Here is a 72,089-nt window from a genome sequence, read left to right as displayed (position 1 = left end):
AAAGCATGCCAATATATGCAATCAATTTGTTTAGTGTATTCTTGTCCATTGCCTTTGTCAAAATGTTAGCCAGTTGATCAGTGGATGGAATATAGAACAGTTCCACTTTTCCCTACAATGTCCCTGATGAAGTGATGATGAATATCAATGTGTTTGGTTTTGGAAAGTTGCACTAGATTCTGTGTCATCTGAATGGAACTTATATTCTCAAAGTAGATAGGAGTCTTCGAGAAGTTTAAATCATAATCTAAGAGCTAATTTTGAATCCATAGAATCTGAGCACAACACCCTCCAGCAGCTACATATTCAGCATCAGCGGTAGAGCAAGCCACTGATGTCTTCTTCTTGCTGGACCAACTCACCAATTTATTTTCTAGCATTTAAGCCCCTCCTGAAGTACTATTGCGATCAATGCCACATCCACCATGCTCCGAGTCAGTGTATCCCACCTGCTTGAACTCAGAGTCGCGAGGATACCATAATCCAAGAGTGGGTGTATGCTTTAAGTAATTAAAGATCTTTTTCACAGCGAGAAGATGAGATTCCTTAGGATTAGATTGATAACGAGCGCACAATATGGTAGCAAACATAATGTCAAGACGGCTGGCAGTAAGATAGAGCGGTGAACCTATCATTCCTTGATACATGGTTGCATTTACATCAACGCCAGTTGGATCAGAGGCAATAGACGTCGATGAGGACATTGGAGTCTTTGCTGGTTTGCTATCAGAAAAACCAAACTTCTTCAGCATGTTTGCAATGTATTTAGCTTGAGAAAAAAATCCATCAGTTAGTTGTTTAGCCTACAAACCTAAAAATAACATTAGCTCAACTATCATGCTCATCTCAAATTTCTTATCCATGACCTCAACGAACTCTGAACTTAGTTTCTCATCAATAGACACAAAAATGATATCATCGACATATACCTGAGCAAGAATGATGTGGGATCCTGAATTCTCGATGAACAAGGTTTTTTCAATTTTTCCACATTTGTGTCCACTATCCAAAAGATAACTCACTAGTGTTTCATACCATACTCTGGGTACCTGCGTCAAACCCGATACAGCTTTATCAAGATGATATACATGATTGGGAAATTCTTCATTTTCAAACCCTGGACGTTGCTTTAGGAAGACTCCTTCTTAAAGATTTCCATGTAAGAAGGTACTCTTAACATCCATCTGATAGACTTTGAAGTTCTTAAATGAAGAAAACCAAGAAACAAACGAATTTCTTCTAGTCTAGTAACGGGGGCAAACGTTTCATCATAGTCTAATACTTCCAGTTGACAAAATCCTTAGGCCACAAGTCTTACTTTGTTTATAATGATGTTCCCATCTTCATCCATCTTGTTTCTAAACACCCAGCGAGGGCCAATGATAGTTTTTACTTGAGGCTTAGGAACAAGAGTCCACACACGATGACGTTTAAATTCATTCAGCTCATCTTGCATAGCCTTGATCTAGCCAGCTTCCTTCAGGACATCAGTGACATTATTTGGTTCAATCATTGAGACAAAATTCAAAATCCTGCAGAAGTTGTTGTTGACTCTGCTACGAGTGAGAATCCCTAAATTTACATCTCCAATGATTTGAGATTCAAGATGATCTCGAAGAATTCTAGGATTAGTACATTCATTCGAATTATTTGGAATAGAATCTTTCTGATTAAATGGCTCAACTTCTTCAGATACGATAGACTGATCTTCAAATGAGAGTTGATAATATGATCATCATTGGAACAATAGGCTCAATATCATTTGGTAAGAATTCTGAAGCAGGGTTTGATGGACTGTAGGTAAGTTCATTCAAAATGGATGAGGGATGATCAATCCGATCATGAATGAGTGAGTCTTCAAAAAATGTAACATGAGCAGTTTCATCAATAGTTTGTCTTGAACGATTGAACACCCTGAAAGCCTTAGATACACTAGAGTAACCCAAAAACACTCCTTCATCAGCTTTAGCGTCGAACTTAGATCACTGATCTCTTTGATTCAAAATCCAGCAGACACATCCACACACATGAAAGTAAGAGATGTCTAGTTTGTTTCCCTTAAGTAGATCATAGGCAATCTTCCCATTACGCTTAACAGCGATGGAGCGATTTTGGGTATTATATGTTGTATTGATAGCTTCAGCCCAAAACGACAAAGGATGACCGAATTTAATGACCATAGTTCTTTCAACTTCAATAAGAGTTCTATTTCTTCTTTCAGCAATGCCATTTTGTTAGGGAGTTCTAACAGCTGAGAAGTTTTGAGAGAATCCTAAGATTAAGCAAATGTATTCCAGGGAGGAATTTCTAAATTTAGTTCCATGATCACTATGTAACTGCCTGACTTTATGATCATAAAGAACTTCTCATTACTTAATGAGTTCAATGAGTTCAATAGCAACATGACTCTTCTTCCATAAAAATACTACCCATGTAAACCTTGAAAATCCATCCACAATAAAGAGAGTATACTTATTCTCAACCCTTGACCTAATCGGGACCGGTCCAAAAAGGTCCATGTGGAGAAGATGACAAGTTTTGATAATGGAGGAACATGATTTTGGCTTGAAGGAGGACTTGGGTTTCTTTCCCTTTTCACACGATGAGTATAATTTATCTTTAACAAACTGTATCTTAGGAATTCCTCTTACAAGTTGATTCCTAGAAAACTTTGATATACTCTTGAAGTTCAAATGGGATAATCTATTGTGCCACATCTAATTAAGATTAGACTAAGCAAGAGAGAAGAAGCAACGACGAAGGGAATTGTCACCAGATAACATTTCCAAAACATAAACTCCATTCTGTCGATTTGCGGTCAGAACAATGAGATTCTTTTGATCAACAACCTTTCCTTATCTCTTGTTAAAGTGAACTGCATAGCCAGAGTCACGTAGTTGTGTAACATCCCAAAAAGTTCAACAAATTTAAACCTTTCAAAAGCAACCCATTTATTAATGAAAGTGTTTACAAACTATTATTTCCAAAAGATTATTTAAAATTACAGTCCCCCAAGATCCAATCAATCGCAAAGCCAAGTATGTGTACGGTCATGCCTTCACCTTGCCACGGTCATCTGAGCACTTGAAGCAATAAACTGAAATTGTGAGCACAAAGCTTAGTGATTTGCGCCAAAATACCACCACACAAACAGATAACATATACAATAACATAATGTATTGGGTCCAAAACTAAAAGGCTGGATTACCCCTAAGCCCACAGTATGAGTCTAGCATGCCTATCAGGCCTACAACTAATATTTGGCTTGCTCTCGAGCCCAAAACATAAGTCTGGCTTGCGCTCGGGGGCCACAACTTATGTATGGCTTGCCATCAGTCATCGAACTGGAATACCAATGTTTAGCCCTCAGTATGAGTCTACAATACCAACCAGTCATCAACTCATATCTGGAATGCCACTGAGCCCTCAGTATGAGTCTGGCTTACCCTACCTGCCCCTCAGCTCATATCTGGAATGCTATTGAGCCCTCATTATGAGTCTAGATTGCGCTACCTGGCCCTCAACTCATATCTGGAATGATGCAGGGTTTGTTGCCTTCTGCACAAAGCAGTACAACCTCAACCCAACACAATACCCACACATATACCGATAATCAAGCAAAAAAATCACAGATAGTCCTACAAATCTACCATACTAGCATATCGACAACTAGCATAATCAAGCATATCTAATCCATACTCAACATATTAGAGGATCGCAGGATATCAAACTGATGGGCCGTCCTTGGTGCCTTCAACACGCAAGTACAGTGAGGAAAATTCACCTCGTAAATTAGACAAAACTGTTGAGGTCTCAACTCCGAGTCTCAGCTCCAACCGCCTCCTAATCCAGCCAAATGTCCAATCTTAATTAGAATCTTAAATACCCAAATTACCCTTAAGGTTAAACTTGGTTAAATTCAAAGTCAACTAATCAAACCGACCAAGTCAACTCAACCGAATTAGCCCAGTACGAGTATGTGGGGCGTACACTGAAGTTACACTGGGCGTACTCCATCCTCGCATGTTGACCACCATTGGGGTGGTTGACCTCATACGCACGGTGTACTCTCACCAACTTCAAAACTCCTTAAGTGCTTAATGGCTTAAGCACTGACGTCCATATTTCAGATCCACTAAGTGCTTATCTCAACTTCTTAATCCATTAAGACATTCTACAATATGCATGGAGCAAAACCAACCATTTGAAACCCATTTTTATGACTCAAGACCCTCCCAAGGGTCTGAATGGACAACTTAACGGGTCGAGAACATGATTTGTTCATGAAACACCATATTTGGGACAAGAAGAACCTAAAACTAGCCCAAAACAATATCTACAAGAAAGTACACCAAGTTTATAACTTGATACCTCAAAATGGTGCCAAAATGTGGTGTGATCCTAGATCTAGAGAGCTTCACTCCTTCAATGTGGTCTCCTTTTCCTTCTTTCTTCTTCAAGAGCACCAAAACACACACATATAATCTTAGAAATGGCTCCTCAAGATGGTTCTAGAGTTACAAACATGTATGCGAGGGTGGAGACTCATAAGGTGAAGAAAATGAGGCCATAAGAGTGCTTATCCGCAAGTACACCCAATGTACACAGATGTACGCATGATGTACTCCGAAGGCCAAAATTACAACAATGCTATTAGGGCTCCTTTGCATACATTTCTTGAACTTTGGAACCACAATGCAATGCATCTTAATATAAGGATCAACAATGGAAGTACTTCAAAACCAAATGTTACAATTCCCCTCCCCCCCCCCCCCCCACTTGAATTTGACTTCGTCCTCGAAGTCTGCTGTAGTCACTCACCCAGGGTAGTGTTTCCACATATCCACCTTAGGTCACTCAGACGGCCCTCCTCCAGGAACCGATTCGAAGTAAAAGTCGGTTCATTCAGGAGGCTACCTACCCATACCATATTTGACTTGCTAACTTTCATTACAAGAAAAACCATCACCGCCTTCACACAATTCAGACATCCACCACCTCTACTGGTTCTTAAGCAAGCACAACCAACTCAGAACGTAGATGATATGATATCCCTCACAATCCAAACCATACGAAACCCTTACGATCTTGACTTACCTTGATGAATCCACTGGGGATTCAGGACCCTTGACCATCGTCAACTGTTTAACCTGCCATCCGAAAACAAGGCAGCTCCAAACATGAGCCCCGACTAGATAACCTCTGCAGAGAGGCACAAACAATGCCAACATAATCCACAACCTCTTGGCTAATATTGGATGTCTAGAGAGATATATCCACAAAATCTGGGGACTCACTCAAGGCTACAACACTGAATCATCTCTATCAATATGCTTCCTGAGAACAAAAACCCATAATCCACGACTGACATTTACCTATTCATTGAATCCGTCCCTTTCCTAAGAGTATGATCACTACCAACCATGCGAGAAAAGAACCCAAACACATAAATCACAAATTTTTCACTAATCCCCAAATCCACACGATACCCCAAGAGCCTTTAATTAACCCGTGATTCCCTGACACGCCATTCCAACCACTGCTCCTACGAGCAAGGATGAAAATTTCAAGAACTCCACATTTACCTCCGGTCCTTAACAACTCACGTGTACCCCTATCTGGCAACCCACACCTGACACATCAATGAAGAACTTTTGATTTGAGACTTCATAACCGATTCCCTACCTTGATGATCACCCCTAAAATAGCTTGCGAACTAACGAGAGTTATAATGCAACCATTCTATAGAGACTTTCTGATATACGACTTATACTCCCAACAACCGTTAAATGTTCCCTTTATCCAAACTTGCTGATTTGTGAGCCTCCCGACCTCCATCAATGCACCAATACCGAAAGTACCATAATCAGAAGAAACGAATCAATCATCATCACTGTGCCCGCAGCCTATGTATGGAATACCCTTACAAGGTCCTCAATATAGGAATGGATTGCCACCGAGCCCACAGCACGAGTATGGAATGCCTTACTCGGCCCTCTGCCCATGTCTTGAATGCTCCCGCTAATATGCCGATATTTTCGATATTACATCTTTCTCCTGGAAACTCACGGCCCACACCACGAGCCTAAAGATTCTCAACCTCATTCCACCGCTTTGCAGGGACCTAAACAACGTCCCTCTCAATGCTAACCGCACAACAAATCCATAACTATACCACACCCAATTCCTTTCATATAACTAGTTGTCGCCAAAGCAGAGCCCGAAAAAAAAATCATGGCCCACGAACCGAGAATAGGATAACGGTTGCACCCTTGATCCAATTCAAAGGCTATCACCCAAATGAGACATGCAAATTCGAACCAAGCCCCAATGCTATCTTGTCCAGCCCACATACACATAATGAATTACCAGAATGCACATCCGTAGAGAACCTAGAAACTCATCCAAAAGAGCAGAAATACCAAAGTTCTATCAAACAACGAGCCTTACTCATTAACATAAGACATCCTCATGATACGTAACCAACTCAATTGAGATTAAGTAGGTTCCACAATACGTAACCAACTCAAGAAGACTTCTAAAGTGATCTTGAATGCCACCCAACCCAAGCCTGCTATGAACTAAAATTCCACACCATCATTGAGGGTAAACATACCCATAGACCAAGGGAACTTAAAACATACTAAACTTGATAATAGGTTGACACATCCATTGAACTCCAACTGTCACAACTTGAAACTTTCGGAGAACCTTTGCTGAAAGAAGAACTGTTGGGTCAAAAATATGGTTTATATTTTGCTTTTGTAGGAAAACATATTGTCTGTAATTTTGTGGCGGTGTACGGCCGCACACCCTGTGTACTGCCGTAGACAGGGTGTGCGGTTGTACACACGTGTACGGCTGGGGTCCATATAAATAGATGTAATGGGTGAGGAGTGCATGCAAGTATAAAGATAGAAGAGAGAGAGAGAGAGAGAGAGAGAGAGAGAGAGAGAGAGAGAGAGAGAGAAAGAAAGGAAGAGAGAGAGAGAGAGAGAGGAGGGCATATTGTAGAGAGAGAAAGTTAAAGAGAAGAATAGTGTGTGTGAGAGAATCTTATGTGTTGGAGCATCATTCATATCATTGAATACATCACAAGATACAAATTCTTCTTCTTCTTCTATTGTATTTGATCTGACATCATCCGTTTGATTTGGATTCCGCATCATCAAACGGATCTGATTGATACAAACATTTTGGGGACTTATAAGTGGTATCAGAGCCTGGTTTGTATCAATCAATTTTGTCAGATCTGGAGCTTAGTTGATCTTATTTTGAAAAGATTTTTGCGTTTTTGAATAGATCTTTTAAAAATAAGGAGGGTTTGTTCTTTGCATTTTTCATAAAAACGAGTTTTTGATCGAGTTTTGGAGCAAAAAGGGGTGAAAAACGTCGTTTTTTTCGCGAATCTGTTGAAGGTGTGCGGCTCGGGTGTGCGGCCAGGGATTGTGCGGCTCGGTATGTGTGGCTCGGAGTGTCCGGCCCCGGTGTGCGCCTCGGAGTGTGCGGTTCGGTCTCGTGTACGATCCAGCATCTTCGCCCTCGCACCTCGCACGCATTAGTTCGAACCTCGTCCTCGCTTCGCAAGCAGCATCCTCGCATCGTTCATTTTAAAAAAAAAATAATAAGAAATGCTTTGGAACTGTCAGGGATCGAACCCGGGTCCCTTGTTTCTTCAAACACAACGCCTTTTCCAGCTGATCTGATTTTGTAGATCGAATGATCCTTCGAAATTTAATTCAAAAGAAGTCCTTCTCGGTTCCAACTTTCGAAAATTTGACATTTTTAGCCCCAAAATCAATTTCTTTTATTTTTAAGCTACATTTTCTTCCAAAAATTTTAGTTTTTAAATTTTGACTTTTATTTTTGATTTTTTGCTTAAAATTTTGACTTTGACTTTCATGTTTGACCTTTGACTTTAAACTTTGACTTCTTCGTTTAACTTTTAAATTTTCAAATTTAGATTTTTGGTTTGACTTTTCAAATTTGACGTTTATGGTTGACTTTTAAGTTTTTAGTCAAAGGGCATATTTTTTATAAAAATGAGTTCCTCATCCATTCCGGTCAATGAAGTTTCATGTACTCCATCTTGTGAAACTACTATTAAATTTCTCCGAGATCAAATCGATTTATTAAAAAGAGAAAATGAGGACCTCAAATACAAAGGCTATACCCTTAGGAAAGGTCAGAAAGCTCAATTAGAGACCAAAACCAAGGATTTCCGAAAACTGCAAGAAGATTACAGCAACAAGTGTGAAAATTACGATCACATTAAGAAAAAACTTGTTGCTGTAACTACCGAACTTGATGCATTGAAAGCTAAATTTAATGATGTTGAATTTACATTTAAGAAATTCGATGTATCAAGTGAGGTATTTACGTCTATGATGGAACATAATATGAAATTTAAGGATAACCAACAAAAGGGTCTAGGTTATGAAGTTGTCCCTCCTTCCTATAATCACAACTACACTGCAAAACCTTTGACTCAGGATGAGATTGACCGAGATCCATTTATGGTATACGGTAAACCAACTGTTGAACAGGCAACTGAGGGTGTTGAGTTGAACGATACTAATGCTTCTACTTCATGTGCAGGTAAAGTAGCAGAGGATGAGAACAAGGAGAACACCATTGAACAAACCAACATCACCTTGAACTCTGAATCTGTTGCTTCAAACTCAGCTGCTTTGATCAACCTGTTGTTGAGAAATACAGACCACCAATTCCAGTGAAACAGAGTGCCTGTTGTAATTATGCTTGTGGGAACAATAAGAGACAAGGCAAGGATAAGGAAACGGGGGGCAGGAAGAAACAATTTCACAGTGAAGAAAAAGACTTTTTTTCACTGTGGAACACTTGGATACATTGCCAGAAATTGTCTTAATCGCGCATACGTTCCCTACTACGCACAAGGATGGCAGAACGCGCAGGGTGGGAGATGCTACAAAAGAAATCACTCAAGGTCACATTCAGACCATGGTGATTGGAACGCACAGAAGGCCAAAAATCCACTCCCAAGAACAAGAAGGGAATGCCAGCCAAGAAGCAAAATCCAAGAGATGCTCCCGTGAAGCCAAAATCAAAATCATCTTGGAAGCCGACTTGGAGTTCAAAATCAAGTGTCGAGGCACCCATCGGATTGAAAAAGAAATGGGTTAAACCTAACTACAGATGGGTACCGAAGGTTCAATCTCCCAAATAATCTAATGCTTCTAATATTCCTACATTTTCTGTTTGTGATAAACAGGATATGTCATGGGAGAAAGTAGCTTGTGTTGATGACAAAGGTCAACCCAGTTTCAAAATGGACAAGGTTCCAAAGACCAATTGATCTCGCTCTTTGTCGGAACAGCTATGGAGGCATATCATCAGACTTCGGTTTGCTGGTAGTGGTTGTTCTTGGCACATGATATGGGACATCTCTCAACTGTGCAACACTCAGAACTTTAATTGAGAGTATGTGTCCTTTGTGGGAAAGGGAAGAAACGAAGAAAAGAAGGGATCACACATGGGATTAGTGCTTAATGACGTGAAGAATTTTCGGATCTGTTATGAGATTATGCGTGCTGTTCTCAGACCTTCTTGATGCAAATTCAATCGGTGACTTACGGTTTGAGTTTTATTCTCTATACTCATGAGTTTATCTTACACAGATTCATTTGAAGACAAACTTTAATTTCTTATAGTTTTTTGTTAGTAGGTATTTTGGGAGGTGATATCAAGAGAGTGATAACGGGCAGTCTAAAACATGTGTAAAGGACTGAATCTAAATTGTCTAGACTCTGTGTTCAATGTGATGGTAGGCACGAAGGATTTGACAGTGTGGATTTAGATAGAATTTTTTGGACTCGCCATACGATGCTGGAGCAGATTGAGCAGTGAGATAAACACGGGAACCTACAGGATACACTAAATTAATACGCATCTAGAACAATGGTTCAAATTTTCCTTGATATACGGACTTATGTCCTTAATTCTGGTTTTGAAAGGGCGACTGGGGGTTCTGATAAAGTAGGTCTGTAGGAAATTATTTTCTTGCTTTCTATCTGTCAGTCATATGTTGCTTCCTCTGCGTGATTGGAAGATCCGATCTGGAATGCAACATATGCAACTCTAATTTTACGCACCTCCTTATCTATGAAACTATTCCCATCTATTAGCCATATGTTGTCTCCTCTGCGTGATTGAAACGTATCCGACCTAGAACACAGTATATGCAACATTCTACCTCTCAATCCCTCTATCTCTGTTAGTCATATATTGTCCCCTCTGCGTGATTGAAATAGATCCGACCTGGGACACAACATATGCATCTATCTCAAGATCTGACTTCCTCCTTAATAATTGTTTACTCACCTAAAGTAAGGAGTCCTTAGGAAGTTCTTGATAACCAGGGTATATCGGGAAGTGGGGAACACGTTCTAGTGCAACTAAAATTGAATCATTTATAGGTTGTCTGTAGATATCGTTGGTTAATTTAAGTGGACAACAATACCCTTGTTCGTCGTCAGCTACATGGTATATTTAGAAAACTTTGTCGATATCCTTCGTGTTTAAGTGGACCACAATACCGGCAATTGACCAGATCTATTCATGAAGGTGAATGTACTGATAAACAAGTTTAGGCTATCTCACAACTTTGATCCTAAATATTTTTGTTTTTGTTAAATTTATTCATAGTTTTACTCTATGCACAAATTTAGGGGGAGAATTGTAAAAAAATCAAAAATCAAACAAAAATCAAAAAATTAAAAATCAAAAAAATAGTGTTATTTCTGTTTTTTTTTTTCAGAAAATATGAAAAACCCAAAAACATTGTGTGCTAAAGTTTTCTTTTAGTTTCGTTTTGTCTTGAAAAATGAATTCTGATGTAGATGAGACTCATAGAGTCTGTATCGAGATTTCTGAGCCGAAGCTTCATCCGCGAGCATCGAAGAATTCTCATTCGAAGGAGCAAGAAATGAAGGTTATTCTTCCAACATTCAAACTTTCAACCCCAAAAGCAAGGTCAAGTTGTACTTGAAGATTATGTGACAGATTGCATTGAAGCCTCCTCGATCAATTTGTTGCTATCTATGTACCTGCTGAAGTGATCCAGAAGATTCGTTCTCTCTGTTCTCTCTAAAGATTCTCAAGCTGAAAGCGCCATCTTTCAAGAATCTTTAAAAAAGCCTCCTTACCCAATGTGCGTTTAGAGTCAAATCTTGAAGAAATGCCCAACCGCTCAGGATGAATACATTTATTGAAGATTCATATGTTTCTCTTGAAGTTGTGAAGAAATCGAAGATTAAAGCTGAAGCCAAAGCTCCCATTGATGATTAACAAGAAAATCCAACTACTTTTTAGAGGGAGCTTGTTGGGCCAATTAGAAAAGAAAGCTATAAACCAAGGGGGAGATTGTTGGGTCAAAAATATGGTTTATACTTTGCTTTTGTAGGAAAATATATTATCTATAATTTTGTGGCGGTGTACGGCCGTACACATATGTACGACCGCACACCCTGTGTACGGCCGTACACAGGGTGTGTGGTTGTACACACGTGTACGGCTGGGGTCCATATAAATAGATGTAATGGGTGAGGAGTGCATGCAAGTGTAAAGATAAAAGAGAGAGAGAGAGAGAGAGAGAGAGAGAGAGAGAAAGAGAGAAATGAGAGCATATTGTAGAGAGAGAAAGTTAAAGAGAAGAATAGTGTGTGAGAGAGAATCTTATGTGTTGGAGCATCATTCATATCATTGAATACATCACAATATTCAAATTCTTCTTCTCCTTCTCTTCTATTTGATCGAACATCATCCGTTTGATTGGGATTCCGCACCATCAAACGGATCTGATTGATACACATGCATTTTGGGGACTTACGAGAACGATTGAATCAATAATCGAGGGCACACTGCCATTAAATCTAATGAATCAAAACCATCACGAAGCTGAACGTACCAAATTCTAAAACTGATTCCATGATCGATCTCTGCACAAGCTAGAATATAATTAGAAATCCATACCACCAACTGACAATTTCCCTCCGCCACCTTTTCTCAACCTGAGCAATCCCAGCGGATCCTCATCTATTCATTGGCACCCTAAAAGGAAACAACAACTACAACGCGCTCCATGACTAACCACCTCCCACTAAGTGATAAATCATGTGTCTTCTGAACACATTCATATGATCACCACCTACTATATACCCCTTCCTTGACCAAACCCTGAACCGGGATCCCACATACTCACACTGCAGATCCCTAAAAACCATTCTCCCAATACTACGAACCCGAACAGATCGATGATCCTCCAAGCAGAATACCTAGTTCTCCCTGACTTAGGGTTCGAACTACCACCCGCTGGTGTTGAAAACAAACCATAACTCAAACCGGCTCAACCAGGTACATCCATCCCTGACCTTGGAATGTATAACACACGCAAGATGATCTTCCGGATAAGGATCAAACAAATCCTAACAGAATCCTGAATTTCAGCTGAAGACCTTCGAAATTTTCCAATCATGACCACTTTAACATTACAGATTCCTTGCAAGAGCATATGCCGATACCAACTTATGATCCAAAACATACCCTCCTAGCCTGCAATCCTAACCACCAATCTGGTACCTGACCTACCTATATCCTAAGAACACGGACCCTTGATCACATCACAATGCATCCATAACACATCAATCCACCTGGGTACTCCTACGCTGACATACGGTCACCAAACCCCACGACTAACAGCCCCCAAGCTGGGCTCACATCCCAAATTTGAATGTCACAAGCCTGCTCACTCCTTCCCCGAATCCAGAAAACTAAAAGGGAAAAATTCCCACCATAGATAGCGACATACCAAACCATCAATCAACCATTCTACTCCCAACTGCAATCCCCAAACCAATCATAAATTTTGTTCCACTCTTGAGTCCTATGACTCGAATGCAAGGCCTCGAGCCAACACCCTTGAGGCCTCGAAACCAACAAGCTCATTTAGGTCCGCACCAATCCATCCAAACTAATTTGGCCACTAGGGCCAAAACAATTACCAGACCCATCCTCATGCCTGAGAAACCATTACCAAAAGATCGACATGTATAGAGCTACTACCACGAATCATGGTATCAACCATAATATCTCTCCTGAACAACCCTTAGAATCCCTAAAACTTTCCTCAATTCGAGTATGGATCCTGTGCTTCCAGTAGTATGGGCCCAATACTACCTTCCACACCTATCCATAATTTCCTAGAGAATCGTCGTGGGTCCTTTAAGACCTACTCATAATAATGCTCCCGATATCTGCTCAACAACAAAACAATCATACTAAAATACTTCCTAGGCTCTCCTAGGATTCCACACCTCCCCTGCCATCAGTTGCTGAAGAACTCCAATCAATGTCAGCAAACCACCTTATGAATACAATTACATGCAACAAAACTTAAACAATCTTTTGACTAAAGGACCCAACCCTACAACGGTTAGACTCAAACGAGAGTTGCACAATAGGGTCGAATACTTCACTCTAAGGTTATTTAACCTTCATAGCATGTAACTTAGTGTATTAATTTGATGGTCAGCTTACATCAACGTGAGTCCCACAAAGCACAAAGCAAGCAGCATTCAAGGAGTGAAGTTGATTGGAACTAAGGCACAATATAATCAGGCAGATCCTCATACAAAATTCTTGATAAGTTTTAATAACAAACGTGAAGATCGATTAGATCTTTGTAACAGGTATTGCGATGAACACAAAACAATAAATAAGACAAGAGTGGATCAAAATATGTCGAATGATTAGATCAAACAATCCTCAGCAGAGCTCGACTAAGAACTTCCACTGTAGAGGATTTAGGGTTACAGGAACGATAATAATAAACTTCTGAATAATGCTCTGATCGTTCTATTCTATCGTTTTTTCTAAGATGCATGCAAGCACCTATATTTATATTCAACCCTACTAAACTCACGGATGGACAGGCCCATACCGGAGATACAAAAATGGACTAGCTAACGAGCCCAATAGACGCAACATATTATACAAAACGCGGCCCAACAATCTCCCCCTTTGCGTCAAATTGGAGCGAGACTACTTCTTCTTGCTTGGGCCAGCAGCGGGAACATTCTTTGTAGTATCAAACAGACGAGAGATTAGCGCGAGAATAGTCTGTCTGAACCGAATGTACCATTGAATCATGTCATCGAAGTACTTGATATCATCCGCTGTGTTCTGCTTGCATCTGTGGATGATCCCCAAAACATGCTCTAAACAAGCAGTGGTGTAGAGGTGTTCGTCAGCCAAGGCGAAAAGACATTTCTGTCCTTCGTTCCTGGTGAACATGACAGAATTCCTTCTCGATTCAATTTTACCCATCTGCATTTGGTTGAGATCACTGGCAGAGCCAACAGGAGATATTGTAGGTTTCTTCTTAAATACGCTTGCAATCTCCTGATCCATCAGTGCAACTTCCATGATGTAGCACACGAGCATCCTCTTGAAATGGTCGATGATCGGACCGTATTCAGCTTCGTTGGTGAGTAGGATGTTGTGCAAGATAATCCAATCATGGGGATTAAGGTTGGGAAGATCTGCAAGGGAAATAGCATGTTCGGTTTTGGCAGATCCCCGAAGTACCTTGAACAGAATGTTGATGAAGTTCCCTTCAGTAGGATTCATTCTTTTCCTCTCCACAGATACCGAGATCTATCCTTAGATAGACGCACTAGAAAGTTGAACAGGAAAGTTGAGACTGGCTTGTTCATGAGGCTAGTTCAGGAATTAAGGTTTTCTAGTTTCAATCTATAAATACCGTTTAGCCCTCACTCGCCGATGGGCTCACAACACTTGCTCGAACGTTGACAATTTTCTGAGCGCTCCAAGTCTGATACTGAGGTTGAGCAGCCTTCAGATAAAAATTGATTAAGTCCCGATCAACCTGTGAATGAGGATGAGGGAACTCTGCAACGTTGGAGAAGGCATGAAAGATGAACGCCTTTCGGGTCAGTGACATGTCGAACTGTGAGTCGACAGTGTTGGAACGATCTAAAGAGATCACAGGTTCCAGCCACAAGATACTCGGTGTGTCAATGGCTTCTTTTATCATCCTCTCGAGAGTCCAGGCAGGAAAAAGAGTTTTCCTACTCTCAAGAAGGTCGTGGGCTTCCTTCTATTTTCGTTCTGCTTCTTCAGCCTCTCTAGCCACACGAGCACTGATATCAGCCTCATTGCGTCTACTTTTACGCTTCAACAAGTCGGCGATTGTTTCTTTGTCTTCTTCTTCTTCTTCCTCAGCAATATTTTTGCCTTTGTCTTTCACACCGGAACCAGAGGCTTGGCCTACTGGAGGAGGTTCGGTAGTGTGAGTAGCGGTGGAAGTAGGAGGTGGTTGAGACATTGTTTCCTTCTCTCCCCCTTGTTTCGGAATGGACACGAAATCAAGTAGCCCTTCGAGTTTGCTGAGCAGGGAAAGGGCGGGAGCGAGCTTCTCTGCAAGGTCACGCCTCACAGTGTAGTTAAGAATTGGATCATGTGCTTCGAGGATGTTGGAGATGGAAGGGTGGACATCCGAAACACACGACTTTATCACCTCCCTTTCAGACCGAAGAGAGTCAATCTCCTGTTGAGAGTTCAAGAGTTGAACGCTCTTGACCTTCAGAGCAGTGGTATTCCTGGCAAGAACATCCATAAGAGAGTTCTCGGCAGCCAAATCTTCTTGTAGCTTCGAGAGACGCTCGTCAATGGTTGTGCGAAAGGCTGAGTTGTCGTCTGAAAGCATTTGACGAAAAGAAGCGAAGGACTTCAACTCAGTGGAGACTGACGTTGCCAGCTGGTGAACAATAGGTTCCAACGTAGTCTTGGCAGCATTTGCACTCCCCTGTAAAGACTTTAACAGGGAAGAGGCATCAGAAAATAGTTTATCGACTTTTTCGGTCACCGCCTGACAGGCTTTTGTTGAGGCATCTATGGCGGAGGTTGTAGAAGCAATGGAATCTTGCTGAGCTTTAGAGAAGGCGTCAACAATCTTCTGAACTACATCTTCAGAAAGGGATGGCTGAGAAGTGGAAGAGGAGGCGATGAGCAAGTCAATCTTTTCATGGAGCTCCTTGAGATGTCTTTTTGTGACAGGAGCGTCGTCATCGTCATCACTCTGTACTTGAAACGGACTATAGTAGACCGAGTCAAACGTCATATCCTCCCCGCCAAGGAGTGGTTCTTCTTCCTCTGAAGCATGACCAGGAGAAGGTGGTGGTGGTGAAGCTAGTGGTGTAGTAGTATGGGTAGGTTCGGGTTGGGTTGTTTCAGGTGTTGGTGTAGGTTCAGGTGCTTTTGTGGTTTCAGGTGCTGGAGTGGTTTCGGGTGCATCAGTATGAACCCCCGTATCAGATACGTTGGCTCTAACATCTGCAGTGGATGTTGTGGTTGCGTCGGTGAATATTGGTGTTGGTATTGGGATGGAAGTAGGTGGTATTGAAGTAGTGGAAGTTATGGGGGGAATAGAAATAGGAATGGTTTTAGGTGGAGAGGAAATTGGAGAAGTAGATGCATGACCTTTTGGGGTAGGATATCTGGGTGGAGTGTTGCCACGTGGAGAGTCATCAGAATTTGAACTCTCACCCTCAGACTCGCTTGAGGAGGAAGCGATAATCAGCTTTCGCCGCGGTTGGGTTTTTCTCCTCTTTTGTTGTGGAGACTGAGCAGGCTTGGTGGGTTTCCTCTTCTTTGGAGATGGGCCTTTTGCTCCTTTTGCCACCTGTTTCCCCTTATCAGCCTTTTTGCCTCTTGGAGCAGGCTTGTCGGCGTCATGTATTGACTTCAACATCTTTGGAGTAAGATCCCTCGGACCAGAACGCTTGAACCCTTTGTACGTCTGGATAATCTGGCTATCAGCAGGAACATCCCCATACATGGTTTCAGGAATAGACCCGTTGAACGGAAACTTTGAAGCGTCCGACACAATGATCTTTGTGGTATGGAAGGTACCAATCGAAGACATTGGAGCACCAGCGACAATGGGGACGTGGTACTTGTCCATCACCCATTTCGTGATAATGGTCCAGAATCGAGCATATGAAATTTCTGAATGTCTGGAAGTAGAGGAGAGACTCTGGATGAGTTGTTGCCATAGAACAGACCCAAAATCCATGTTGATGCCATTGTAGATTCCATACATTATGGAGAGAAATAGACGGCTGGCACCATCAGATCCAGCACTTCTCTCGGATAACCCCTTGAAGAGAACAGTGAACATCCCATTCCACAGTGGAGGTAGGCACGACTTCTTGAACTTCGTGACCGTAGAAAGCACCTCCGTATAACCCATGTTATAGAACATATTGAATAGGTGACCCATTGGAATCGTTTCAGGGTTAACCTTCGAAGAATCAGGTTCAAACCCTAACAGTGAGCAAAACCTTTGCCTTGAAATTGATGCCTTGTGCTCAAAGACATCAAAAAAGATTCTATCACCGACCTTGTCGTAGTGAGCGGTCGCAAAGATCTGTGACAAGAACTCCATCGGAACAGTTTCAGCCCTGGTAAGTGCAGGAGCGATCAGAGAAAACTTCAGACACTCGATGATGGGGAACATGAAGGTGTCGTAAGCATGAGGGGTTAAATCAATGATTAGGCTTTGTTGTGGGCGAATGGGAAAAATGTGGGACGTTGCGTGAACGGAAGATGAATCTGCCATTTCTTGAAGAAAGTGGAGAAGATGATGAACAGGGAAGGATTAAGGAATTTTTGATCTCTGGGAATTTTAATTGCAGTAAAGAAGTAAACAAAGGAATATGTTGCCTTTTATACTAGGGTTTAAGGAGAGAGAAAGATCTGCCCAAATCTTCGATTGAAAATCGAAGGGTTTTTCGGAGTTGACTGATGCGTGACAGTTGGGGTTGCCGATGATCACGCATTAGAGAGAATGTCAGGTCCCTAATAACACGCCTTCCCATCAAGCACCGTTTGGAGACGAGATGGTTCAGATTCACACGCGCCCCTCTTGCGCCATTTGGAGATAAAACGGTTCCGATTCGCACGCTTTCCCTTTTAGCACCGTTTGAAATCAAATCGATTAGACTCCCGCCTGAGTCAGCATGTCATCATCTTATCCCTTTAAATTGTAACGGCATCTTTTGAAAAATGCTCCCACGTGGATTAAAATCAACCACAGCCTTTAATCAACCGCCAATCCAAGTAAAATGCCTTGTAATTAATAGAACCTGAATTTAGGAAAATCAAAGATTTTCGTGCTTAGGGTGTAAAAGAAAAGAAATAAAGCAATATTTTTGGGAAAATATGTGATGTCAATAAAGACACGAAACAAATGATCCCGGGCACGAATCTCTTCCTTCAAAGTCAAGAGAGACCTTAAAGTGTTTGTGTGGTTTCCCGTTGAATAACGATCAAACACTTATTAAGAAGTGTTGAAAGGCTTCTTTTAACTAGGCTTATTAGGGTGGCTTTTGCTTCGATTCAAACTCCTTAATCTTGATATAAGATAGAAAGCGAACGAAGTACTTGTGAGACCGGTGTAGTCTATTGAACAAGTAGGTTGGAGATAATGTAATTTGGCTAGGAAATATGTATATAAAATCTCAACAAAAATTTAAAACTGGATCCCAAGGGAAGAAATGTTATTGGTGTTAACAATTTCATAGGAATCACACAAAAGAAAATTTTGAGATTTCATGGAGGTACGTCCGTCAATGCATTAGTGAAAAGTAGAGCAAATTAATTGTTCACCGCCAATTCGTATTGGGTATTGAATTTTGGGTTTCACTTAGATCGTAGTGGCATGAAACTAAGATCATGAACACAGTAATTGTGTAACCATAAACCTCAGTGGTAATTTTTGAGAGTCACAAGGGTTACGTTTGTGAAACGAATGTGATGGAGAAATGCAATTTAGATGGTGTAAGAAATCAAAGTACCTCTGCTGTGAAAAATAGGACCAAGCAGAAAACTCTTATCTCATGTGAGAAGAGAGTTAGGTAGCTCATGATTAGAATAAATATGATAGCCTAATTGGGAAGACAAGGTTTGTGTATACCAAGTCATTAAGGCTATTATTCAGAATTAGGTGAGGCTTTGGACACATACAGTAGCATGCTTCTAGGGACACTTAGCTAATTCAACAATTTCCCCATAAACGAACACACAAATAAAATTAAAGCCAAAAAAGAAAATAATGAACGAAATATTTTTGGAGTTTTTGAATTTATAAAAAAATATTTTTGGAATTTTTGATAATAATAAAAATAAAATGAAATAAAAAATAAGACAAAAGAAAAAAAATACAGAGAAAAAAATTTGGAACCGAACTCGAGCGTTCGGTTTATCTCGGTTGGGAAAAACTTTGGAACCGAACCCGAGCGTTCGGTCTATTTTGGATGAGAAAAATTTTGGAACCGAACCCGAACGTTCGGTATATTTCGGTTGCGAAAGAAAATAGGTTTTAAAAAGAGAATAACTTTGACAATAAGATAAATGCATTCGGAACAATTATACATAAGATCTATAACCAAGAAAACTACCTTTGATTGATGAGCGAAAAGCAGATTATTCAACCGAACCCGAGCGTTCGGTTCATTTCGGTACATTAGTACAAGACCCGAACCCGAACGTTCGGTCTATTTTGCTTCTTACTTTTGAGTTTGAGAGGTAATGTTTGGTACTGACTCCGATTCCATCATACCTAGCCCTTGTAGAATTTTGTTGAACGACGCTTCAGGAAGAGCTTTGGTGAAGATGTCAGCCAGTTGATCAGTGGTTCGAACAAAATGAATTTTGACGTTCCCATCTTCCACATGATCCTTCATGAAGTGATACCTCAGTGCTATGTGCTTAGTCTTCAAGTGTTGCACTGGGTTATGACAGATCCTAATTGCACTTTCAGAGTCGCAATATAATGGGATCTTTTTCATATTGAGTCCATAGTCCCGGAGTTGACTTTGGATCCAAATCACTTGAGAAGTACAGGAGGCAGTTGCACTATATTCTGCTTCAGCTGTAGACAAAGACACACAAGTCTGTTTCTTTGATTGCCAGCTAACTAACTTCCCGTCAAGGAATTGGCAGCCTCCCGTGGTGTTTTTCCTGTCTAGTCCACAACCTCCAAGATCTGCATCTGAATAGGCTTGAACGAAGAAGCCTGAGTTGCATGGATACCATAGGCCTAAAGAGGTAGTTCGCTTGAGATAACAGAGTATGTTCTTCACTGCAAGCATATGAGGTTCACGTGGATTCGCCTGAAATCTAGCACAGTAACAAACAGAGAACATTATATCAGGCCTGCTAGCAGTAAGATACATCAGAGAACCGATCATCTGGCGATATAGCATAATATCAACTGCTGGCTTATCCAATGATGGAGTGAGCTTGGTGCCGAACGCCATTGGAACTTTAACCTTTGAATCTCCCATCATGCCAAATTTTGCAAAGAGAGTCTTCGTGTAAGCTTCCTGATTAATAAAGATGCCTTCGAGTCCCTGTCTAATATTTAAACCAAGGAAAAAGTTAATTGGACCCATTGAGCTCATTTCAAATTTAGTCTCCATCAACTTTCTGAATTCAGCCGTTAAGCTAGGATTCGTTGAGCCAAAGATGATATCATCGACATAAATTTGAACAATCATAAGGTGGTTACCTTCCTTCTTACGAAAGAAGGTTGGGTCAACCGAACCTTGTTTGAATTTGGACATCTTTAAAAACTTGGTTAGCGTTTCATACCAGGCCCTCGGAGCTTGTTTCAGTCCATATACGGCTTTGTCCAAAATGTAACAGTGATTGGGGTACCTTTCATTGACGAATCCAGGAGGTTGCTCCACGTACACCGTTTCTTCAAGTTCTCCATTTTGAAATGCGCACTTGACATCCATTTGGTAGACCTCAAAGTTTTTGTGTGCAGCATAGGCAAGAAATATTCTAACGGATTCCAGCCTAGCTACAGGAGAAAAAGTTTCTTCATAGTCGATTCCTTCCTCCTGACAGTATCCTTTCACCACCAGACGGGCTTTGTTTCGTATCACGTTGCCTTCCTTGTCCATCTTATTTCTGAAGACCCATTTGAGACCAACAACTGAGGCATCTTGAGGAGTTGGAATGAGGCGCCAAACTTTATTCCTTTCGAATTCATTCAGTTCGTCTTGCATAGCTTGAACCCAATCGGAGTGATCAAGAGCAGTGTTAACTGTCTTTGGTTCAACTTTTGAGACGAAGGAGTTAAACATACAGAATTCTACTTTTGAAAATAAGGAAGTTTGTTTTGCTTTTAGTTGTGATCGGGTCAGGTCCTTTTCAGAGACATTACCGACAACCTGGGAAACAGGATGATCTCTGGTCCATTTGACAAGAGGAGGGTAGTTTGGATCATAAGATGGATCCAATTCAGCGTTTACCATCTCTTCTAGTTCAGATTGACTGTCATCGTCATAAAGCATATCGGCATTCTCCCCCTCGACAGATAAGGTTTCAGGTGTGTCTTGAGTTTCTGGAGCTACAGGGGTGTCGGGTGGTGTCGATCTTTCAGGTGTTGACGCACCTTCGGGTGTTGTAGCACTTTCGGGTGTTGTAGCACCTTCGGGTATTGTAGCACCTTCGGGTACTGCTGTGCGTTCGGGAGCAGCTTGAGAACTGTTCTCCCCCTCAACATGTGAGCTCGGCTGCGATGACGAAGATGGGTCCTCCCCCTCAACTGAAGCATCTTGCTGTGGAGGTTCGTTAGAACTTGATCCTCCTTCATTCATTTGCTTGGCAGCATCTTTGATGAGTTGCTTCAGATGATCTACTTTTTTGTCTGCTGCACTGGCTTCCGAGAGAGTAGCTTTCTCTAGTTCATCGAATAACTCAACAAACTTCTCAAATAGGTTTGCAATCGAGGCTGTGACTTGGCCTGTTTGAGAAAAGATTTCTCCAACTGTGTCTTCGTTGGCCTTTAGCTTTTTGACATAGCTATCATCAAAAGTCACATAATAAGTTTCTTCTATTTTCCTCGAGCGCTTGTTTAATACCCTGTAGGCTTTAGAAGTGAGAGAATAGCCCAGAAATATCCCTTCATCGGCTTTGACATCGAACTTGTTACGATGTTCTTTAGAATTGAAGATGAAACATCGTGAGCCGAATACATAGAAAAATTTGACATTTGGCTTCCTATTGTTGATGATCTCATAAGGAGTAAGAGCGAATCGCTTATTGAGATATGACCTGTTCTGCGTAAAACATGCTGCAGCAATAGCATCAGCCCAAAAATATAAAGGTAAAAAGCAAAACTTAGCATGGTTCGGGCCGCCTCACACAAAGATCAGTTTCGGCTTTCGACAATTCCGTTTTGTTGAGGGGTGTAGGGAGCTGAGAAGTTGTGACTGGTTCCTTTTTCGGCCAAGAATTCTTCGAATTCTTTATTTTTAAACTCCAGACCATTGTCGCTCCTGATGTTGCGAACGACTTTCTTCAGCTGTACTTCAACCTGCTTGATAAACATCTTTAGCTTGAGAGTCGCTTCAGATTTGTGCTTCAGAAAGAACACCCATGTAAAACGCGAAAAGTCATCAACATTGACAAGAATATACTTGCTACCGCCAATGCTTTCGATAGATGATGGACCACACAAGTCAATGTGAATTAACTCTAATGGTTCAACAACTTTAGTGTTTACAATCGATGGGTGACTATGACGACTCTGCTTCCCCATTTCACACGCAGCACATAAATGTTCTCGATCGAATTTGAGCAATGGAAGACCTCGAACATGACCACCTGTGACAAGTTTGTTGATATCCTTGAAGTTGAGATGAGAGAGCCTTCGGTGCCACAGCCAGCTTTCGTCAGATTGTGCTTTAGATAGCAGGCAGATAGTTGGGTTTCCTTTGATAGGTTTGAGATTTAGGGGAAACATTTCGCCTTTGCGCTCCGATTTGAGACTTACTCTTTTTGTTTTCTTTTCAATTATCTCTGAACCCTCATCGTCGAAAGAAACCTTGAGACCGGTTCCTCCAACAAGCTGAGATACACTAATGAGGTTGTGCTGTAGTCCTTCAACGTATGCAACCTTTCTGATTGTGAAATCTCCATTTGTTATCATTCCATAGCCTTTTATCGTGTCGAATGAGTTCTCCCAAACTTGACATTTCCATCGTTTGAAAGAGACCGAAATTCCCTCAGCTTTTCCTTCCTTCCTGTCATGTGATGTGAGCAGCCACTGTCAATATACCATTCTTCGTCAAACTGCTCATCCCTGATAACCTGCAAAAATTAAGCAGATTTAGGAACCCAAAGTTTCTTGGGTCCACGTGAGCCTTTCACAGGAACAGGAATAGTAAGAGAGATGTCAACAAGATATGTTCTTTTTATTAAAGTTGTTTCATCTTTCTTTTTAATGGTGAAAACCTTAATTTTATTGGGATTTGTTACAATCGGTTTGGATTCAGGTTTAGGCACTGGGACATTGGAATGCTTTCCTTTCGGTTGTTGTGATCCTCAAAACCGAATCTTTCCTTTCGGTTGTTATCACTTTCTTGCTTCCTAACAACATTTTTCTCTGACGTTGGATTTTTGTCATGATAAGAAAAACGAGCGTTTTGAGATCGCCAAAAATGTTTTCTTTCAGAGAGATTTTTCTTGTATCTCTGATTCATTTGTTGCTTCTGATTCTTTACTTGCTTCGGCTGTCGATGGATGTTGGCTTTTTGCTTTTTCTTCTTGTCTGCCGGTTCACTCTGAACTGATGATGTTTCGCTTGAAGAAGTGACTTTTTCTGCAGGAACTCCTTTCTCTTCAGGAACGTCTTTTGTACCACTAGTAGGGATGAGATTTAGAACCGGAAAACCGGACCGGAACCGGAACCGAACCGGAACTGGACCCGTTAGAACCGGAATATATAGAACCGGGTCCGGTTCCGGGTTTAAAAATTGGCTTTATCCGGGTTCCGAATAATCCGGGTTTGGGTCCATTGGGTCCGGGTAAACCGGGTCTAAAATCCGGAACCGGTTTTTGGTACCGGAACCACTTTTAGGGCCGGAACCACTTTTTGTGAAACGTTTACAAGATGCATATCTTATTCGTTTCAACTCCAATTGACATACGTTTTTTTCCAACATGTAGTTTAGAGTTTGTACATGATTCTAGACTATAAATTTTTCATTTTTAGTTTTATATTCATTGACTTACAGTCCTCAAAAGTTGAGATACCAAAGCTGAAAGTTTTTAGTTTTTTAGTTTTTTTGTATTCGGTGAAAGTTTTAAAGCATGCATATCTAATTCGTTTGAAGTCGGATTGACATGTGGTTTTTTCCAACTTCTAGTTTACAGTTTGTACATGAGTTTAGACTATAATTTTGTCATTTTTGGTTTAACATTCAATGATTTACAGTCCTCTGAAGTCGGGATATCAAAACTAAAAATTTTCAACTTTTCAGCTATTTGTTTTTGTACTTTGTATTATGTGAAAATATTAACACAAGTATATCTCATTCGTTTAAATTCGGATTGACATGCGGGTTTTTCTAGAGAGTATTTTAGAGTTTGTACATGATTTTAGACTCTAATTTTGTTAATTGTGGTTTCGTATTCAATAAGTTACAGCCCCCAAAGTGGGGATATCAATATGAAAATTTTCAAAGTTCAACCCACTAAGTTGTAAGTAATTACCAAAAAATTCCGGTTTTTTCGGGTTTTCCGGGTCTAAACCCACTTTATTCGGTTCCAACCTACCCACTTTGATGTTTCCGGGTTTTCCGGTTCTAGACCCACTTTACCCGGAACCATACCCGGAACCGGTTCCTATATACCGGTCCGGTTTCCGGTTCTATAAAATCCTGTTAACCGGTTACGGGTTTTCCGGGTCCGGGTCCATCGGGTCCGGGTTTGGACCCACTTTCATCCCTAACCACTAGTACTTGGCACATCGAAGTTATCAAGCTTGTTCAAAGGCTCTGGCACATATCACCCTTTGGTTTTCCATGACGTCCTTTCTGATAGACCAACGGTTTCGTCAGCATTGTCAATAGGGGCGGACCAGAAGAACTCATTACAGCCATCAGCATTATCTTCGTTTATAATGGCTGTGAGTTCGGTTGTCTGATGTTCGGTTACACCTGTGACCTTATACACCTGATTTGGAGTCGTCCTTACCTTTTGGTATACAACAGCTTTTTCTTCAAGGATCGGGGACTTTTGGTGGGACAAACGAGCAAACTCCACAGAATTTTCTGAAATAAGATTTTTGTGGTTTTCGGGTTCACTTTTGACAAACTCAGAACAGTCAATTACATCTTCTACAGAAATTTCACTCATATCATCATCCTCATTAAGCTCAGATGCATTTTCAACATCAATTTTATTTTCTGAGCTCAAGTTGGCATTCAATGAGTCAAACTTTTGTATGGTTTCGGTCCTTAGTTTCAGTTTGTCATTTTCATCCAAAAGATTTTTCAGCATGTCCTTATGGTCCTTGGACTTTATGAAAGATTCGATTTTGTCTAGACCATACATATACGTCGGATTTACATCCTCAGACGAAACTACACTTTCGCAATTATATGCTTCTGCGTCAATTTCATCTTCCTTAAACTCAAGAAAGGGCAAAATCATGCGATGAATTTTCTGTCCAATTTCACAGTTAAGATGAAGTTGAGTGATGTTAGAATAAAGACGCTTAGCAATCAAACAAAACACATTTCTTTGTTTCAAAAGTTTTAGATTGTCTCTTTGTAAGTAAATGTTTTCGTCTTTGGATTTGATCAACTCCGACTCCTTCAGCTCTATCCACATCCTCCGTTCTTCACTCTTTGAAGACACCCTGCTTAATTGGTCAGTTAGGTTAGAATTGGTGACCCGTGTTTGAGTTAAACTGCTGTCTAGATGAGAGATTCTTGAATTTACATTTTTTAATTCTTTTTCATATGAACTTTGTGGGACTTTGAATGAAACAAAAATGGATTGTACCTTCTTGATTAATTCATCAAGCTCGTTAAACTGCACGCTGAGAGGTTTTGCTGTGAAGCACAAGTCCTCTCGCTCCTTTGTGTCTTCATTCCCACCGTCTATGTTGTATCCCCTCATTTGAGATACATCCGACACCATCAAGCACTTTCCACCGCTTCCTTCATCTTTTGCAACATAATCCTTTCCATGAGATGGCTTCCTTACTTCATCATCCTCAGAGTCGGTTGACCAGACCTCCACGCCACCGAACTCATCATCTGCTACCGAACCCTGCACAATTAAAGCATTCATTGAAGGGTTAGTGACAGCTTTCTTTTTCTTGATCTCTTCCAGCTTTTTCATTAACATAGCTTCTTCATCTTTCTCCTCATCCTTTTCTGCCATTTTCTTGAGGACACAATCTTTGGCATAGTGGTTCTTTCCTCCATAATAGTAGCAGTTCACACCCGAATCTCCTTCAGCTTTTGGTTCCTTCTTTGGTTCTTCTGCCTTCGGTTCTTCCCTGACCTTTTCAGAACTATAACTTTCCTGCCAATTTCGATTCTTATTGGTAGGAAACCTTTTCTTGATGAACCTCTTCGGGTTTGACACCATCATTGCATAGTCTTCAGAGGTAAGGTCATAGTCCTCTAAGTTAAGGTCTTCATCTTCCATCACACCTTTGCTTTTGGACAGAAGGGCCAATGATCCCAAGCTTGAAACTACATTTTTCTCCTGCAAGACAATCTTTTCTTGGGATTTCAAAATCCCTACCAGCTTTGCCAATGAGTAAGATTTGAATTGCTCATGTGCTTTAACAGTGGACACAACCGCTCTCCACTCAGATCTAAGACCGTTTAAAAACGTAACCTTTTGTTCAATCAACTTCCTTTCAATATCATGTTTAATCATCTTACTAAGAAGATGATTGAAGCGATCGAACGTCTAAGTTACAGTTTCTTCAGGACTCTGCTTGAATTCACCAAACTCGGACAAAAGTAAGGTTTGAATGGAATGCTCGAGATCTTCGTCTGTGGAATATAACTCTCGCAGCCTATCCCATATTTCTTTAGCAGTGTTGCACTAACTCACTAGCCTGAAAGTATTAGATTGAAGAGCGAATCTGATTAGTCTCAATGCTTTAATATTGCACTGAAATTTATCTTTTTCATCTTGGGCAATATCTTTTACATCTTTCAACAGATCATTATACTCTTTCTGAGTTTTAATGATTCTTGATGTTGCTGAATGAGCGAATGGTCCAGACACGATTGCTTCCCAAATAAGATATTCGTTGTCCTCAGATCCAATGACATAATCTTCAAAGTGATGTGCCCAGACTTCGTAATCCTGGGTGTAAAGGATGGGAATCTTCGTCGTTGATCCAATGTTGTTTGGGATGTTAATGGGATTTGATTGTGACTCGTCCATGCTAGATCGAATAACCTGTTTAAAAGATCAGACTTGTAATATATTAAATTAGGGCAAAACGAATAAATGTTGAGTTACGTCAATTATGGGATGACGGCTCAATAAATATTAGTTAATGCGGAATAACCCTAATCGCAACCTTTTTCACAGAAAAATATGTGTATGAATTACATAGCCTCCTGCTCTGATACCAATTGATAAGTTTTAATAACAAACGTGAAGATCGATTAGATCTTTGTAACAGGTATTGCGATGAACACAAAACAATAAATAAGACAAGAGTGGATCAAAATATGTCGAATGATTAGATCAAACAATCCTCAGCAGAGCTCGACTAAGAACTTCCGTTGTAGAGGATTTAGGGTTACATGCACGATAATAATAAACTTCTGAATAATGCTCTGATCGTTCTATTCTATCGTTTTTTCTAAGATGCATGCAAGCACCTATATTTATATTCAACCCTACTAAACTCACGGATGGACAGGCCCATACCGGAGATACAAAAATGGACTAGCTAACGAGCCCAATAGACGCAACATATTATACAAAACGCGACCCAACAATTCTCGATCTCCATCTCCTAGCATCTCAGATACACCTTCATCCTTCCTTCATTCTCTCAAGAGTAGCTAATCATTACTCGCGTTGACCTGCTATACTACACCCACTCATCAAACTTCCACCAACCCCACTACACTCGCGTATGCTTGTCATTCATAACACTGGTTCCTATAGACAGTCGAATACTTGATCCTACCCTAATCCCTTCATCAAACAAGAACAAGAAATAAGGTCAAACCAAACATTCTCAGGCTATAGAATCTAAGTTATGTACAACTATGATTCATACACTAAGCAACTACAGTAACGATGTCAATTTCATATAAATAAGATCCTAGGCTATCAGGCATCATATAATCAGGCAATTCTGTCATGCAATTCCGGAAGATCCCTAGCCTATCACTAGCATGTTGTTCTAACATATCACAAGATCAAATAACAGTGTGGTAATTTGGGGTCTACTCACTGGATCCGGATGCACGTACACATCACATCCTCCTTGATTATTTCTGAAAACAATTTGAAAATCATTTTTTAGATCTTTTTCCTTAGTTTGATACTGGCTTCACATGATTTTTCCTCCAATTCACTCAAAACAAAGCTCTTATACCAACTTGTAACATCCAAAAATTTCAACAAATTTAAACCTTTCAAAATCAATCCATTTATTAATGAAAGTGTTTAGAAACTATTATTTCCAAAACATTATTTAAAATCAGAGTCCCCCAAGATCCAATCAATCGCAAAACCAAGGATGTGTACGGTTAGACCTTTACCTTGCCACGGTCCTCTGAGAACCTAAAACAATAAACTGAAACTATAAGCAAGAAGCTAAGTGAGTTCCCCCAAAATACCACCAAACAAAAAGACAACAACAACATGTATTGGGTTCACAACTAAAAGAATGGATTACCCCTGAGCCCACGGTATGATTTTGGTTTGCTCTCGAGCCCACAACATAAGTGTGGCTTGCCCTCGGTACCCACAGGTTATGTTTGGCTTGCTCCCTCATCCATTGGTCTAGAATACCAATGTTTAGCCCTCGGTACGAGTCTAGCATACCAACCGACCCTCAACTCGTATTTGGAATGTCGGTGAGCCCTCAATATGAGTCTGGCTTGCCATACCCGGCCCTCATCTCATATCTGGAATGCTACTAATCCCTCAGTATGAGTCTGGCTTGCCCTACTCGGCCCTCAGCTCATATCTGGAATACCTCTAGGTTTGTTGGCTTCAGCACAAACCACTACAACCTCAACCCAACACAATACCTACACATATATCGATAATCATGCGAACAAAATCATTGGTATTCCTACAGAGGATAATCATGCATATTTAATCATTACTTACCTTATCAGAGGATAACAGGATATCAAACCGATGGGCCGGCCTTGGTGCCTTCGACACGCAATTACAGTGAGGAAAACTCACCTCACAAACTAGACAAAACTGATGAGGCCTCAGCTCCAACCATCTCCTAATCCAGCCAAATGACCAATCTCAATTAGAATCCCAAATACCTAAAATACCCTTAATGTCAAACGTGGTCAAACTTGGTGAAATTCAAAGTCAACTGGTCAAACGAACTAAGTCACCTAAGTCAACCCCGCCGAGTCAACTCAATCGAATTGGCCTAATGCGAGTACGTGGGGTGCACTCCATCCTCGTATGTTGACCACCATCGACGTGGCTGACCTCATACATAGGGCGTACTCCGAGTATGCAGGGCGTACTCTCACCAACTTCAAAACTCATTAAGTGCTTAATGGCTTAAGCATTGACGTCCATATTTCAGATCCAAGGCTAAAATACACTCTAGAGTCATAAAGTTTCCAAATTTATGAATTTACACACCCACTAAGTGCTTATCTAAACTTCTTAATCCATTAAGACATTCTACAAGATGTGTGGAGCAAAACCAACCATTTGAAACCCATTTTTATGACTCAAGACCCTCCCAAGGGTCTGAAAGGAAAACTTAATGGGTCAAGACAATGCTTTGTTCATGAAACACCGCATTTGGGACAAAACGAACCTAAAACTAACTCAAAACAAGATCTACAAGAAATTACACCAAGTTCAGAATTTGATACCTCATAATGGTGCCAAAAGGTGGTGTGATCAATCTAGAGAGCTTCACTCCTTCAATGTGGTCTCCTCTTCCTTCCTTCTTCTTCAAGAGCACCAAAACACACACACAAACTTAGAAATGGCTCCTCAAGATGTTTCTAGGGTTACAAACACATATAAGAGGGTGGAGGCTGATAAGGTGAAGAAAATGAGGCCACAAGAGTGCTTAAATACCAGCCAAACCCTAAAAATTAGGGTTTCCTTATCTGGCGAGTACGCCCAGCGTACACTGATGTATGCCCAGCGTACACCACGTATGCATGATTTACTTCAAAGGCCAAAATTACAATAATTCCATTAGGGCTCCTTTGCATATATTTCTTGAACTTTTGGACCATAGTGCAATACATCTCAATATAAGGATCAACAATGGAAGTACTTCAAAACCGGATGTTACAAGTTGGCTTATTTAAATTAGATTGTGTTGAATACCTTTCACGTAAGAGACATTCTTGAATAAAACAGTATTACACTTAATGGTTCCATATCCCTTTGTAGCTCCCTTGCCATTATCTCGATATGTAATAGTAGGACCATCCTTATTTATGAAGTCTTCCAGAAGAGACTTGAGTATGATTATATGTCTTGAGCAACCACTATCTAAATACCAAATATGTTCTTTTCCCCAAAACTTAAATATACAATTAATATACATCGAGCTATCTTGCAATGGGCCACTTAAGAAAAAAGTATAATAACAAGCATCATGGAGACAATTTAAAGGTTTTCCCCTTTTGATGCACTTATCATTTTGAATCATGATGTTTTCTGCGTGAATGGAGCTCTTCTTAAAAGAGCACTCGTCAGCTTTATGAGAAGCATCACCACATCGATAACAAACTCTGGTTCCATGATTCTTTCTTTTAACATTAGATTTTGATTCCTTTTTAACCACCAAATCTGAACAACTTTGATCATTTGATTTAAAAATTCTTGCTTTAGTTCCGGACCAAGGAATGTCATCGATGGTTTACTCATATACCACTTTGTCACGAGGCTTAGGAGATATTGAAGTATCGTCTGGAATAGAAGACTTTGACTGATCTCTAGATTCAGAGTTGCTAACAGAGCACTGAGGAAAAATGCAAAGAATTTTGTTTGTTGATTGAACTTCACCATTTGATATAGGAAATTTCAACAAAATCTTAGTGGAGGGAAAAATACTCAAGATGAGGGGTTTGGAGGAAGGATCAAAGAGCAGATAAACGAGATACACATTTGGTGTTACCATTAGTAGTTGGAACCCAAACTCTACCACACTGAGTCAAAAAAAACCCGACTACCTCTAACTAATAAAGGAATCTTCCCCATGATCCACTCTGCCTTCCAATGCTCTTGTTTCAATCCCTCAACCTGAGCCTCCTTGATCAAATCTAACAAAAGAGAAATGATAATATTTTCAGACACATATACTCGATTGGTGCACTTATAGCCTTATGACTCAGAGCATCGGCCACCACATTAGCCTTCCCAGGGTGGTACAAGATCTCGCAATCATAATCCTTTACCACATCCAACCACCTCAGTTGCCGCATATTCAAATTTGACTGATCCATCAGGTACCTCAAACTCTTTTGGGTAGTGTTGATAGTACACCTAACCCCATACAGATAGTGCCTCCAAATCGTGAGGGCAAAAATCACAACCCCCGACTCCAAATCATGCGTAGGATAATTCATCTCATGAGTCTTCAACTGCCTCGAAGTGTAAGAAATCACATGTCCTATCTTCATAAGAACAACTCCCAAACCCGATATAGAGGAATCACGATAAACAAATATATCATTCATACCCTCGGCAAGCATGATAATCAGGGCCTCGCATAATCTTTGGCTCATTGTCTCAAAATCCAATTGTTGATCAGGCCCATACCAAAAAGTAACATTTTTCTTTGTCAAGTGGGTCAATGGTACAACAATCTTGGAGAAATCCTGGATAAATCTCTGATGATATCAAACAAGGCCTAGGAAGCTCCGAAACTTGAATGGGGTTCTCAGAACCTCCCATCGCATCACGGACTTGATCTTGGCCGGATCGAACAATATACTCTTATGGTTGACGATGTGCCCGAAGAACTGCACCTCGCGCAACCAAAAATCATATTTGATCAACTTGGTATACAACCTCCCTCCTAAGGGTCTCCAATACCTCTCGTAAATGAGCCTCGTGCTACTCCTTGGTCTTGGAGTAGACCAAAATATTATCAATAAACATGATCACCAACTGATCCGACATTGGCCTACATACCCGGATCATGAGATCCATGAACACTGTTGGTGTTTTGGTAAGCCCAAATGTAGTCACTGCGAACTCGTAATGACCATAACGAGTTCTAAAGACCATATTCTGCTCATCCTCGTCTTTGAACCTCATTTGATGGTAACTTGATCACAAACCAATCTTGGAAAACCAAGATGCACCCTGAAGCTAGTCAAATAAGTTGTCAATCTTTGGAAGTGGGTAACAGTTCTTCACCGTTAGCTGCTTCAACTCCCGATAGTCAATACACATCCTGTGTGAGGTGTCTTTCTTCTTCACGAACAGAATCGGTGCTCCCCAAGGTGATTTACTCAGCCGAATAAATCCCTTGTCTAACATCTCTTAAAGTTGCGTAAACAACGCATATATCTCCCGTGGTGCCAAGCAATACAATTCCTTGTCTATTGGGTCCATATCAGAAACTAAATCAATTTGGAACTCAACCTGCCTCTTGGGAGGCACTCCTGGAAAATCCTCAGGAAACATATCGAGGAAATCTTTGACATTGGGCACCTCACTCAACGTCGTAGTGCCCCCAACCCAAGTATCTACCACATAAGCTAGAAACCCATAACAACTTCGTTGAAGATATCTCCTGGCCCTCATAACTAAATAGAGAGTCAGACCATGCAAAGCTCCCTCCCCAGGAATAACCAGTTCTCCCCCACTTGGGGTTCCAACTCTCAATAGTTGGTGCTCACAGTCAATCATGGCCACATTGGGACCTGTTGTGATATGTCTTCGATCTTAATGTTGTCTATGGTGGTTTCACTTGAGTTAAGCCTAAGAATCACAGCAAAGAAAGAACCAACGTTATTCGTCATCCGGGAGGGGGTCCCAAAACAAGACTCTGACGGTCTAGTTATTAATTGGATGAGAGGATTAGGGTTTAGCTTGAGATAGAAAAAGAGGTGATCCCTCCTTCTAGAGAAGAAGGACTTCCTTTATACCTATCATCTAAGGAGGATGTCCCCGACAGTACTTGTTTTCTTCTCTAGACCGTCAAGATGTTAAGGCATCCTATTGGCAGATCATGCACCACTAGCGGTTACCTACTATTGGTGTAAAATCGCCAAAGAGTAGCGCTATAATTGTCGCTCTATGGAGTGGTTCATATTGTTTTGGCTTGTTATGGACTGGATCCTCTCGTTTTGAGTTGAACCTTGCTGCCAGAGCGTCGGGGTCTAAGTGCGAGGTTGTGAGGACGAGGTCCCCGATCTAGCACTTATGCTTGGTAGCGACCATTAACTAGGTTTACTTTTAGATAATCGTCTTGTTGTCTTTGACGCATTCTCATAGGGATACGTTAACAAGTGGGATGATTCCTTAGTTCTTCATTGATCAATGGCATAAGCCAAGGCCTAGATCTTGGGTTGACTTGTTGGGGTATGATTATCCATGCAGAGTATGATCACATTACCCTTACCTCGGATGTGCCATATCTGGACCTTTTTCCTTGCGCTAGGGGTGGTTGTGTGAACTAGGGATGAGATTTACAACTGGGAAACCGGACCGGAACCGGAACCGTTAGAACTGAAATATATAAAACCGGTTCCGGGTTTAAAATTGGATTTATCCGAGTTCCGGGTAATCCGGGTTTGGGTCCATCAGGTCCGGGTAAACCGGAACCGGTTTTTGGAACTAGAACCACTTTTAGGCCCGGAACCGTTTTTTTGTAAACGTTTAAAAGATGCATATCTCATTTGTTTCAACTCCGATTGACATGCGGTTTTTTCCAACAAGTAGTTTAGAGTTTGTACATGATTTCAAACTATAAATTTACCATTTTCAGTTTTATATTCATTGACTTACAGTCTCCCAAAGTCGATATATCAAAGCTGGAAGTTTTTAATTTTTTCAGTTTTTTTTTGTATTCGGTGAAAGTTTTAAAACATGCATATCTAATTTTTTTGAAGTCGGATTGACATATGGTTTTTTCCAACTTGTAGTTTACAGCTTGTACATGATTTTAGACTATAATTTTATCATTTTTTGTTTAAGATTCAATGATTTACAGTCCTCCGAAGTCGGGATCTCAAAACTGAAAATTTTCAACTTTTCAGCTATTTGTTTTTGTACTTTGTATTATGTGAAAATGTTAACACATGCATATCACATTCTTTTAAAGTCGGATTGACATGCGGTTATTTCCAGAGTTTATTTTAGAGTTTGTACATGATTTTAGACTATAATTTTGTTAATTTTGGTTTCATATTCAATGAGTTACAATCCCCCAAAGTCGGGATATCAATAAGGAAATCTTCAAAGTTCAACCCACTAAGTAGTAAGTAATTACCAAAAATTTCCAGTTTTTTCGGGTTTTCCGGTTCTAAACCCAATTTATCTGGTTCTAACCTACCCACTTTGATGTTTCCGGGTTTTCCGGTTCTAAACCCACTTTACCTAGAACCATACCCGGAACTGAACCAAAACCGGTTCCTATATACCAGTCCGGTTTCCGGTTCTATAAAATCCCATTAACCGGTTCCGGGTTTTCCGGGTCCGAGTCCATCCGGTCCGGGTTTGGACCCACTTTCATTCCTAGTGTGAACTGCACGCACTCCAAGTTCTAGGGATGATGCCTCTTCCCTGAACTCTTAGGATGCCGACTCTATCTTGTTGTGATTTTGTGGTCCTGCTCGCATGTTCCTTGGCAGCGTTTAGCTGGCTCTAGGTTCGTGCATGGCTAGACCCATTCCTTTCAATTACCCAGTCGTTTGGCTTGGAGCTTTCCACTCGCTTACACCAAGTGTGGTGATTTTTGGCGTTTCCCATGTGGTCGTCCTAACTAAACCTTACGGTCTCACATTTACCATTGAGTATGTTTTTGCTTGTTATGGACCGGAGCCTCTCATTCTGGAGTGGACCTTGGCGCTAGAGCGTCGGGGTCTAAGTGCTACGTCGTGAGGGCGAGGGCCTGGACCTAGCACTTACGTTGGGTAGTGACCATTAACCAAGTCATCCTTTATATAATCGTCTTATTATATTTGACGTATTCCTATAGGGATACGTTAACAATACCCAACTAGTCCATCCCGATAATAACCTTCGACCCTCGCAGAGCAATCGTCACCAAATCAATAGAGTACTTCTTGTTGAACTGGTGCAGAACACACCCATGATGAACCCTCGAAGCACTCACAGAACAATCATCAATAATCTCGACCTCCAATGGACCCTAGATAATCCCATGAGCATCACTAAACTTCTAGCTAACTGTAAGAGATACAAAGTATCGGGTAGCACCCGAATCAAACAGAACATGAGCAATCATACCATTGACTAAGAAATTCACTATATATGATCAGGTACAATATAAGCATAAATAAGGAAAGTAATAAAGATATAATAAAATTACATACCAGTAACCACATCTGGTGTTGCTCGAGCCTCATCGATAAGCAGCTGAAATGCCCTGCTCTTCACCAAAGGTTTCTCTGCCTTGCCGTTGCGGCCATCGGTAATCGTCAAGGTGGATGGTGTAGGCGCCACCACTGCCCCTCGTGACAACCTCGGGAAATTGACATTTTGTGGCCTTTCTGGTTGCAGTGAAAACAGATCAATACACTACGGGGGAAATCCCTACTCATATGACCAGTATGGCCACATCTGTAACAAACCGAACCCGCTGACTGACATGCCCCATTGTGTGGCTTGCTACACTTTCCATAGCGACCCTAGCCTTACTGCCCCCTAGAATACGAATCAGAAGTCTTGGGCCTCTTAACCTGGCCCATGACTGTTTGTACATGCTCCGGCTTGTGCTTCGTCTGAAGCTCCAACTCAATCTCCTGCTGGCGAGCCCTCTCAATCATATTATTTAGAGTCTTGAACCCCAAAAAGCTTATAAACTCCCTAATTTCATCCCTCAGTATGTCCTGATATCTCGTCTTCTTCATCTCCTCATCTGTAGCGTACTGTGGAACAAACAAAGCCCTCTCATGGAACTTAGCGGTGATCTCCGCCATAGTCTCAGTAGTCTAGTAAAAGTCCTGAAACTTCCTCGTGAGCTACTCCACCTCGATCACTGGTGAAAACTCTCTCTGGAACCTCATAACAAACTCCTCCTAAGTCATGGTTGCCACCATTGTAGTCCCCACTGATTGTCCGACCTCTTTCCACCAGTTACATGCTCGGTCTTTCAGCAGGTAGGATGGAAACCCTATCTTTTCTCCCTCTGGGCAAAAACTTGTCTACTGAGCATTCTCCATGTTAGCGGTCCAGTGTCGGCTAGCAATCAGGTCCTTTGTCCCGAAGAACTTTGGAGCTCCACAAGCCTTGAACTCCCGGAATGAGGGAGTTCACGCTCCTAACTAACCTACAACAATCTCGGCTCAAAAGGCCCTAAGCCACTTATCCATAAGCTCCATAATCTCCACCTTGATGGTACCAAACACCACAAGAGTAGCATCCACAATACCACGCGTGACCTCGGCTGCAATGAACTAATGTAGCCTCTCATCAATTGGTTATGTGCCCGAGCTGGAACCAAAGCAAGAACCTCATCCTCAAGTGATCACCACCATACTCAAACTAGAGTCCCCAAGTTCGTCCTTGTCTCGAGTACAGATCATGTGCTTCTATTAGTACGGGGCCAATACCACGTTCCACACCTATCTGTACCCTCCTCAAGAGTCATATTGATTCCTCTAACTCACCACACTAAATCCATATACCAATTCTATGCTATACAACATACAAAATCTACTACGTCATTACCAAGACCTCCTAGGAATTCTCTATCTGATCACCTCTACCATACAAAGAATCTCAATCAACATTGTCAGTTGCCTCATGCATGAAAGTTATACACAAAATGGGATCATATAGATTGTAAAATAATAATTCTATCGTAAGTCCACAACAAGACAAGGAACAAGAAATGAGGCTAAATAAATCATTCTAGGGCTATGTGGTCATAATCATATACAACTTTTAAAGCATACACTTATTAATTACCTGAGCTGATATCAATTCCAAGCAATACATAGCATCCAAATCCCCTAGGCTATAAGGCATCACACAAATCAGACAATTCTATCATACGATTCCTGAAGGTATCCTTTACACTATTCTAGCATGAAATTCATATATTAGGCATACTAATCACATCACATAGATATGGGTATTTTAGGAATCACTTACTTGAGCTCGGTTGATTACAAGTATCGCACCCCCCCCCCCTTTTTACTTGGTGAAAATCTATTTAGAATTTAAAATTCCTTTTGAAAAGATTATCATTTCCTCGGTTTGAGTTCTAACACACCCGAAATTATGCTTGAATCCCTCAAACCAGGGCACTGATATGAACTTGTAACGACCCAAAATTCATAAGTAAAAATTTCATTTTTCAATTCATCAATCCAAACATCACATGTCTAAAAATCATCCAAAATACAAACTATCACAAAATATTAGAGTAAAAGAGATCATAAGTGCGGAAATCATGAGGAGGAGGATGTTGTGCCATCACGTCAGGCCCTTCCCTTTTGTACTGAAAGTACCTAAAACCAAAAACATGTATGTAAGAAAAAAGCTTAGTGAGATTCCCAAAAATACCACATATTCATACACATAAATATAACGGCATGTGGTTGTGTCAGGTACGTAACAACCCCCGGGTCTGTATCAACCCCATGGAACAGCAAATGATTGTGTCGGGTCCGTATCAACCCCGAGTCCATAATAACTCCGAGACCAGATTGGATCCGTTCATATATATTACAATCACATCAGTAATTTTCACATTAATGCATATATTCTACACATACAAAACGGTGGGCAAACCTTGGTGCCTTCGACCCACTAACATGATTAGATGACTCACCTCTAAGGTGTTGTTTATTTTTTGAAAAAAAAAAACTCTTCAAACCTCTTATTGTTGTGCGGCGTAGCACACGCGTAACACTTTTCATCTCGCAACTGTTTGTTTTTCAGAAGTCATCAGATTAAAAAACCTATGTGCATGTTCTTCTTGGCGCAGCACTTGTTTTGCCTCTTCCAACCTCTACTTCTTTTTTCTTGCTAAAATATTGATTATATATTGTTGAAATCTTATTTCACATTTTTTTCATTTTTTTTGTTTATTCTTGTTGAATTTTTTTTCGTTTTTTTTATATTGAATAATAATAATTTCTTGGTGAAATATCATTATTTTATGCTAAAATATCTTCATTTTTTGTTAAAATATCATTATTTTTTGCTGAAATATCATAAATTCTTGCCGAAATGTCATACCATTAAATTTTCGGTATTAAAAAACCATTTTTGGATTATAAAATCAGTTTATTTTAATTTTTTAATATATGCAACAGCATGCAGATGTTAAAAAAAAAAAACACGCTTCTTATTACAGTCTGCAACCGTTTGATCCATCTCTTCTACTGCAGAGGGTTGCAGAGGTGGTCCACAGACTTTATGGATTTTTGCTTCAAAAATAAACAAACAACACCTAACTGAAGATAACTGAATCGCACACTCGAGCTGCTACTATCATGGCTCCTCACACTAATCATAATCCAATAATAACCCTAATTAATAATTGAGATTAATCAATAAACAAAAGTCTAATTCATCGTTTATCGATCTAAGGGAAAAATACCATTTTGGCCTTCCTACTAATGACTCAACTAGTCAAGCCCCAAAAGTCGTAATGGCCCAAGGCCCAAAAATGGCCCAAGTGGGTTTCATGGTAGTACGCCATGCGAACAACTCTTGATGAAGAAGGATTATGGAGCAATGACCCAGTATGTCCAATGTACTCAAGGTTATGTCTGGCATGCTCTTCGGAAGTCTAGACCTTCTATTAAGGTCATAATTCTTTAATACTTAACGTCCAAGCTTCATATCTAACTCCAATAAACGTCAAAAATCATAAAGTTGTAACCTTTATACCTTTTCATGGCAAAAGAGAGCTTAATCCCAAAACCCTAACTTCTAACATCTCCAAAAACTACATAAAGCATGCTTGGATAACAGGAGAGGTTCAAGCTTGCATTTTTATGAAACTATACACCCTAAAACATCTGAAAGGATAGCTCAAAAGCTCTAGAGTATTCCATACACACAAAGGTCAAGATTTTAGGACAAAAGGAAGATAAATCTAAGCTTAAACAAGATCTATCAAAGCAATCATCAATATTTGAACTTTATACCTCCTGAAGATGCACAAAGATGAGAAGAATCTGGATCCAAAGTCTTGAGATAACCACCACAACTCCAAAGGTCTTCCTTCACCACCAAGAACACCAAAAAAAGTCACTCTAAAGCTTCATAACTGACACACAAGGATTAGGGTTTCGAGATGGAGGCTAAGAGAGATGGAGGCTGGAGGTAAGAAATGGTTTACGGCCATAAAGTTCTTTCAATAGTTTCCAAACCCTAAAAATTAGGGTTTTCCCTCAACAAGATTACGCCTAGCATACACATGCGTACACCCAACATACATGAGGTAATTCGCATCCAACTTTAAGGACCTACGCCCGGTGTACCCATCTCTTATTCCCAACATATAGACCAATTTTCAATCTTTTAAGGAATCAATGCTACAATTAAAATAATTGGAACGTTGGCATTACAAATGAGAGAATTCTTCAGAGTCATCAACTTCTACATTCTCTTCCACATCAATATCTTCCTCATGGTATTCATCTAACGATTCTTCATCTTTAGTGTCATCATCATCCTCAAATACTATCAAAATTTCAGAAATATCCTTATCAGGGGGATATAGAGGTTCTTGGATGCCTAATGGAGTATCGGGGCATCGATACACGTGATAGGGTTTAATAGTTACTTAGCTATCCATTGGGTCGATCAGTGGGTTTGGGTGTTGCATTAACCAACTTTATATACATGAAATACTTGGAGATAGTATCATCAACGTCTCCAATATACCAAAAGTTAATATGCTCAAGAACCAATGAAAACCAACGAGGATAAGGAAAATAGAAGGACCTTCTCTTCTAAGTGATAAAGCTGACAAGCTGATGAAAAATCTTTTGAGCAAACTCAAGGTGCTAGTTCTTCTCCATTACATATAGAATTTGCATCTCAAACAAAATTAACTAGTTTAGACTTCCAGTTTTGTCCCCTGGGCACTTACCAATTACACTCGTGATATATTTCCACCCTCTCGGAAGACATTGTCGGAGAACCAGACCAGGACGATTACCATTTAGAGGGATCATAACCCAAATTTTCCAAAACTTTCTTTGATTGGCCTTCTGAAGGAATATTTGAGAATTAGACTAGCATGGGAAGATGAAGAGCATCCCTAGTGGCGTCCACAGTGAAGAAAATGTTAGAATTTCCGTTTTTGATTGTTCCATGAATAGTATCTAATTATTGGTCATAAATATAGTAGAAATCAGAAACATGCATAGTGAAGAATGAAACAACACAGACATCAAGAGCTTGTCATAAAGGATGACCTTTCAGAAACTCACAAAAGCTTGTAATCCCTTGTTTCAGAATTTGGAGGAACAACATCCGAGAAGGCAACATTGCTAGAATTAAAAAAATGGAGTTGATGGAGTGTTGGTAGCTTTACATACATCTTTAGTTGGAATGTATGTGAAGAGTGGATCCATAGATGCAAGTACTAGGGTTCTTCTATGGTTTTTAGAGAAAGAAAGAGAGAAAGAGAGAGAGAGAGAGAGAGAGAGAGAGAGAGAGAGAAAGAGAAAGAGAGAGACGATTGGCCAAAACATGCTTTGATTGGCCTTCTGAAGGAATATTTGAGTATTAGACTAGCATGGGAAGATGAAGAGCATCCCTAATGGCGTCCACGGTGAAGAAAATGTCAGAATTTCCATTTTTGATTGTTCCATGAATAGTATCTAATTATTGGTCATAAATATAGTAGAAATCAAAAACATGCATAGTGAAGAATGAAACAACACAGACAGCAAGAGCTTGTCGTAAAGGATGACCTTTCAGAAACTCACAAAAGCTTGTAATCCCTTGTTTCTGAATTTGGGAGGAACAACATCCGAGAAGGCAACATTGGTAGAATTAAAAAAAAATGGAGTTGATGGAGTGTTGGTAGCTTTACATGCACCTTCAGTTGGAATGTATGTGAAGAGTGGATCCATGGATGCAAGTACTAGGGTTCTTTTATGGTTTTTAGAGAGAGAGAGAGAGAGAGAGAGAGAGAAAGAAAGAGATGATTGAAAAGTAGTAAACTTTTGAATGAGATTATAAATCTCTTTTATACTTGAAGGATTAAAACAAATTCAAAAATATCTTCATGGGCATTGATCCCTCTTAGACGTAACATTTGATGAATATTAGAGGTCGACGTTTTTAAAAATGACAAACAGATTAGGAGTTCTCGAGTTCTTGCAAATCTATAAGTTTTCAAAATAACTTTCCTATATATATATATATATATATATATATATATATATATATATATATATATATATATACATACATACTGTGACAACCCGATATTTCAACTCTATGTAATGACCTAAAAAGTCAAGTATTGTAACCACTTTAGATATAATGAAATTAACTTCGAAAATAAAATGTCCAAAAATCTCAAATTTATTACCTACTATGTTAGATGACATTAAACCGTGATCGTACGTAAAAAGAACGCCCAAATCTGATTTCGTATAATGAAGTTATAATTTTTCCAAGTTCGGCTTAGCGACAGACAGCTAAAAAAAACTCGAAACGGAGATCGAGCGACTTTTGGCCGGAATGACCTAAATGAGAATCGAAGGTCTCGACAATGGTTTTGCAGTGGTAAAAAGTCTGGAAAAAACAGACGTCAGTTAACGAAGTTATGAATTTCTAACGAAATTTTCTTACCACGACCTTTTAAAAATAAATAATAAAAATAATTTCAAAATTTGCCGACGGAATCTAAATGAAATTTGTAGAGCGTAGTCCCACCTACGCGTGGATATAAATAACGTCGAAAACGGAGTTTGTATGAAGAAGATATGAATTTTTGAAGTTTATTAAATAAATAAAATTTAAATTTTATTATTTAATCTCGGCATTATCCGAAGGAGGAGTCACCAGGTCGATACGAGTTACGCCCAGCGTACTCGAGGACTAGGCCTCGGATCGTCCACGTCGCCCCTATGCGAGGCTATACCCGTCCCATCCGAAGCTCCGAGGCAGTCGAGGAAGCGGTCACACATGACGCACGCGTACGCCCAGCGTACCGAGGCGTTTCCCACCCCTATAAAAGGGATGCGAGTGTTCCGAAGAAAGGGCTCAATTTCTCTCAACTTTCTTGCGTTCTTGCCTCGTTTTCTGTGTCCGTGCTAACCCGAAGCCCCGGTTCCCTTGCTCAAGTCCCGAAGGTCGTTTGTGCTCCCGAGATTCCCGAGAATCCCGAGAAAATCCGCTTTCTCGAGTCGAAATTCTGCTCGGTTTTCATCTCGCCTTTTTCGATCTTCCAAGTGAGTTCATACCCTTATAATCCACACTTTTAAATGTTTTATAAATGCTTTTATATGCTTTTAAGGGGGGAAATACAAGTAAAACACACGATTATTATCGTGTGTTATATAAAGTTTCATTATACACTTTTTATCAACGGAATCATATGTGATTTATAACTATTATAGGGAAACTTTCATATGCAAAATATATCACGATAACATCATATCTTTTGAAATGAAAAATGTAGTTATATATGTATAAATCAAACACTCTGTTTATAGTTTATACAGTATGTATATGTGTCAATCTTAGACACTATAAAAATTATACTTTTCATAACAAGTGAGCATTTTACTAGGGATTACTATACAAACGAGACACACTTAAAGAAAACTATAACAGGTATAGTTTTACGAGAACATTACAAACTTTTACATACTAGAAACACTATTTTCAAGAAGTCACTTTCACATAGAAGAACAAAAGAACATTTTTACACGTAAATCTATTTTTATACAAAGTTTTGTGAGACATTAACTTCACGTACATTCAAGTACGCATTTCAAGTCCTATATTATATACCAGAATCCCTTGGAGGGGGAGCATGGTGTTTGTGTGTAGATCTATACGGGCTTGACAACCCCGCGCCCTGACTGTTAGCTACAGTACACCATTTGGGGTGACAAACGTCAGAACATTCCAACGCCTGAAGAACGTTGCGTATAGGCATTCCTAGTCAATAGCATGGTCATAAAAACTCACATGGGGTATTAAAGACGTATTGGAAGTTTTATACGTACATACATTTTCTAGAAACAAACATTGGTCTTGATAGAAGGCTACATTTATGCTAGTAGAAAATATGGGATTTTCTAGGAACAAACAAACAAAAACAAAGCATTTCATTTCATACAAACGTTTTCATTTAATACTTATGAAACTCATCAGCTTAAATTCTAATCTACTCTTTCAAAACTACTTGTATGTCCCAGGGATTCAGTAATTACAGGTAACAAACAGCTTTTGAAGAAGGGACGCTGCGGCGCCAGTTTAAATTCATATTTTGGCATCATATTGTAATTGGTTTTGAACATGTACCTTTTAACAATGTAAACTTTCAATTATATATATGATGGTTGTATTGCTTTCTTTACTATGTATTCATTTGTTACGCTACCACATGAAGTCATCCGCCCCCGAACGTTTCCGCCGTTCCGGTTTGGGGGTGCGACAGATTAGTATCAGAGCAATGTTTATAGTGAACTAAGTATATCGAACCACATAAGATATACAAACTATAAATGCTTAAGGGACTAATACTCTCTGACAAAACATTTTTTTGTTTTACGCCTAAGCCACGTTTCGTTTAACTTAAATGTTAGTTCATTTAAGTACAAATACATGCATACAACAACTTATTTTCATGATTATAACTATACAAGAAGTATTTAGACAAGTTGGACACTACGATTAAGACTCGATATATGTAATCAGATTTGGGACAAATATAGCATGATCAACTATATTTGTCCGAGATCGGACCAATGTATATCGAGGAATGCTCGTAGTGAGCAACAAGTCAAAACTTACCAAAACATCACGAGAATCAAACACACGAATTTAAATACTATAGGAGTATTTATTACATAGAATAGCATAACATACATGTTTAGTCTTACATGTTCCAAACATTATTCGATTCTTATAACCCTATTCTCGTACAGTCAAATGGTTGGATTTCACCACCCCGGCGCCCCTACTATCCCAACCAAGGCAACGGGGGATGGATCGAAGAGGATCCCGAGGAGGACGAAGAACCCATAGAATTGGACGAAGAAGATGACTCCGGTACCGACTCAGAGCCGGAAGTAATCAACCCACCACCCGCACAACCTCCCGTCTTCATGAGAAACTTTCAAGGACCGACTCCCGTCTGGGGAAGTCACCTCCACCATTGGAGCCAACAACAAAGTCTACGTCCTCCCTACGGCATGTGCCGAGACTTCTACGATGTCCGCGGCGGAGGTTCAGCCGATCGGGCACTCCCAGTCATGGTGGGCAAACTAGCCAACCAGTCCTACCAATCTGGAGTTCAAGCTAACCGGATTCGGGAAGTCAACGTGGAAGTACAGGTTCACACTTCAAACATCCGTAGGCTGGACAGAGCTCAGGACAATGCCCAACTCCAAACCGAGGCATTCCAAGCTCAAATGATTGCAGCCCTCTCCAAATTGAGGGAACAGCAAGCCGCCTTCGACGGGCGTTTTATGGAATCAAAGCAATCAGATGCGGAGTCAAGCTCCAAGCGCAACCTACGACGCAAGTAGTGCTTGCCAAAATCCCAAATTTTGTTATAAATTAGGACCTCGGCTAAAAGTTTTATTTTCTTTAACTTTGTAATCGGAGACCCTTATAACGGTCAAATTTTCATGATCGTTGTATCAACTATTATATTAATATAATTGGCATGCTATTACTACTACATTGAGTATTTCGTTCAATCCTTAAAATATTATGGAGAAACCATATGCTTGTTTCATATATTCGGTCTTACAAATAACTTTCATTCTTCTATCTTTGAGACACATACTATCATTTGTTGTTGAACTATAACGATTTAATTCATGAGACACATTCATTTTCTATGCTATGGAATTCTTATCTTTATCTTTTCAACCTATAGTTGAAGGATGCCTCCGCGTAGAAACCCGAGACGAAACAACGGTGGGGAAGCACCTCTACCACCACCGCCTCCACCTCCTCAATTTGATGTTGCCATGTTCCAAGCAGCACTCACCGCAGTTGTAGCGGCTGCCATGTCACAGATCACTACCCCTATTAATATTGGCTCAAGAACTAGCACACTTCCTTCCAACCATGGAGAGAGTCATGGGCAACCCCGAGAATGCACCTATAAGGACTTTACGAACGCCAAACCCCGGATGTTTAATGGAACTGGTGGTGTGATGATTCTGAGGCAGTGGATCGAAAGGACAGAATCATCCTTTGAAATCTGCTCCTGTCCCGAGCACAGCAAAGTCAAGTTTGCAACCTACACGCTTACCAATAGAGCTTTAACTTGGTGGAATGGCCACGTTAAGGTACTTACTCTGATAGTGGCGAATTCAATAAGCTGGGAGAGCTTAAAAATCATGCTGATGAGAGAGTACTGTCCACGAGGAGAGATTCAAAAACTCGAGCATGAACTCTAGACTCTTGAAATGATTGGTACCGACATAGCAACGTATACCAACAGATTCTGCGATCTGGCAATCCTTTGCCCAAATATGATTGCTCTTGAGAGCAAGAAAATAGAGAGATACATTTGGGGACTGTCGCCCCAAATTTAGTCGAGCGTGTTAGCTTCAAAACCTGACACTTTTGAAAGTGCCAAAGAGCTGGCACAATCTCTTATTGATCACGGAAGTCATCAGAACTCGACAATTTCTACACCAGAACCACAAAAGGGAAACAACAACAACAATAACAGGAAGAGAGGATGGAATAAAGGGAAGGGTGGGTCTTCCCAAGAATCCTCGAAGAAACAACAACTAGTTACAGTGAATGTTGCTACTATACCTACTACCGTTCCTACAAATCCATACCCAACAAAGCCTTATGTGGGTAACTTTCCAAAGTGCACCAAATGCACTTACCACCACAATGGATCTTGTCGGGAAATGCAGTGCTCCAACTGCAACAGAAAGGGACACACTGTCCGTTTTTGCAGAGCCCCCGTAAAGCCGATCACTCAAGTTCCCAACGCTGGTGTAGGCCAAGCTTGCTACGGTTGTGGCGAGGTGGGCCACTACAAGAGAAACTGCCCTAAGGCAGCAAATACCGGCGGGGTGGGACGAGTGTTGGCTATAGGCCATGAAGAAGCCGTAGCTGATCCTACAGTAGTTGCTGGTACATTTCTTCTCAATAATTCATATGCATGCATACTGTTCGATAGTGGAGCGAAGAGAAGCTTCGTGAGTCAAAACTTTATTCACTTACTTAAACATAAACCTACCATGTTAGAAAAATCCTTCACTATAGAAATGGAAAACGGAAAAACGGAAAACACTAATTGCATATACATGGGTTGTACATTAACTTTAGACGGTCATTCTTTCCTAATCGACCTCATGCCAGTCCAAATTTAAAGTTTCGACGTCATAGTCGGCATGGATTGGTTAAGTCTTCTTCGCGCCGACATCTTGTGCTTTGAAAAAGCAGTTCGTCTTAATCTCCCTAACGACGAAGCGTTAGTGATTTATGGCGACAAATCCAGTACAAACCTTCGCATCATTTCGTGCATCCAAGCTCGAAAGTGTTTGCGGAAGGATTATCATGCATTTCTTGCACACATCGTCGATACAAGTCAGGAAGTAAAGGACATTAAGAGCATTCCATACGTACGCGACTTTCCCGATATCTTTCCAGAAGAACTACCGAGATTACCACTGCAACGTCAAGTCGAGTTTAGAATCGACTTGGTTCCAGGGGCTACCCCAGTAGCAAAAATCGCCTTATCGTCTGGCACCAGCAGAGATGGAAGAACTTTCCAGTCAGCTTAACGAACTCCACCAAAAGGGATTTATTAGACCAAGCTTCTCACCTTAGGGAGCACCGGTCTTATTTGTAAAGAATAAAGACGGATCGTTCTGTATGTGCATTGACTACAGGGAACTGAACAAACTTACAGTCAAAAATCATTACCCTCTGCCCCGCATTGACAACCTATTTGATCAACTTCAAGGAGCAAACTACTTCTTGAAGATAGATCTACGATCCGGATACCACCAATTACGCGTACTAGAAGAGGATATTCCCAAGACAGCCTTCCGAACCCGTTATGGACACTACAATTTTGTAGTGATGCCGTTTGGATTAACCAACGCACCAGAAGTATTCATGGACCTAATGAATAGGGTGTGCCGTCCTTACTTGGATCAGTTCGTCATCGTCTTCATCGATGATATACTTATCTACTCCCGAAGTAAGGAAGAGCATAGTCAGCACCTACGAAAAGTCTTAGAAACCTTACGTTCGGAGAAGCTCTATGCGAAGTTCTCTAAATGCGAATTTTGGATTCGAAGAGTCGAATTTTTGGGCCATGTTGTTAGCGAGAAGGGGATACACGTGGACCCCTCCAAAATTAAGGCCATTGAGTACTGGTCGGCACCAAAGACGCCTACAGAGATTCGTCAGTTTCTAGGTCTCGCTGGCTACTATCGCAGATTCATAAAGAACTTCTCTAGCATTCTGAAACCTCTTACTACACTAACCCAGAAAGGCGTGGCCTTTGACTAGGAAGCAAAACAAGAGAAGGCGTTCCAAACATTGAAACAGGTCTTGTGCACCGCACCGATACTATCCCTCCCCGAAGGAATAGAATATTTTGTAGTGTATTGCGATGCATCCAATCAAGGACTTAGTTGTGTTCTTATGCAAAGAGGGAAGGTTATTTCCTATGCCTCTCGTCAACTTAAGATACACGAAGTAAACAATACAACACACGATCTTGAGTTAGGAGCAGTGGTTTTTGCTCTGAAGATCTGGAGACACTACCTGTACGGAACAAAGATTACTATCTTCACCGACCACAAGAGCCTTCAACACATTTTTTATCAGAAGGAGCTCAACATGTGACAATGATGATGGGTTGAGCTACTCAATGACTACGAATGTGAAATTCGTTATCATCCTGGCAAGGCCAATGGAGTAGCTGACTCCCTCAGTCGAAAAGAATACACTGGTCGGAGAGTCAAATCTCTGACTATGACTATCCATTCCCACTTATCCACACAAATTAAGGAGGCTCAACTGGAAGCTTTGCAACCTGAAAATATGGCGGGTGAATCCCTGAGAGGAATGGAAAAGAATCTAGAAATCAAGGGTGGCGGAGCATATTATCTCATCGACCGTATCTGGACACCGAAACATGGTGGCTTCAGAGATGTAGTCATGGCCGAAGCACACAACACAAGATATTCCATTCACCTAGGTTCAGATAAAATGTATCTGGATCTTAAGAAACTGTACTGGTGGCCTAACATGAAAGCAGAAATTGCTACCTTCGTAAGTAAATGCCTTACTTGCGCTAAGGTTAAGGTCGAGTATCAGAAACCTTCAGGATTACTACAACAACCGGAGATACCGGAATGGAAATGGGAACGGATTACTATGGACTTCATAACCAAGTTGCCCAAGACGACGGGTGGACTCGATACCATATGGGTCATCGTCGACAGATTGACCAAATCCGCGCATTTTCTACCAATCAAGGAGACTGACAAGATGGAAAGGCTTACAAGAACTTACATAAGGGAAATAGTGTGACTGCATGGTGTTCCAGTATCCATTATCTCCGATAAAGATAGTAGATTCACTTCAAGGTTCTGGCAGTCACTGCAAAGTTCCCTGGGGACTAGGCTAGACATGAGTACAGCCTACCATCCACAAACAGACGGGCAAAGTGAGAGAACGATACAAACTTTGGAAGATATGCTGAGAGCCTGTGTGATTGACTTTGGAAAGGCATGGGACATCCATTTACCCCCTGTCGAATTTTCATACAACAATAGTTATCATACGAGCATAAAGGTTGCTCCATTTGAAGCCCTCTATGGCCGTAAGTGCAGGTCCCCTCTGTGCTGGGCTGAAGTTGGTGACACACAGTTAGCTAAAGGACGAGTTCCTGAAAGCACTCTCACCGGTCCGAAAATAATATGAGAAACAACCGAGAAGATCGTTCAGATTCGTGAACGATTGAAAGCCTCTAGAGACCGATAGAAAAGCTACGCTGACCAAAGGAGGAAACATTTGGAATTCCTGGTAGGAGACCGTGTTCTATTGAAGGTCTCACCGTGGAAAGGATGAATACGCTTTGGAAAGTGTGGAAAGCTAAATAAAAGATACGTAGGGCCTTTCGAGATTCTCGCCAAGATCGGCCCAGTAGCTTACAAGCTTAATCTACCACGTGAAATTAGTAACATACATCCAACCTTCCACGTCTCGAACTTAAAAAAGTGTCTGTCTGATGAGACTCTTGTTATTCCACTCGACGAGATCAAGATCAACGAGACCCTCAACTTTGTGGAAGAACCGGTAGAAATCATGGACCGAGAGGTCAAACAAACGAAACAAAGTCGCATACCCTTCGTGAAGGTTCGCAGGAACGCCAAGCGAGGACCTGAATTTACATGGGAACACGAAGATCAGATGAAACAAAAGTACCCTCATCTTTTTCTCTGATTCACAAGTATCTTTCTTACTTTAAATTTCGGGACGAAATTCCCTCTAACGGGGGATGATGTGACAACCCGATATTTCAACTCTATATAATGACCTAAAAAGTCAAGTATTGTAACCACTTTAGATATAATGAAATTAACTTCGAAAATAAAATGTCCAAAAATCTCAAATTTATTACCTACTATGTTAGATGACATTAAACCGTGATCGTACGTAAAAAGAAACGCCCAAATCTGACTTCGTATAATGAAGTTATAATTTTTCCAAGTTCGGCTTAGCGACAGACAGCTAAAAAAAAACTCGAAACGCAGATCGAGCGACTTTTGGTCGGAATGACCTAAATGAGAATCGAAGGTCTCGACAATGGTTTTGCAGTGGTAAAAAGTATGGCAAAAACAGACGTCAGTTAACAAAGTTATGAATTTCTAACGAAATTTTCTTAACGCGACCTTTTAAAAATAAATAATAAAAATAATTTCAAAATTTGTCAACGGAATCTAAACGAAAGTTGTAGAGCATAGTCTCACCTACGCGTGGATATAAAGAACGTCGAAAACGGAGTTCGTATGAAGAAGACATGAAATTTTGAAAGTTTATTAAATAAATAAAATATAAATTTTATTATTTAATCTCGGCATTATCCGAAGGAGGAGTCACCAGGTCGATCCGAGTTACGCCCAGCGTACTCAAGGACTAGGCCTCGGATCGTCCACTTCGCCCCTATGCGAGGCTATACCCGTCCCATCCAAAGCTCTGAGGCAGTCGAGGAGGCGGTCATGCATGACGCACGCGTACGCCCAGCGTACCGAGGCGTTTCCCACCCCCTATAAAAGGGATGCGAGGGTTCCGAAGAAAGGGCTCAATTTCTCTCAACTTTCTTGTGTTCTTGCCTCGTTTTCCGTGCCCGTGCTAACCCGAAGCCCCGGTTCTCTTGCTCAAGTCCCGAAGGTCGTTTGTGCTCCCGAGATTCCCAAGAATCCTGAGAAAATCCGCTTTCTCGAGTCGAAATTCTGCTCGGTTTTCATCTCGCCTTTTTCGATCTTCCAAGTGAGTTCATACCCTTATAATCCACACTTTTAAATGTTTTATAAATGCTTTTATATGCTTTTAAGGGGGAAATACAAGTAAAACACACGATTATTATCGTGTGTTATATAAAGTTTCATTATACACTTTTTATCAACGGAATCATATGTAATTTATAACTATTATAGGAAACTTTCATATGCAAAATATATCACGATAACATCATATCTTTTGAAATGAAAAATGTAGTTATATATGTATAAATCAAACACTCTGTTTATACAGTATGTATACGTGTCCATCTTAGACACTATAAAAATTATACTTTTCATAACAAGTGAGCATTTTACTAGGGATTACTATACAAACGAGACACACTTAAAGAAAACTATAATAGGTATAGTTTTACGAGAACATTACGAACTTTTACATACTAGAAACACTATTTTCAAGAAGTCACTTTCACATACAAGAACAAAAGAACATTTTTACACGTAAATCTGTTTTTATACTAAGTTTTATGAGACATTAACTTCACGTACGTTCGAGTACACATTTCAAGTCATGTATTATATACCAGAATCCCTTGGAGCGGGAGCATGGTGTTTGTGTATAGATCTATACGGGCTTGACAACCCCGTGCCCTGACTGTTAGATACAGTACACCATTTGGGGTGACAAACGTCAGAACATTCCAACGCCTGAAGAACGTTGCGTATAGGCATTCCTAGTCAATAGCATGGTTATAAAAACTCACATGGGGTATTAAAAATACATTTATTTACGGGTTTTTTCAGAAGTATTGGAAATTTTATAAGTACATACATTTTCTAGAAACAAACATTGGTCTTGATAAAAGGTTACATTTATGTTAGTAGAAAATATGGGATTTTCTAGGAACAAACAAACAAAAACAAAGCATTTCATTTCATACAAAGTTGTCATTTAATACTTATGAAACTCACCAGCTTAAATGTTGATCTACTCTTTCAAAACTACTTGTATGTCCCAAGGATTCAATAATTACAGGTAACAAACAGCTTTTGAAGAAGGGACGCTGCGGCGCCAGTTTAAATTCATATTTTGGCATCATATTGTAATTGGTTTTGAACATGTACCTTTTAACAATGTAAACTTTCAATTATATATATGATGGTTGTATTGCTTTCTTTACTATGTATTCATTTGTTACGCTACTACATGAAGTCATCCGCCCCCGAACGTTTCCGTTGTTCCGGTTTGGGGGTGTGACACATACATACATACATACATACATACATACAGAGAGAGAGAGAGAGAAAGAAAGAAAGAAAGAAAGAAAAAGAGGCGTAGTTCCGTTGAGATTTTGAAAAACTAGAGATCTTGAGATTCAACCTCAGTCATATATTTCCCATTTACTGCTTCAGCGTACTAGTGGGGTGGTAGAGTTATAATCATAAATCATTATGCAGCGCCGCCCGTTCCTTTTTCCCTATCATCTTCCCCACTATGACAGTCACCACGCTACTGTCACCATTATCCCACCTCTACCACCAACCCACCCCACCACTGCCACCTCCGTCACCTATACAACAACCATTTTTGCCACCACCACCTCCTCTGCTACCAACCACCATAACCGTATATGATTAATCACTTTGTGGAACAGACATATATGCGTAATCATAAGTGAATAACGAATGTATTGTAATAAAAATCTGATGTATTTTTATTTACTTATGAATAACGAGGGTTTAAACTATAAGAAAATATTTTATTTTAAAACTATATCTATATGGATGTTTATTTATAGGTAATAAATATTGTCACATATGATTTTTGTGAACAATATTTATTTTTGCGTTTTTAATTCAATAGTTGGTCTCGTGTATTTAATCACATACGATTTATGTGAAAAAGATTTGTTTTTACGTTCTTGATTCAATAAATCATATTTGATGAAATATATATAATCACATGTAATTATATACACGAAAACAACTATTGAATCAAGAACATTAAAAGAAATTTATGTCCACATTAATCATAAGTGATTAAATACTTATAATCACATGTGATTAAATATATGAGAAAAATTATTGAAACGAAAAATCAAAAATGAATATTGTTCATGCAAATCATATATGATTGGATACATATAATCACATGTGATTATACGTATCTAATCATATATGATTAAAATTGACAAAAAAATAATTATTGAATCGAGAACGCAATAATGACATATGTGATTAAATATATCTAATCACATTTGATTAAATATATCTAATCACATGTGATTATATGTATCTAATCACATGATTTATATGGACAAAAAAGAATATTGTCCATATAAATCATATGTGATTAAATACAAATAATCACATATGATTATATACACATAATCACAGGTGGTGGTGACGGGTGGTGGTGGTAGGTGGTAGGTGGGGGTAACATGTAGGGTGGTGATTATAATGGGTGGCAGGTGGCGGTAGCGAGTGGTAGTGACGGGTGGTGGAGACGAGTGAAGGTGACAGGTGGTGGTGGTGGTGGTGGTGGGTAGGTGGGTATGGGTTGGTGGTGAGGGTGGTGATGGTGTATTTTGGTTTTGGTAGGTGATGGGTGGGGTGGTGATAGGTGGTGGAGGCGGTTGGTGGTGATAGGGGTGGGTGGTGGTGGTCGGTGGTGATGGGTGGTGGTAGTGGGGGGTGGTGATGGATGGTGAAGGCGGGTGGTGGTGATGGGTGGTGAGTGGTTGTAACATTCTGAAATTCAGGTGCATTTCTTAAACCCTTCTTCTTTATCAAGTTGTCAAGTTTAGCCCCTAAAGGAAAAAGTACGGTTGCTGAGTACGCTGGGCGTACTGAATAGTACGTTGCGCGTACTCAAGCGCTTACTTTGGACGCGGGCTCGCCTAGGTGCGCTGGGCGTACCCAGGGTTACGCTGGGCATAGCTGGCCCAGATGCAAACCCTAATTGTGTCTTGTGGGCTATAAAAGGAATGATATGGCCTTGTCCCCAGCCACCATTCCACAGAAAGAAACCCTAGGAGAGCAATATTATCATTCTAAATCTAGTGTGTGAGTGTTCTTGAGCTCGAAAATGCCTTTGTGTGTTAGTGAAGAAGAAAAGGAGGTTCTTGTGGAGGCTAGAAGTTGGAGTACAAGCTTGGATCTGAGCTCTATAGAGGGAGGAGCTTCACTTGGAGGTAAAAAGCTCAAAGCTTTCCTTGTCATTTTTTATTTGTGCTTTATGGACCAATTTTTAGGGTTTTAGGTCCCAAGGTGGAGACTTTATGAGCAAATGGTCTCCATAAGCTTAGATCTGCCATATTTCAGAGTAATATGAGATGTGGGTTCATAAAAATCCAATCTTGGACGTGAATATTAAGTCATGCATGAGATAAAGGCTTTATGAGGAAAGAGGAAAGGTGATTAAAGTGATTAGTGACCTTTTCAGCCATGCAAAGGCTTAAAGGTTTCAACTTTATGGATTAAGTGACCTTAGAAAAGTCAGATCTGGAGTTTGAGTTTATGTCTTAACCATTTAAGACCAAAAATCCATAAGAGCATGAAACTGAGACTTACGCTGGGTGTAAATCTCAGTACGCACAGCGTAAGGGTTTGAGACCCCGATTCTGGATCACCGGAGTACGCCCCGCGTACAAGAGCTGGTACGCGCCGCGTACTGCCTCCTGTTGACTTTTAGGGTTTTAGTCAACATTTGGACTTTGGGGCCAAGGAGGGGTAAAATGGTCTTTTACCCTTATGTGGGATTGTAGAAAGGGATTTAATCTAGCCTTTGAGAGCCATTATTTATTTAAGGATATTGTTTTTGTGATTAGGCGGGGGCTAGATCAGTTCATTCATGTGCGAGATTATTCGAGTTACCCGAGGTGATTCTTCTCACTATACATTACCTAGAGTGGTATCTATGTGTAGACCGGAGGGTCTTGTGTGCTATGTGTATGTATGACATTATGTGCATTGTGATATATGTATGCTATGTGTTGTATAGACCGGACCGGAGGGTCCAACGATATAGACCGGACCGAAGGGTCCAACGATACAGACCGGACCGAAGGGTCCAACGAGCTATGACCGGACCAGAGGGTCCAACGAGCTATGGAACTGGAGGGTCCCGCTGAGACACATCGACCGGAGGGTCATACTGTAGCCTCGAGTGGCGTATGTGTTGTATGTGGTATTTTGGGGAACTCACTAAGCATTTATGCTTACCGTGTTGTGTGTTATGTGTTTCAGGTACCAGTGAGGATCGCGGGAAGGCGCCGACATGACCGTACACACAGATGGAGTTTTATTTACATTGAGATCTTGGGATTTGTTTATCGAGATAATGTTGATACATGGATTTTGATATTACATATGAATTTTTATTATATTTTGAAATGGAAAAGTTGTTTAAATTTACGTTGTTATAGTGGTGGTTGGTGGTAATGGCAGGTGGTGGTTATAATGGTGGGTAGTGGGTGGGTGATAGTAATGGGTGGTGGAGGTGGATAAGGGTGATGGTGGCGGGTAGTGGTGGCGGGTGGTGGTCGATGGTTGGTGGTGGTCGATGGTGATAATGATGGTGGGTGCTGGTTTTGGTGGGTGGTGGGTGGAGGTGGTGGTGACGAATGGTAGTGTTGGCAGTGATGGTGGGTGGTGATGGGTGGCAATAGCTGGTAATGGTGGTAGGTGGTGGTGGATGTTGGTGGTTGGTGGTGATGGGTTGTTGAGGTGGGTGGGGAAGGTGATGATGGGTAGTGGAGGTAGGTGGTAATGGTGGTGGCGGGTGGTGGTTTTTATGGGTGATAGGTGGGGGTGGTTGTAGCAGGTGGCGGTGGAGGTGGGTGGTGGTGATGAGTGGTAGTGATCGGTAGTGATGAGTGGTGGTGCATGGTGGTGGCTGGGTGATGGTGGCGGGTGGTGGTGATGGGTGGTGGAGGTGTTAGCGAGTGGTAGGTAGTGGTGGTTGGCGGTGGTGGTGGTTGGGTGGTGGTAGGTGGTGGGTTGTGATGGTGGTGGGTGGTGATGGTAGTGGTGGGTGTTGGTTTTGGTGTGTGGTAAGTGGAGGTGGTGGTGACGATTGGTGGTGATGGGTGGTGGTGATGGGTGGTGATAGGTGGTGGTGGTGGTGATTGGTGGTGAAGGGTGGTGGTTGGTGGTGGTGACTGGTGGTGGTGATGGGTGATTGAGGTGGGTGGGGGTGGTGGAGGTAGGTGGAGATGGTGGTGGCGAGTAGTGGTTTTGGTGGGTGATAGGTGGGGATGGTGTTAGCGGTTGGTGATGGTGGTGGGTGGTGATGGTGGTGGCAGGTGCTAGTCGTGGCGGGTAGTGGTTTTAGTGGGTGGTGATAGGTGGAGGTGGTGGTTGGTGGTGGTGGCGGGTGATGGTGATAGGTGATTGAGGTGGGTAGGGGTGGTGGATGTAGGTGGTGATGGTTGTGGGTGGTGGTGGTTTTGGTGGATGATGGGTGGGGTTGGTGGTAGTGGGCGGTGGTGGTGGTCGTTAGTGATGAGTGGTGGTGCATGGTGGTGGGTGTGGTGGTTGGTGGTGGTGGCGGGTGGTGGTGGAGGTGGTGGTGGGTGGCAGGTAGTGGTGATGGATGGTGTTGGTTGAGTGGTGAGTGGTATTGCTTAGTTGGTTTTTTAATTATTTGTAACAATTGATTGGTTTTTATGAATATTATTTTGTAGTTTTGATTAAAAAAAATTATGTAGTTCAAATTTGTTCTCAAATGTTCTCGGAATAATAAATGTTTTCGATTGAACGCTCCTTTATATATATATATATATATATATATATATATATATATATATATATATATATATATATATATATATATATATATATATATATATATATATATATATATATATATATATATATATATATATATATATATATATGACATTATAAAATTAGAACTTTTCGTCCCAACATTGAGGATGGGGAACAAGTTCAAAGTATGTATGAATTATGATCATATCCATTGCATCGAGATAAGTGAAAGGCATTACATGTTTGTAGTTATTTTTTATAAAGAAAAAAAATTCAGAAATAAAACAAACAAATGAAGTAATATAGTTGTTTTTTATAAACAGTTATATAATTAAATAACGCAAAAACATATTATGAAAGATTGAAAAAAGTTCTTATAAAGATAGATAATGATAGAATACTTGTTTTAAAATCGTATATAACCTTTTTATTTTATAGAATAGTAAATAGTCGTTAAGTGTCTCATACGTGTTTTAAAATCGGAATAAATGATAATGGGATCCGACTAACCACGTGAGAGGGGTGAGGGGTTGTTGTCAGCCGTCATGTGAGATTGTTTATATAATGTTTTTTTTTTCTTCATTTTTTCCTCTCCATTATTGAACATTACCATTTTTACTCTTTAAATACAAGATATTTTTAGCAACCTTCTTCACCTTTTCATATTTTTTAAATACCATCATGTCACTTGGAAATAATCAAATCGATACTTGGAAACTTTTTTGTCCACAAGTTACTAACATCCATTTTTCGTAGAGCATAATCTTTCTAAGGTTCAAATAAAACATGATTACTCATATATACACATGCATATACAAATATACATATATAGTATTTATGAATTTAATATAAGTTAAAATAATGTATCTTTTCAAAGTATACAAATTCCATATTAACAACAAAGTCTTGCTTACATGATTTATCCAGTTTGGGATTTACAGGTATAAATTTAATGACATTTTTTTTGGAAGTGAGATTTCTGAAAATGGTTTCTGGATCAATTTTCGTATACCGACTAATCTCTTGCTGTAAATATGACCCTATACTTAGCCATAAAGACTAATTAGTACGATTATTATTTTTTTAATTTTATTATATGTGCATGTATTGAATTTAAATATGTGAAATTCAAATAAAAAGATAAAACTGGTTTTATGAAACGGGTCTGGTCCTGCCATTTTTTATAGATTCTAAGTAGTTCTTTCTTCATGTGGATTTTCATATGAAAGTATTCTAATTGAGGAATTTCTTTATTCATTGGGTGAATATTATTTTTGGAAATAATTAATATTTTTGGCTAAATAAAAAACAACCAACATCCTTCTTTCACAAGATAGTTGTATTTTGTTGTTTTATAAGAATAACCACTATTGAGAAAGTGAAACTTTTGTCACGTATTCATTAACATATTTAGTTATAAACAAAAATTCTAGTCATGTGACAACTATCCATGACTGGTTAGTTTATTCTTTATAACCACTGTATGTAGAATTGATGCTCGCAAGAGGTGCTGGCATCTGTAGCACCATATAATATACTTTAATTTCATCATTAAATCTTAGCAAGTAAAAAATCAGAATTCAAAAGTAAACATACGTATTTTCCCATTTTCTTATTAAGCCCAATAGGCCCATAAGTTGTCCAAATAGATTAAATCTACGTATTCTGTAACATATGTTTTCCATATTAATACTTACGTTTCTCTTTGATCCAATTTATTTTATTAATCACCAAGTCGTTAGAAAAAAAAAACACTATACCAAGGAAATAACAAGGTTGTAAAAGACGTTTACCTAGTCGGTGAAATGAGGTTAACAGATTAATCGGAGACCCTAAACAGCTAATTCATTGAATTTTGAAAATTAAATATGACTAATATCATAAAAATGTCTGTAAATACCACTAATATCATAACAAAATAGATTAATATGATTAATACAACACTAATCATTCATCAAATAGTTTGTATTGAGATGAAATTTTTTCAAAAAGTTAAAATTTCCTGGTTTGCTATTACATTGCTTATTGTGTAAAAAGAGATTAATCGGTAAGTGCAATTTAGTCAGTCGGGTAGCGCCTTGCGCGTAGAGATTAATCAGAAATTAAACAGGATCTGATCGGGATTTTTACAACACTGAGAAATAACTAGCTCAATTAAGTTTAAGTTTTGTGTTTCTATTGATTAATCAAGAGAAATAATGAGAAACAATGTTAAATAAAAACTTTTGTTTGAAACCATCAAGTTCCATAGCATCCAGAAAAGTTGTTAAATAGTGATGCTTCAAAACATTTATTCTGGGTCATATCAAGCGTCGGCATATTAAGCTAAGTCAATAAATGTGAAAGTGTAATGAAATACAAGGTATCTAAATCCCACTACCGACAGAATTGATCCAAATCGAAGTAAGTACGTGTGCAATCGTCTCGACATGCAAGTTACAAATGGGGCATAAAAGTGATTGAACAACAATCCCTCTTTTATCAAGATTAACTTTGTTTGGAACATGAGTATTCCAACTAGTAGGATTATATTTATGCCACACCATCAAAATACTTTTATTGATGCCACTAAATAAATTCTCATGGATTCAAGATCTTATATGCATCTATCTTTTTGGTTATAAAGGATTTCAATAACTCCGTTAAGTATAACCATTGAATTTCTTCAACCCTCTCCCATCATTGTCTTCGAAATCACCATGAACAAGAGATTTAGCTTTCTAATTGGCAAGTTATGTTGTAACTTTGTTGATGATCTATTCTCAAATTCACTATAGGATATGTTAGTGCCTACCGACAAAACTAATAAAAGATTAAAAGGTAGTTGATAGGACAACATCAAACAATGGTTGTAACATCATTAACTTTGGTTGAATTGACCCTATCCCGTATTAATTTAATCTTATGAAAATTAATTTTAGGTCATAAATAAGGTAGACCAATCATAGATGCACATAATATTCCTCACATTTTCTTGTGATCGCTAACTAAATATTATAGTGTCATATTGACTATCAAGCCTTTGCTTACAACTTTCGATCCATAAAACATATCATAAGAAAGTGCTTTTTGTAAAATAACGTGAAGGTCATCCGTCGTTATAATTAAAAAAAATTAAAAAAAAAAAGGTCCCCTAGATGCCACACCCTATTAATTGGAATATACATTTGCTTACATGGATTTTGGGACCTATTTTCTACACTATTAAACTATTTGAATTTTATTTATAAACTTTTAAAATGAGATTCTATCAACTATTTACAAATAGCCCATTTGAAGAATGTTTCACCATAAAATTCCATTAATCATCCATATGAACCCAATAAGTCTTTGCCCCTCAATACGACATACTTCAATCCACATAATCGTAATACATATTAGAAAGAAAACAAAAAAAAATAATGACTTGTAATTAATTTAATAAAAATAAACAATCGGTCATGAAGCGATGACAAAGTAGGTAACTTATTGATCCCCGATTATTACAAACGACACAATTACCATAATTTTAGTTTAGAAGGGTAATCCTTGTTGAGAGAGGAGAATAACATTATCAAGAATGAAAAGGAAAGCATCATTCCCCCTCCCCTCCCATCATCCACAACATATGAACAATGTTGTGATTTTAGGATTATCAAGTCTTTTAATATAATTAAGATTAACTTGAGACAAACTAAGTTTAACTTTAGCTACAATAAAAGTCAATAGGTGTTGAGTGAATGTTCAGATAAGCTAAAATAACATTGAAAACATAGGTGCTCCGAGGGAAGCGTTCCTGGTAGGGTTGCATGTGGCATCGTCGAATTCATATGAAGATTATACTGTATTTTCGCACCAAAAAACCCAAATGGCGCGCCTGTTGGGAACAAACACAGCTTTCCTCCAATTCTTAACCGAAAATAACTATCATTCTTATATATGTTCAAGCTTTCGGTTGTTTTAAACTGATTATCTTCTTTATTTTAATGTTGCTTTGTATAAAATGTGTCTCTTAGAACATAAGAACAACATCAAGGCATTTTGTATTTCATACTTTTGGATTTTGCATGAATCTCATGTAACTTGTTGGCTTATCCAAAATTAGTTCCATGATACCACATATAATAGGGTCGAAAGTCACAACTTTTGGAAAGTATTTTTACACACGTTTCTTGAAATATTCAAATTGTTATTGATTGATATTATGACCCAAACTCTAATAGAGACTTATTATGTCCTTTTTTAAACCAAACTTCTAACTATCCATAAGTCTAACTAATTATTCAACTGTAAGCCAAACATGTCTAATAAAAATTTATCTTTTAATCATCAAAATTTCTTCATGCTTACTCACTTTTATATGAAGTAAATTATATGGTGCTTGTTATCCAATTGACCATATTAAAAGGAATACAATAATTTTATGAGATCTCTCAAGCGATATAATATAAACATATTAATGTTCGTAAGAAAATAGCTAACCTCATAGGAAATCAAATCAGGAATGAAACCCAGGTATTAAAGGACTGAATGAACCCAAATTTTCAAATCTGTTCTGCAAGGCTCAGGCCCAATTATCTAAGACATCGTAAAAGCTTAAAAAGAGTTCAAAATACTGAAATAAAAGATGCACAATAATAACAAACGAATATTATATCAGATTTAATGAAACGAATGCCAATCCATAACTTTTACTAGCAAATCCAACTGGGCCACTATAACCATGAGTAGTTTATTTAAAAAATCAAAGTTATATAAATGGTCCTTTTAATTTACCAAAAGTTATTTATTAATCTTTTAACTTTTATATATCTTTTTAAGGGTATATATATATATATATATATATATATATATATATATATATATATATATATATATAACCTAATAAAAAAATATCTTTTTGATTTTTTTCATTTTGTCACATACAATTTCTTGTAATTTTCATTTATTTATTTCCCATTTAAGGCTTTCTACAATAAATGTTTCTTCCAATACTCTCAAATTTTATTTAATATCTATATTACACGTCAAAACGAAGTTTCCTTTTGATAATAGGTCTTTTATTAGAAATCAATTAATAGATTATTAGTTGTGATACCTGTATAATATACGAGTTGATTAAAACAAAATGTTAAATATAAATGATTAAACAGAATGTTTTATTTGAATTTGAAATTTGAAATAAGTATAAATTAAAAAAAATGAAAAAATTAAATTAAAATTATGTGTTTAGTTGTCAGACCCGTGTATTACATGTGTTAATTATAACAAAATTTTAAATACAAATGTTTCAATTGTAAATTTATTTAAAATTAAAATTGAAGTTTGAAATTTAAAATTTAAAATTTAAAATTAATATACTTATTATGGTATGTCTAATTTATAGAAACTAAATTAATGGTATATATTCAATAATGATAAATGAAGGAAATGACAAGTGGAAAATAAATATCTCAAAATTATGACAAAATGACATGTGGCATAATGCATGAGAGTGTGACAAGTGGCAAAAAAACTTTCATTTATTAGAAAGGACTAAGTGTGAGACCCGTATATTATACGGGTTGATTTTAAAAAAAATTAAACATTAAAGTGTAAACAGAAATTTTTTTTTAATGTATAACTTTAAAATAAGAAATGAAGAAATGTATTTATTGTAATTTAATATCATATATGTGATATTTAATATTTTACATATATAAGTATATGACTTTAATTGAAAAATTGAAACAAACCAAAAATTGACATTGACAAGTGGATAATATTTATTTCAAAAATACCACAAAATGACAAGTGTCAAAACTCATGAGAGATTTACACGTGACAAAAAAAACCTTCATTAATTAAGGAGGATTATCTTCTTTATTTTTTTTCATTCAAAATTTTGAAATTAAATTGTTTTCTTTACCTATTTAATATCATTTAATAGCCTGGTTATTCTCTATTCAATAGTCTGATTTTCTTTTAATTCGATTCTCTTTTTTTACATGGTCAATTCCAAATCATTCTCAATATTATCAACTAAAAATTACAAGTTACAGATAAAATTTCATCGAAGAAATCATCAATCGTATTTCTCTTCTTTGTTTCTTGATCGTCCATAGGTATCATCTATCCCCATTTATGGCCTATCTACCATGGTCTCATCTTAATAAAACCACCCACATCAAAATCAATTAAAATATATACAGAAGAAATGAGTTTCTATCATCCCATATTTAATTTTTGTATTTTGACATAGATCTAAGATCAATTTTGTATTAAATCTTCGCAACATGACATTTTCTTGTATGTGAAGGATAATATATAATGTGTTCTTCCTGGACTCTAAAGTGATACAGCCTGGAGTAATTCAGAGGAATGGCTGACTGAGTCGAAGAAAAAGAGTCACAAAATTCGAGCACAAGCTGCTCCTGCATTAGCCTTTGTATATCTCAGTAGATTTTTTCGATAATTTTACATTATACATCATTGTGTTATAAATGCTTGGGAGTTTCAATTAGGGGACGTAGGTAGATAATATATTTGCTCTTCATCTTTGTCATCCATGAATTTTTAAATTTAAATTGCTTTCAAATTGTTGTCGGTCTCTGAATTCTTCAAGAAAAAAAAATAAGTTCCTTTCGCACTATAACACAAGATAGGGGGTGCAACAAACTGCACAAATTGTCCATATCGCACCAAACCGCATAATGTGGTTTTGGATTTATGTGACGCAGTTTGCGATTTGTACTTTTTGTAAACCGCACTATGTGGTGCAGTTTGCAGTTTATAGTTAGAAAACTGTGGTTCAAACCGCACCATATATATATATATATATATATATATATATATATATATATATATATATATTATAAATGAAATGTTAAGCCATAAATATGATATATTTGCAGTGATCCATATTTGAGACTTTTTTAACCATGATTAATTCATTCTTGTAGCATGTTTTAATAGGAAAATGACACAAATGCCCTAAAAACTTTCTAGGGTTGGTCCATTTAATCCTTAAAGTATTTTCGTTGCTTTATGAGGTAACAAAGTCATTTTTTTGGGTCGATTACGTCGTTTTGGAAAAAATGAAGGGGCCACCTGGTTACCTTTTTGCCACATAGACATTTGTTAATATCCAGTACTATTCATCTTCTCCTATTTTGCTTTCTTCATCCTTTTTTCCCCGGGAATATGACTTATTAAGGTAATTAACTTTTCAATATGTTCACATCTGGGTAACTATCTTTTTTTTGTACATATCTAGGTAACAAACCTGTTGGAAGTGTTCACATATAACCATTATGACCTGCTATAGCAGGTTAAATCTTAGATGTGAACACTTTAAACAAGTTCGTTACCTAGATATATACAAAAAAATAGTTACCAAAATATGAACAAAACGAAAAGTAAAAATTAAATTACACAAATGGTCCCTGTGGTTTGGGGGAATTTGTGTTTTTGGTCGCTAACTTATTTTTTTAACTTAGATGGTCCCTACTGTTTATTTTTGTTACACGTTTGGTCCATGTCTTACCTAAAAAGACTATTGTGCCCTTATTAATTTAGTTTTTAATTAATTTTCTTATTTATGTATTTATTTTTTACATATTTAAAAAAAAAAAAATAGACCACACATATTTGTATCTCCTCGGATGATCTCTACTGTTTATTTTTAATTAATTTATTTTTTTAACTCAGATGATCCCTACTGTTTATTTTTATTACGCGTTTGGTCTCTGTCTTACCTAAAAATACTATTTTTCCCTTATTAATTTTTTTTAATTAATTTTCTTATTTATGTATTTATTTTTTATAAAAAAAAAATTAATATACCCCACATATATGTATCTCCTCACCGTAAATCTGAAACCACATTTGAGAAGTTTTATTTGGGTCTTACCGGTCACCATCTCATCTCTCTCATCCTCCCCATCTTCTATTTCTTTTCCATCTTTAGTAACATCGACGTCTTCACCATCCTTCTTTTTTTGGTACTTCAACTCTGGCGAACCAACACCATAACCTACTGTCTCTTCATCTTTAGTGGATTGTGGTGTTGATTCGATGGAGTTGAAGGACCGAAAAAAAGAAGTGATGATGAAGACGTCGATATCACTAAAGATGGAAAATAAATAGAAGTTGAGAAGGATGAAAAATGAGATGGTGAGGAGATACATATATGAGGGGTCTACTAATTTTTCTTAAATATATAAAGCATAAGTACATAAACAAGAACATTAATTAAAAAAATTAATAAGGACATAATAGTCTTTTTAGGTAAGACAGAGACCAAGTTCGTAACAAAATTAAACAGTATGGACCATCCGAGTAAAAAATTAAATTAATTAAAAAAAATAGTAGGGATCATCCGAGGAGATACAAATATGTGTGGTCTATTAATTTTTTTAAATATGTAAAAAAATAAATACATAAATAAGAAAATTAATTCAAAAATAAATTAATAAGGGCACAATAGTCTTTTTAGGTAAGACAGGGACCAAACGCGCAACAAAAATAAACAGTAGGGAACATCCAAGTTAAAAAAATAAGTTAGGAACCAAAAACACAAATTCCCCCAAACCACAGGGACCATTCGTGTAATTTAATTTTTACTTTTCGTTTTGTTCATATTTGGGTAATTATTTTTTTTGTACACATATAGGTAACGAACTTGTTGAAAGCGTTCACATCTAGGATTTAACCTGCTATAGCAGGTCATAATGGTAAGATGTGAACACTTCCAACAAGTTTGTTACCTATATGTGTACAAAAAAAAGATAGCTACCCAGATGTAAACATACCGAAAAGTTAATTACCTTAATAAGTCATATTCCCTTTTTCCCCTCTTTACTCACCACTTTATCATCATCGACACTTTTCATACTCTCCAATTTCTTTTTCTTTTCCATCACTATACACACCATCTTTTAAATAACCCGAATTCACATTTCCCATTCAAATCCATACGAGTCTCCTCATGTTGCTGCACATGCCATCAACAATCAACATCCACCAAATCCATGGAAAAAAAATCTTCTTCCAAGTGCTTCATTTCGTCTTGCACAAATGCATCACTGAAACATCAACAATCAACATCCATCAGATCTATGGCGAAAACAACACCAAGGTCGAAAATAAGCACATTCTTTTCTCCAACGCTACTGGATTTCTTGTCTATATACGGATTTGGTTCCTGCTCTTTCTGTTAATCTTCACACTTCTAACGTCTAATCCAAATCATATGTTCTAAATGTCGAATGGTTTCTGGTTTTAAACCTAGTAATGAAAATCTGAAATCGAAATAGCTTCTTAAAAGTTTGATTTCAGTATCAATTAAGGAGTGAAACTTAACATCGGGTTTACCAATGTTGCAATATTAACTTCGATACTGAAACTAAACTTCACCTTATCATCTTCCCAGATTTTGACCATTAGAACGGAGCACAAGGATTACATTTCCCGATGTGATCAACTTTAAAGTTGCAAAATTGAACGAATTTAGATGTGCTTTCGCTCACGTTGCTTCCAATTTCTTCAAGCGTGGAATTGCTAAACTTGAACTAAGGTACTACTATCTCCAAGATTAAGTACTTCAGAGTTGCAAAAACACTCTGCTTGTTCAAGATGAAACATATAAAACGATAGAGATTATAATTTTCTATGTTTCAGGAAATGTCATGCTTAAGTGTAGAGCCATCTCAAAATCACAGATAAAACGCCCAATTCTAAAAGACTTCCAATTGCATATAAATTCGTCGATGAATTGTGAAGTGACTTGGCTTTTAAGTTTGACTATTTGGTTGACTTGGCTTTTAAAACTAGTAAAAATAGTTTTTATCTTTCCATGTGGAATCTCTACCTGTTAATTTAGGTAACAGGGACTAAAAATACAGGTTTTTCACGCTTTGTTTCCTCATAATACAACGAAAATACTTTAAAGACTAAATGGACCAACCCTATAAAGTTCGTAGGACATTTGTGTCATTTTCCCATTTTTTAATCTACCATTGCATAAATTATTTTAATCCAAATGCAAATATTGTTTAATCAATTTAGTTTTGTGTTTTATATTGTTTTTCTTCATGTTTGTCGTCATAGCACAAAAAACAAAAGGAAAGTCAAACATATACAAACCAGAGAGCAAACTCTAGGAATAAATTGCCAAACATAATTACATATATTACATATTCAAATATTATCGAATCTAAAATTAAATGATACGAATAAAAGTAATAAGGTTAACTTTCTTATCAAACCGCACATAAACCGCAAAACCGTTGGTATCAAAGTGCATCACATACTGCGATTTATGGCTTTTTTAGTTATGGGTTATTTATGTTTTTTTGTGGGTTTTTGTGTAATTTTTGACACTGGTATTGCAAACGAGAAGGATTGGGACATCAGTTTAAGTGAATATGACAATGATTCTGGAATCAATATGGATGGTAGTTCATGTCTTATGTGTTGGGATATATGTATGTGGTATCAACTATATTCTTTCTGATAATGTTTTTAAGCGATAAAAAACTGCTACTGTAGGTTTAATTTTCTTTATACTATGTAATCTTTAAAAGTTGGGCCGTGCATGGTTAGAAGAATTTCTTGAGAAGGGTGGTTGTGTGTGTGTGCATGGAGGTGTTTGCTTCCTAAGGAATTTATACAAAGATTGATTCAAGTCAAAAATGACATTCACAAATGACGTTTATGTATTGAAATGTAAGTGCATGCCTATTATAAAGAAACAATGTTAAGCATGTTTGTATTTTGAGTAGATTTTACAAAAGTATAATGTAAATGTCATATGACAACATACAAATTCTATTTCATTTGAGAGCTAAATGCATAAGATAGTTGCGTAAACTTTTAATGGAATCGGTAGTACAAGAGGTTGGGTTGTTGGTTTGTATTCTATAACCGTAATGTTTACTTTTACTTTGAATTGGTGGAAACATTTTCAAGCTAAAGTAAGGTCCCGTTTGATAGTTTATGTCTGGGAAAGTGCTGTTTGGTAAAATGTTGTCTAGGAAAGTTTTATGACTGGGAAAGAAACTATGTTGTTTGATTGTACATCTAATTTACTGTGCCGAATGATGAAAAAAAAGTAATAACTAAAAAAAAATTAAAAAAAGTTATTTAAAAAAAAATTAATAATCCAAGAAAGAAAGAAAGAGGCAGGGTTTGATGCATAATTGTCTTTCCAGCCTATTCAGCCAGAAAGATATGATTTTGAGGCTTTATGGGAAAGATATATCTTACCGGGAAAGACCTCCTTTTTTGTGCAAATCAAACAGTCTTTCCAGTCCATTCAGCCAGAAAGATCTGTTTGGACTTAGAAATATGCGTATCAAACGGGGTCTAAGTTACTTTTTCTAAAGTTTCATAATATACATTATATTATCATAAGGAAATGAAGCCTTTTGTAACTATTTATTCCAAATATTATTTAGGTTTCTTTTCTATAAATTTTATTTTTCACTTTTAAATCAAATTTAAACTCATGTAATGTATATTAATTAAGTTGGTTTATCGAGTAGCAATTTGAATTGTCAAAATGGGTAAGAACAATTTCGAATTGTCAAAATGGGTAAGAATTGATATGGATACTTTGGATCTTAAATTGTGCTTCAAACAAAACAATTTGGATTGAAAACCGTGTGATTTGAGCATTATAATTAGTTAATTGATTTCTAATTAAATGCCTATCAATTTTATTAGTTAAAAAATATAAAAGAATTTAAGAAAATGACAAGTCAAAAAAGATGATGTGTTATTTTTAGAAAGGGTGTGAAAAAAATATAATTTTGAAAAATGACAAGGGGCAGAAAATGGTATTTATTATTGTAGTAGATTTTTATATCCTTCAATTCTTCAAAATGCTATGAATCTGATTTTTTCTCAAGTAATGAAAATATTTGCATCGAAAAATGAAGTCGTTCAAGAAATAAACGATCGTTTGTTATCACTATTTTTGGAAGCTAAAAAGAATACTTAAGTTCAAATAGTCTTAGACATTCAAATTATGTTTTACGATGACTTTGATGAAAGTGTATACTCGTCTAATGTTCTAAATGGTATTAAATCTTTAGGTTTTTCAATTTATAAGTTGGTATTAAAATTCGGTGTTCCAGATATGTTATTAATAAATATTGATCAGAAATGTGGTTTGTGTAGTGGAACAAGGCTACTAGCAATGGGTGACCATGTAATAGAAGCAAAGATAATATCTAGGACTAATATAGGAACACATATAGTATTTATTACAAAAATGACTTTGATGCCTTCATATAAAAGAATTCTTTTTAAATTTCAAAGAAAATAATTTCCACCGACCATATATTTTTTGATGACAATAAACAAAAGCCATTGATATTCACTATAAAATGTGTGGTTGTTTTTTATACAACTCATGTTCACTCACGGGTAGTAGTATGTTGCGTTGTTCGGAGTTGAAAGAAGAAATGAATTAAAAATAATAATTTTAGACAATGACTATAAACTTAGCAATAAGATCTCCAATGTTGTATTCAAAAAGGTTTTTGAAATTTTGTGATTCTAGAGAATTCTTTAAAATATGGCAATAACTTTTTTTATTAGTATAGAGTTACTTGTTCATAATTTCGGTCGTATTTATTTCGAACTTTTACTTTAAAAGTTTAATGTTTACACCTTTATATTAACCTTTTATAAATCAAATCGTGTAGTACATTGGTCTTACACCTAGTGTGTGTGTGTGTGTCTATATATATATATATATATATATATATATATATATATATATATATATCCTAAATAAATAATAAACTATCATATTTGTCCTACATAAAAAATTAAAAACCTTTTGAAACATTTTTAATCAATTTTGGTTATTTAAAATCACTTTTCATTATTAATACAATTTGGATTGACCATAATCTTTGTAACATTCTTTCGAGAAATTTCTTATTTCGGGATTGTGGACAATAAATGGATCAAGTAAAGGCATTGGGCTTCAAGGAAATAGGGTTTAGAACTTATTGGATGTTGATAATATTGGTTATGTGATCTAAGCCCTTGGTTTGTGTTTTGGAGTCAAAGGGTAAAATGGGAAAGTGATGTTTAACACTTCTTGCATGAATTAATGATTGTACTTCAGTATGTTTTAAGTCAAAGTTAACTTGATAGGGTTGTGTGGCTCGTCAATTCCTTTTCGTGCATATAAAGATCACCGAAAACGAATTTGAAACGAAGAAGTTATAGCTGATTGAATCCGAAATGGTTTTGGGTGAAAAACCGTCGCCACAGAGTGAAGATCAGAGCTCCACGGTGTGGCAAGCCACGAAGTGGAGAAACGTAGCCAGGGAGTCGCAGTCTGCCAAGCCTAAGCCCATGATTTTAGGGTTTTCAACGTATTTAAGCATAAGGTTCTGCATTTTTTGGGCATTTTAATAGCCTTCATCATATCTAGAACCCCTGGGGGAAATCGTAGCCTCCATCTTCAAGATTTGACCTCCTCTCCTCTCATCTCTCCTCTTTTGGATGCTTTTTTTGATATTTTGATGGAGCTTAAAGATCAAGAAGGTTCTCTTGATTTCAAGGAATGATACTTCAAGTCTGGATCCATCAAAGGCACTACATTTCTAGACAATTGTGAGTATAATGTTCCAATCTAGATCTTCCATTCTTTAGATCTCTTCATTTGTGGTTTTTGGCACTTTTGGTCCATTTTATGAGTGATCTTGGAGTTGATTGGACTCCAACATCTTTTGATTAGTTTGGAATGCTTCTTGGACCTCATGGACTAGGAAAGTAGTGATATTTTGACTTCCCTTTTAGTCATTCAAGTTATCTTGATCCCTTAGGTCATTTTGGTGTATTGAAGCTTAGATCTTTGAAGATTGTGACATTATTATGGATAACATTGGAAAATTTATCCATCTATACATCTTGTTGATTCAAATCTGAAAGTGGGAAACTTGGACTTAAAATTGGGTCCCTTTGAGACTTAAAGTCTAGATCTTGGCAGTTTGGATCATCCTAATAGATAAACTTGGAAACATTTTATGAAGCTATTAGGAATCAAATATGATGTTTTTAGCTTTGGTACTTATGAATTAAGCTCATTTTGAAGAAAAACTTTTCATACTGAAGACCATGGAGTAGCCAAGGAAGGCCCACAACGTGGTAGCGAGACTTATCACGTTTGTTTTGTTCAGGTGTGGCGACGGCGTGGGCATCAGCTGGAATTGACTTTGGCCGTCGACTTTTTGACCAGTTTGACCTTTTGGACAAACTTGGGTGGAATTGAGTAACTGACTAAGGTTTGGTCTCAGTTTGGCTTTAGGAAGCTTGTGCTGGCTATTATGTTGTTGAGGTAGTTGTTGAGCTTCTGCTGAGTAGTTTAGGTGAGTTTTCTTTCAGTAACCGTAGGTCGAATGCACAAATGTCGGCCCACTAGATTGTGTTATGTATCCTTGTGTATAATCTGTAGGTATGTTGTAGTGATATGTTATATTGGTAGATTTGTATGACTACTTGTACTTGTTGGTTATTGATTATTGTTTTCATATGTCAACATAATGTGGTTGGGTTGAGGAGGTCCTGCTTTATGTTGAAGGCCAAGATACCTGGGGTGATATTATTGATACTATAGGCCCAAAAGGGAGCAGTCCAGCTAATGCTAAAGGCTCGAGAGCAATCCAGCTGAATGTTGAGGGTTCAAGTGGCGGTCCAGCCCTATGTTGTAGGCCTTGTGTGCATGTATTGTATGTGTATTATTGTGTGGGATATTTTGAGGGAACACACTAAGATTTGTCTTAGAGTTGTTGGTTTCCATGTTTCAGGTACTTCAGATGATAGGGATAAGGTGAAGGCATGATCGTACACATCCTCCAATTGATATATGTTTTGATACATTTTGATATTAAATTGAAACAATGTTCTATAACTTATTTTTTTATGGAAATGTTTTATAGAAATGAAAAAATTATGGTTTTTGGGATGTTACAAGTTGATATCAAAGCCCGTGTTTGAGAGAATTGGATAAACACTTATATGATTCCAGACTCAAACTATGAAACTGCAAAATTTTTTCATAATTGAATTTAAAATAATCAAAGGAGAGGATGTGATTTGTTCGATCAGCTGGAGCTCAAGAGAAAGTTTCCCCAGAATACCCACTTCTGTTCTATGTGTACTGATGATATGTTAGAAATGCATGCTTGATTATAGGTTAGGGATTTTTAGGAATTGCATGATAGAATTGCCTGATTTTTTATGTCTGATAACCTAAGGGATTTCTTGATATGTTATATAAAACTGACATTATATCATGGTTGTTTAGTGTATGCATTATGGTTATACATAATTAAGATTTTATAGCTTGAGAATGTTTGATTTAGCCTAGCTAGTTTC

At 38.4% G+C, this 72,089-nt stretch overlaps 1 protein-coding gene across 1 annotated transcript; it reads right to left on the bottom strand.

Annotated features, from left to right (window-relative positions):
* Nucleotides 1-39,862: 39,862 nt before the first annotated feature.
* LOC128133554 (histone H2A.Z-specific chaperone CHZ1-like) lies at nucleotides 39,863-64,876 on the bottom strand. Its single transcript, XM_052771039.1, has 2 exons — nucleotides 64,600-64,876; nucleotides 39,863-39,981 (listed from the first exon to the last, which is right to left on the bottom strand). Exons 1-2 carry the CDS (start codon nucleotides 64,874-64,876, stop codon nucleotides 39,863-39,865), a joined length of 396 nt encoding a protein of 131 aa, XP_052626999.1.
* Nucleotides 64,877-72,089: the final 7,213 nt, after the last annotated feature.

Source organism: Lactuca sativa, chromosome 4 (assembly GCF_002870075.4).
Source record: "Lactuca sativa cultivar Salinas chromosome 4, Lsat_Salinas_v11, whole genome shotgun sequence".
NCBI lineage: Eukaryota > Viridiplantae > Streptophyta > Magnoliopsida > Asterales > Asteraceae > Lactuca > Lactuca sativa.
The sequence above is the reverse complement of the archived record's forward strand: the minus strand, read 5'-3'. Positions and strand labels throughout refer to the sequence as shown.

What these genes read in the sequence shown, in the direction of transcription:
- LOC128133554 (XM_052771039.1), bottom strand. Translation starts at nt 64,876, where the DNA reads ATGTATCTCCTCACCATCTCATTTTTCATCCTTCTCAACTTCTATTTA. An exon ending in GAGAGATGAGATGGTGACCG is followed by an intron (nt 39,982 to 64,599) that starts GTAAGACCCAAA and finishes AAATTTTGATAG; the next exon opens with TATTTGAGGATGATGATGAC.